This window comes from Impatiens glandulifera, chromosome 1, assembly GCF_907164915.1.
Source record: "Impatiens glandulifera chromosome 1, dImpGla2.1, whole genome shotgun sequence".
In the NCBI taxonomy this organism is placed as follows: domain Eukaryota; kingdom Viridiplantae; phylum Streptophyta; class Magnoliopsida; order Ericales; family Balsaminaceae; genus Impatiens; species Impatiens glandulifera.
The window spans coordinates 63,968,937-64,031,223 of record NC_061862.1 but is presented as its reverse complement, the minus strand read 5'-3'; the positions used below and the strand labels follow the sequence as shown (position 1 = coordinate 64,031,223).

The following is a 62,287-nucleotide window of genomic DNA, read 5'->3' as shown; positions in this document are numbered from 1 at the left end:
ATTTACTATCCCTTCCCACATACCAACAACATTGATTCCTCTGAAGATGAAGAACTCTCCCTTCCCATTGTCTAGAGCTTGTTTGATGTAGGCTTTGTTATTCGATCTGGAGATTATTTAAATTTAATCTCAAATAATTTGCTATCATGTTATATCATAGTATAATTTCAAAACAAAATCACACTTGTATTATTTGAAAATGAGACACTAATTTAAGAAGTAACTAAATAATAAGTCAAAAGGTTTTGATTCGTGCTTAGAATGTGGCCCAGAAGTTCCAAGTTGAGGCAATGCCCACGTTTGTATTGCTGAAAACGGGAAGGAAGTAGACAGGCTCATGGGGGCTGACAAGGCAGGGCTCGAGAAAAGATTCAGAAGCACAGGGAGAAACCAAAGTTTGCCGCTTGAATCATGTACCAAATCAAATGCTCAGCTCTCTATGTATCTCTACTAATGGTGACCACCACCCCATTTAGACTGTTTGTAATCCTTATTTTTTATGTATTCATGGATTCTTCTTATTTCAATAATCATGGTTTTATTGTGTTGTCTTGCACTAATAAGTTCTATGCTCTTTTTGTAAATCTATATTTGACCTTTTCTTTTGCATGTCAAGTTTTGTAGTTTGACATTATTTCTTCAAACTATTATCTTAATTAGATTGACCACACTTTTACAAAACAAATATATATTTTACAAAACCGGATAACCCAATAATATTGTGACTTAGTTCTACAATGCATATCTTTGTAGCAACAAAATAAACAACAATCTAAAGCATACAAAATCACATTCGATTTTCCCTTCAGTGCAGTGTTAGGCATAGTAAATCAATAATGTAATCTGTATTTCTGTATATATTTCAATTTTCAAATATTATAAATCGTATTGGACATTAAAACAAACCTTCTAATTTATTATAACAAAATTTGTTATTATCTTTTATTTTTTTAAACACTTCAATGAAGAGAGCTTAGAATATGTCAATAGTTAAAATTTATAAGAAAATCTGATTATCCTTTCATTCTAAAGAAATTCTTGCCTTCATACTAAGGAAAGTATAAAATATTTTTGTTGGTGATGTTGGAGGTTTACCTTTTTTTTTATGAAAAGGGGTTTACATTTTGTGAAATGCCACAAATCCTCTTATTTATTTAACTCCAAAAGTTACTTAGCAGAAGATCTATCAGCACATACTAATAAAGGATTTTTTCTATTCATACCACATTCCAAAGTTTAGTGCATGAAAAAAGAACAACATTGCAAGGAACATCGCTTCCAAATCTGATTTATTATTGTTCAACTTCTAACCATAGGCGTTTTCAATTCCCATCATGTAAAGATTGGGGCGTCAGCAGAGACATGCTTCAATAGAGAACAAGCATTCACAAACCTTTGAAAAAATACAGTAGGCAATCAAGAAATGTATATTGTAGTATAACTAATGAGTCACACAAAGACCTTGTCCCAAGAGTTTGATGGCAATTTTTTGGATCAACTACGTAATCTAACACCAATATAATATGAAGATAACAAAAATATGCAAAAATGCTCTATTGTGAAATCTCCTTTAGATGTAAGAAGAGGAAAATAATTATCATTGTTTACAAGTAAAATTCTGGAATATAAGCAAACAGAGGATCATCATTGCTGAGTGTCAGAAGCAATTGAACAATCCACATGCAAGCAGCATACATCCACAGTGATAGTAATAAAAAATATCAGACGGTTTGAGGCATGCAGTAAGAAGAAGAAACTAACAAATTTTAAAAAAACAGTAAGCAAACTGATAAGAAAGTATCATATTACTCAAGCAAGAAGCATTAAGCTACATAAGTGTTATAAATATTATGGTCATATCCATTATCTTATATCACACTTAACATTATGGAGACGTAATCTATGTATAACAAAACAATATGATCTAACCTTGCATTGTTTCTGACACAATCCATAACTTCTTCTCGATAGAAACTACGAGCTTCCTTCCTTCAAGCGCTTTAATTGCTCCCTACAAGCTCGGTCTCTTATTTGTTTATCAGTTTCCTCTAGGAGAGTGATTGCTTGAGTCTGATGGGACACCCAGAATGATGCCTATGATGTAATAAAATAGCTATTCAAGATAAGAACATAAATCCACAAATGTGTATAACTAGATATATTTATTTATGTATGTATGTATAGGCATAACCAGGTACAAATACATTGTGCAGAATTGGGACTTGACACACGTACACATGAGAAACTGATGTACATATACAAATTTAATCACAAATTAAGTACAGCCAGAAAGTTAGAAGTCATCCATAAGATTATATGGTCCTGTTTTTAACAGTAAACAGGAAAGGAATAAACACCCTAGTGATTCAGATAAAAGAAGGATCCATAACATTTTAGACGGGCCTAAAACAATTCATTTTGCATCTCTAGTGCTGCAAAAGGGCAAATTGTTCCAGCAAGAAGTGTATGTTAAAAATAATCTCCAATAGAGACATGCTTCAATAGAGAACAAGCATTCACAAACCTTTGAAAAAATACAGCAGGAAATCAAGAAATGTATATTGTAGTATATATAACTAATGAGTCACACAAAGACCTTGTCCCAAGAGTTTGACGACAATTTCTTGGATCAACTACGTAATCTAACACCAATATAATATGAAGATAACAGCACTTATGCAAAAATGATATATTGTGAAATCTCCTTTAGATTTAAGAAGAGGAAAATAATTACCATTGTTTCCAAGTAAAATTCTGGAATGTAAGCAAGCAGAGGATTATCATTGCTGAGTGTCAGAAGCAATTGAACAATCCACATGCAAGCAGCATACATCCACAGTGATAGTAATAAAAAATATCGACTGTTTGAGGCATGCAGTAAGAGCAAATAATGTATAAACATGACTTTTTCTTAATGGATTGATAAGGGAAATTACCTAAGATGAGAATCGAAAGCATCGAATAATGTATCAGGAACAACCAGAGGTAACTTCTCTATGTACATGAAAAGCCTTCTAAGATTTTCTCGAGTAACCGTAGCCATGTCAATTACTTCTTTGATATCCATGAACACCGAGAGGTCGGCTGAATTCACCCTCTTCAGACTATCGCGACAGAAAGGGCACGATTGAGATCTTGTGCTCCTGCCAATATGAGTAAAATACTATGTTTGTTCAATAAGGAACAACTTCATCTACAAACACATGGCGTGATTACAGTTAGGTAGAACAATCTTACTATTCATCTCCATACAAATTCCACATTCTTCTTCTCTTTCAATATCAACATCTCAATACAGATTCCGATCATCATCAACATCATCATCTCTTTTTCTATATCTTTCCATGCATACAGCTTTCTGTCTTTTATCTTTTGAATCAGTAACTCCTCTTTCGAGTTGTAAAAGGGAAGGGTAAATAATAGCTGAAACCAGAGATTTTCATTCATACATCAGAAATCAGAATTCAGAATTCAGAATTTAGAAAGAACGAAATCAAACAAATCATCCTAAATTTTCATATCCTTTACCATAGAATTCTCTTATACTTGCTTTCCTTTCATGAACAGACATCGTTGTAGTTCCATCAACATAAACCTGGAAGAACTTAAGAGAATTAGTCATGTCAAAACAGAGCTCACTCGTTTGTTTAAGCAAACATCAAAAACCTTATAGATTAGAATTCTGAGTAAACCGGTGCACCAGCAAGATGACAATCTGACCATTGTACAAGGAAAAGAAAAAGCTGTGCAGCAGGACTATATGACCTTCGCATCTGAACACATGCGCCATCATACTCCCTAGGATAATCAGATGCTCTGCATCTCATAATCAAAACATCATCATCAATTCATCATCATCATCATCATCATCATCTAACTAAGAACTAACTAAGAAGACGATTCAAATAGAAACTTCACAGAACCAATCGAAGATAACTATAACTCATTAGTACTGGATCCCAAAATTAAGAAAAAGTCCTGTTTATATAAACTGAAACCCAATGAAAGTTGACTTCTTCATATGAATCAAACAATGCCTAAGAGAGATATAAGATGCACAAGAGCAAATAATAATATTGTGCAAGAGCAAATATTAACAATCATCTAATACAGTCATAAACAATAGCATCGAACATGCCTACCAGCTGCTAAAGAGAAAGTAAAAGAACTCCTATATTGTTAGAATCTTGCATTAACTTGGACTCCATATGCTGCATTTACATAAAAGATATCTACTTTGACTTGAAAATGAAAATAGCTCAAACAAACTAAATGATACATGTTTCCACAGTTAAAAACAATACAAATAATAATTAAAATTTAGCTGAACTAAATCTTACCTTGAACTAGCATAAATTGTATCCCCGTTGACTGAAAACCTAAGCATAATAAATAATGACATATACAATTATCAACATAACAGAAACAACAACAGAAAGACTGCTAGGATGATGATTCTGAACAGCATCTTCCTCCACCACTAGATACTCCATGCTAGGAATGGCCTCCACTCCGTAGTCGTGACCGATATCACTGTCGATGACATTCCTCTCGTCCTGGCCGTGACTAGACTGACCCTCGATATCTGTATCACCATCAATATCTCCCTCGTCTTGGCCGTGACTAGATAGGACCTCCTCGATACCTGAAGCACCATGGATATCATCCTCGGAGTGATTCCGATACTGGTATCTTCTTGACATACCCAAATAAATGATCATATTGATAGCCTCTATGGCTGCTATCAATAGATAAAAGTAGTATATGTGGGAGTCTTCTCCTGATACCCATGTCTCGCAAGCTTCTAGAAGTCCCACCGTGATACATAAGGCCACAGCTTGACTTAGATACACCAAGGAGATCGAGTGGCTACCTACGCTCTCTGGGCATTCTTGATAAAAGAAGTTGATTTGCCCAACTACTCCTAAAGCATTACCAACGCCCATCATGATAAGCTGAGGAGTGAGCCAAAATACAGATATTGGATCCTTTGTTGATCCGCTCGACACAGCCTCTACTAATCCCGCAATCCCCATGGATAAAAATACACATGCAATGCCTGCTCCAATCCTCTGGAGGAGTGTAACACTGCCATGCAAGCATCTCAATCTACTGATCAGAAATCCCGTAATAACCCGGTCATAGACGAAGACTGTCAAAGTAGAAATCACCGTGGGAATGCTAATGAGAATTATCAACAAGAGTGATATAGATATTCCATGACAGTTCATCCAACTCAGTTGAGGGGCGATGTAGATGTACGTCAACAGCGACGGAACAAAGAAGAGGGTGGTCGGGAGAAGAAATGAAGAAATTTGAATTAATCTCTTCACTTGTTCGATCTCTTGAACGCTCCTCAACCTCCACGTATTTGCGCGTGTTCCGTCTAACTTCAAATCATCCCTCCCTACTATCGCCGCTGTATTAAGAAACCTGCAAATAAAATTTGTCACATAAGATTTTTCAGTAACATTTTTTAATATTTGAATTAATGTGAAATATCATAAAATTAAAACAACCAACAATAATGAATGAAGAATATACTTGGTAAGTTAATTAACATCGTCTTACCTCAAATAATCTGTAGGTCGGAGTGACGACGTAGTGCCTTCCCGGGGTGACAAATCGTAGTACATAACTATACTCCCCGGAAGTACCCTCAACCCACGTTTCAGCCATGCTGCCCATAAAACTTGGACTACGCCTCCGAAGACAATATTATCCGCTCTTTGTTTTGTGTGCAGATAGTATTTTTCTCCTACTAAGAAAAATACTATCGACAAAAACATCAAGAGGGTTGGTATAACGAAGCCCCCTACCCAATTACCATTGTTCTGAATATGAACAATGGCATACGAGCCCAGACCTGAGACCAGTGTCCAGGTGGCGAAGTACCAGTTAAAATACTCCCCTATGGTTCTCTTCCCAGCCCCCCTAGTTTTGCATTTAAATTGTTCCAGGCCAAATGGAAGGCAGCAGGCTCTAATCCCTCCAGAACCGATCACCAGCATAGTCAAACCCAACCAAAGAACCCATCGATCTAGCTGGGGAACCGATGCTGTCAAGACCAGGGTTATCATTCCCTGCAATCAAATTTGGAGTTAAGAAGAAAAAATGTGTTATTACTATTATCCATAGCTCTCTTTCTATCTCCCACATATACTTTATGATCAGTCTTTGAAATAAAATTTCCATTTTTTAACTCTCAAACTTGTGCGAATTCTAAGTTAACAAACTCAAATTATGATCACTAAATTGCATCTTGAATAACAAAATCTCTTTATCATGTGATGATCATGTTTTAAAATGACAAGTTAATTAACAAACTAAACCTACAATATTATCACCTTCAAATTAAGGGAGTAAATAAATGTAAAGAATGATGAAAGGCTAGTTAGCTAGCTAGCTAGCTAGCTAGATAATAGAGCTGATATTGTTACAATATAATTTTTGTCCTTAACAATTTGTGATTCTTTGTGAGTCAAGAAGGTGATATATATATAATTAACTTGATCATTTATTTTCAATTTAATTAATTAGGATATTTTGCAAGTCCGGTAAAGGTTGCAAAAGTTTAATTTTCTTTTTATATTTATAAATTATTTGAAAAATTATAATCCATTATTAATTAAATGTCAATATATATACCATTTTCCCTGTGTTACTCTCAAATTAATGTCTAGTTAGTTAGGTAATCATGCATGCATGCATGCATATATTATTAATTAATTTTATTTTATTTTATTTTATTTTAGCAAGAATACTAATGAAAATTTTCTTATTCAAAACATATGTATTAATTAATTTAATAATTTATTATATCACTTACAGTGAGGGTGAAACAGGAGCCTGCGAAAATGGTGCGGAAACGACCTAAAACTGCATCCGAAATGATGGCGCCTAGCAGGGGAGAAAAATAAGTGGATAAGCTAAATATAGTGGCCAGTCTAGTACTCCTCTCTTCATCGATGTGGCATTTATCAATCAGGAAGACTCCCAAGTTAACCCCGACCGAATACGTGGCAATTTTCTCGCATATTTCTGTACCTACAATTCAGTTAAAAAAAAGTCAATAATATTAGTTGAAAATAAACATTTAATTAAATAACTAGCTAGACTGATATAACAAAATATATAAAGAAGATATATATATATATATATATATACCAAGGATGAAGATGATGGCTTTCCATCCTTGAGGCTTCTTCTCTAGCTCATCCTGATCAATGGTTATAGAATTGATTTCATCATGAGTAGTACTGTCGACACTAAAGGGATGCAAATCTGCATCATCATCCTCCTCCTCATGCCATGACCTAATCTCATCGTGATGCTCCATAGTAGTAAGGAGTAGTATAAGTAGCTAGGATCCGATGAGATGGTGATACGTACCTGCACATGCACAATTAATTAAACAATTATTGTATATAATTAATTAATGTAATTAAGCTAACTAACTAGCTAGTGTAAGGGTTAATTTATTAATTAATTATGTCACATTAATACGATTATAAATGAATGAGAGGTTTCTTTTCAAATTAATTAATTAATTAATTAATGTATTCATTCCGACCTAGCTAGTTTCAAGGGAAACAATATAGGACAATATTACATGGAATAGTTGTTTTAAATTCAGATATTAATTACGTACACCACTCTAGCTAGCTAGGTTAATTAAAATGTCCATTAAAACTATATATGTCACTAATCATGCACAACAAACAATAGCAGCTTGCAGCTGATTACATGGAATTTAACCGTAGCTAGAGAGATTACATGCATGCCAAAAGTATAAACAGCTAGCTAGCTAGCTAGCTAGCATGCAGAACAAGAACAAGTGCGGAACTAGGATATATATAAAATCTACCCTGATTAAAAGAAATTCAATTCATACGAAACTAATATAATACAATAATAAAAGTTGAGTATTGAAATCAACGTTGTTGTTGTTGTTGTTTTTCTGATTCAGGCCGGATACTCCGACAATGGTCTTATTTAAATTTAAATTCGTCCAATTTCATAAAGATGATTAATAAGATGTCGCCACATAAAAACATGTAATCCAGGATTTCGTTCGAGGCTAATTTATAAAACACACTTCTTTGAGATTTTAGAGGTAGATTCTTATAAATTCTAATTCGAAATAATTCTATTTGTTTTGAGGGCTCAGATAATGTATGATTATCAATTATTGGCTTAAAGAAATATATACAATATTGTTTTTTTCTAAATCTCCTTTATTTTTACATTAAAAGGTTTAATTTCAAAATTAACATGTATATTATATATATATATATATCATATATTAAAAAAATTATATTGGGAACATCATAAAGAGTATAACGATTAATGTGTAGGATTATAACACTAAAAATATTAATAAAATGACAAATAAAAAACACAAAAACTTAATACAAATTTTGAAGAGGAAAAACTTCCCTTTTAACCTTCAATTAATTATAGTGACAAATTAAGGTTCTTAGTATTAGTATTATTAGGGTCAAAGAGTTAAATGAATATATTATTTTTTTAATGGTGAGTCTAGTATGTTTTAATTATGCAGCAAAGGATACCCCGAAAATCCTTTAATCTCTCTCTAATTACTCTCTTAAATAAAATAAAACAAAATAAAATATAGGACCTAGCTAGCTAAAATAGCGGCAAGGGTTTATTATTAATGTGCTCCGATGCTGCAGAATCTGAACCTAGAAAACAATCTTATCGTACGTACCTAACTAACCACCGAACCTTTGGCTTGGCTTGGCTGGCTGCTACAGTACAGTACTGCAGGTCGGTATGATATGAAATCCAATCAATCGATCGATCGATCAAGGAAATTAATTTAGAGTACTCCTGTTATCAGACTGACGTGATTAGACAATATTATTCATGATGTCTTCCAAACATTAATCGATCAGCAATTATCTAATTAATTAACTAACGATGATGTATGAGAGAAAACCTCATTTCGATCAGTCTATATATACCTTCCATCTGTGTGGTGGTGAACTTCATCTCAAAGCATTGCCGGCCGCGACGACAGACAGAGAATTTGAACCTAGCTAGCTATTTCTGAAAGGGTCACCACTTTTCTTCGATCGATCGATCTCTAATATCTCAGGTGAAAGCTTTCAGAAGAGAGTTAGTTAGCTGGGTACGTAATTAAACTGTCCCGAAGGACTGGCTAGCTAGCTAGTCGGTTGATTGGCACTCCTGTAGGCTCATCTTGAAGTGATTCTCTTCCTCCTCCTTGATCGAAGCTAGCTAGCTAGCTGCTGGAAAGAACGGAGGATCAATCAATTACAAGTGGTGGTTCAGTCGTCCTCCTCCTTGATCGAAGCTAGCTAGCTGCTGGAAAGAACGGAGGATCAATCATAACCTAGCTAGCTAGCTATTTCTGAAAGGGCCACCGCTTATCTTTCGATCTCTAATATCTCAGGTGAAAGCTTTCAGAAGAGAGAGAGAGCTGGGTAAGTAAACTGTCCCGCAGGACTGACTAGCTAGCTAGCTGCCGTGGTGAAATGATCAGTGTAAAGGAAGGAAGGATGAATTACGAACTGGTGCTTATCTCGACTCCGACGTTCTCGACTCTCGAGCAGCAGAGCAGCAGATCGATCTTTCCAACTAGCTAGCTATCTAGAACAACACATAGGATCCCATATGTTGGAAAGGTGTTGTTTGTTTAAGGTTTAAAATAATAATAATAATAATCTAGCCTATGTGTATGTCTCTTTCTTTCTCTCTGACACACATAGAGGAGGAATAGGAATTTAATGAAGACATATATGTCTATGTGTTATGTGTTGGTTGAATGAATGGATTGAACAAAAAAAAAATAATAATAATAATGGTAGATATATATATAAGCATTTTTGTTATTTTTAATATTATTTATCAATTTATGCACAAATATAAATTTTTGTATGCCCTTTAGAAATTTTGTAATATTAATAAAAAAAAGTTAAACATTATTTAATTATATGGACAAAATAAAAATTTATAGTCTTAGTTATATCATGAAGTGGTATTTTTATCTTTAATAATATAGTAATTAATTTAGCCTTACTAATTATTTTATTAAAAAAAAAGAATTTTAATTAATTCAATGCATCCTTTGAAAACAAACTTGTGTGTGGAGTTGAAGTTAAGTTTGGTTTAAGAACAAATCAAGCTCAATGAATGAAGAAAAAGAGAGACTAATAAGTCTTTTAATTTTAGATTGATTTTCTAATTCGAATTATTATAATTTTTTTATTATTAAAAAATTAAATAAAAGAAGAATATTTTAATATTTTGTTAAACAAAATGAATAATTTAATAAGTAAAAATAATAATAAAATTAAAAAACATATCAAACTAGGTCTTAAATATGGTTAAGTGGTTGTAAAATATGGTTAAGTGGTTGTGAGAAATTTGTCATTTCCCAAATTTCCTTGTATTTGAGGAAAAACAATTCAATCATCCTTTTCAAATATTACATTCTTCATTTGGAAAAAAAGGTTAAATTTCAACTTTATTTTTCAGTGGTCCCTTACCTAGCTACACATGAATATGGCTACGGATTCTCTACAAAATAAACTTTTTTTTTTTTTATTTATTATTTTCTTAACCAATATTTGCTACCATTAATTAATTACAATTACAATCAACTAACATATAATCTAGTCTAAAATGTTAATCGTTTCAATTTGATTATTTTATTCACTAAATTTTAATGAATTTGATTAATTGTTTGGTTCAATTTAATTTTATAATTAATAAATTAAACATAATCAATAACGTAAAATATCAATATTAATATTATTAAGCATAAAACAATGTCGAGATGAATGAAGTCAAGTTGGTCATGATTCTATACATTATTCCATGACAAGTTTATCTTTAATTATTTGTAAATATTCTTAGCTATGTAATAATATGATAATACAAAAATAAAAATAAAAAAATATAGCATATTGTTATAATTGTTATAATAGTATTTTAAATTGTATATAGTATATTAACCATTAAATTAGTTAAATATTAAAAAATTAATATAATAATAAATGTCGCTATTTTAACCCATGATATATAAATAAAATTTAGATCTAAGCCTACATATATGTATTGATGCTTAAGGTAATGTATGGATTTTATTGAGAATAAATGTATAACAAATCTCAATCTATTCTTGTTATAATTTTATCACATTATAGTTATAAAGTTTGAGCAAACATTCAAAATAAAAAAATTAATTGAAATTAGATAAAAAAAAAAAATTAATTTTTTATTAATTTTATTATTCTTATAATTGAGTCGTGTCTTCGTTCAAAACGACCTTACAGTAATTATACATTAATAAAAAATAAGTACCAAAATTTTAAACATGTGGGATACAATTATCATAATTTATTTCATTTTTCTTCTAATTTGACTATTAAAACCTAATTTTAAATTTTTTTTTTTTGTTTGCATATTTGTAAATGTAGTGTAAAATGTAAAATGAATCTAAGGTGGTTGAATGCTCAAAGTCATTAATGTAATAAAATATTATAAACAAAAAATAAATCTCACATTTTTTTTAGGTTTTTAGGTTTTTTTTTTTTTTTTTTAAGTTTTATACTATTTATATATATATCAAAATATAACAATTTTACTTTTGTCAAAGATGTCGGATTTTGTTTTATAATAATTTTGACTTAATTTGTGATCGAAGACAAATATTTATATCAAAAACAAATCATATATGATCCATTTAGAAATATATATTACATATGAATGATAAGTAGTTTATTAAAACCTAATTTTTATTATTTTCATTATTTTGTTTGTTTGCATATTTGTAAATGTAGTGTAAAATGTATAATGAATTTAAGGTGGTTGAATGCTTAAAGTCATTAGTGTAATAAAATATTATAAACAAAAAAGAAATTTCACATTTTTTTAAGATTTGTTTTTTTAGTTGTTATACTATTTTTATATATATCAAACTAGCAAATTTACTTTTGACAAAGATGTCGGATTTTGTTTTCAAATAATTTTTACTTAATTTTGTGATCGAAGATAAATATTTATATCAAACACAAATATATGATCCGTTTAGAAATATATATTACATATGAATGATAAGTGGTTAAAACTATTTAAAAATGCTCTTTTAAAATATTTATTCTATAAATATACAGCAAATTTAGTGTTCTTTTCATTAATTAGAGGCGTCCAAATCAACTTTGACCAATCAATGGTTAAAGATGCGTTTGGTAAAACTATGAATTCTAAAAAAAGTTAAGACTTTGTTTGGTTAGATTATTTATATATACAAAATAAAAATCATGATCTTAGTTATTGCATGAAGGGTTACTTTTTTATCTTTATTTTTAATACTTCTTATCTCTTTAATAATATAATAATTAGTTGAAGTTAGGTTTGAGTATTAATTACTGAAAATCTAAAAATTAAGATATTGACTGAGTTTAGTTAAACGCTATGTCTCAAATGCCCGTCGAAATAGGAAGTCTCTTTTACGAAACAAATTTGACCTTTTGATTGTAATTATGACGAGTTACACATATTTTATTTTATTTAAATCAATAACCTAATCTGGTTTCTATATCTATGTCCAGCCTAAGATCTAAAGGAGACATGTTATTTCTGATCCTAACATGCATGCATCTAGACTAAGACATTTAGTAAATAAGTAAAATGTTCATTTAGGTTTAGCAAAAATACCAGTAGCGTAAGTGGCAGATATGGACCGAAAACCTATAAACGATCCCGGGGTAAGAAATGATTTAAACCTGTAATTATGTGTCCGAAAATTTAAGTCAGTACATAAAAAATTCGGAAATAACTAAAGAATCATCCTAAAAATTTCCTTCTTGTATTAGAATTTTTTGTATTCCATTAAAAAATTAATTCCAATCATTATGTATATATATCCAAAAATTATTTAGGAGATGTTAGATAGAAAATTACCTCAAAATAATGTTGATAGAAAACAATCAAGCCTTAATCTTTCAATTCTCTCTCATCCCGTTACCATCATCCTCTTAACTAGCTAGCCCTTCTCTTAACTAACTAGCCCTTCTAGCCTTTCACCTAAACAGGCTCAAAATAAAATTTTGAGTTATCAGCTTGAAATAGAAAGAAACAGCAAGCAAGGAGAACAACTCATTTCCAAATTTTAAATCTAGTTTTTATATACAATAAAAAAAAAAAAATTTGTTAGCATACACACATGATTATTTGCATTCAAATGAGAAAAATAAAACTCAATGGAACAAACAAGATTAAGTTAACCTAAACTAACCTAACCTAACCTAGCTAGTTAATTAAACTAATTACCAAACATACATGATACAGTCTGTCGGGCAGAGAAATTTGAAAGTAATACTATAACAAATTCTTTGAAAAATAACTAGCTAATTAAACAATTAGATACAAAATGCAGTTTTGTATCTATATATTATAACAAATTGGGATTAATTTGGAATTGGGTGTACCAGGATCTACGTACGTACGTACGTACGGTGGGGGAATCGGTTGTAGACGGTCTTTAATTTGTGTCTGTCGAGAGGAAGAGTGCCGGCCGCCGAGGGAGATTTGAGTCGAGACAGTCGACTGAGGGAGGTTGATGACCGTCGGACGGTGGTGGAAGACTGTCTGTCTGTAGATCACTGTCTTTTTTGTTTGTCGGAGGAAGAGTGCCGCCGCCGAGGGAGAATTGAGGACAGACAGACAGACTAAGGTTGACGGACGGTGATCGTCGACGGCTTACTTCTTCAACCCGCAACAAGCAAGATCCCAATTGCAATAGACAAGTTTACACTTTATCTCTCTCTATTCTCCTTTTACCAAACAAAACCCACCTGTATGTTTCTAATTTTCTTTCCTTTTTTTATACATAAACTTTTATTTTATAAATTAAACTCTTAAAATATAACTTTATTAAATAATATTTATTTTAGTAAATATATATTCTCTTATAATATTTTGTGTAATTATTATTATTTAGTTCACACATTTATTTTAAAAAATATATTATATAACTTTACTATTTTTACTAACTAATTAATGTCAATTCTCAATTAAATAAAAATTTTAAATTGATTATATTAAAATCTATAAATCTCAGGAAAAAGATAAAGACAAAAATATTAAAATCAACAAAATCAAACATAAAATCATAAATTAAAAATTTTTATATTTCGAATATAAATGTAAATGACATGATTGATATGTGATACTTGTTTAAGATGCAATCAAAACATAATAACTATTAAAATAAAATAAAAATAAAAAAAAAGTTAAGCAAATTAATACAATACATGAAATATATGCATATAATTAAAGATAACTAGATATCACCCTATTAGATCTTTTTTAAAGTACATTAAAGGAAAAGAGAGAACCATCTTGACGAAGGATTGATTTTAATGTGTTAAAATAATTATCACAATTACAACAACCTTTTTTATATTTATTTCTTTTATACCTTCTTCTTAATGCTTGTTTGATGTTGTTTATTTGGGTAATTTTTCTATTGGATTTTTGTAAAAATCAAATATCATAAAAAAAGAAAGAAAGTAGATTATTTATGTTTTTATTTAGTTGAATTATTATAATATTTTTGTATTTAAAATTTAAATTTTATAAAAATAAAATAAAAATATTTTAGTTGATAAATCAAGTGGTTATTTGACAAGTTAAAAAAAATATAATGAGATGGTTGTATTTTGAATAAATTTTTTTAAAAAGACACAAATCAAATTACTCTTAGAATTATTATATAAAAATTTAAATTAAAATCTTGTTTAAATGAAAAAAAATTGTTTATTTTTTTATATTATTTGAATCAAATTAATAATATATTTATATTAAATAACCAATTAATATCAAACAAGTTCTTGTGAAATGATAAAAGTAATAAAGTGTCATAATTTCCTATCTCACCCAATCCCATATATCCCCTTATTCAAAGTTATTTTTGAAAAGAATAAGTCACATTTTTTGAAAAAATTTTAAAAAAAAAGGGTTATGATGAACTTACTTACAATATATCCGTTTGAGAGAATTTTTTTGGCATATATGATATAACCTAGTAAATTCAGATTTTTTAATCTGTTTAATTTTATTTTATCAAATTAATAATTTAATATTTACTTTTACATTTTAAAATATTATTTTTACCTTATAAAAATAATTTATTTTAAGCAATTTCATACACAAATTAAGATGAAGCTAATATATATAGGCATAACAAATATTCGGATTTCGGGTGCCGACCCAAATCCGGATCCGATTCTGCCCTGAAAAAGCGGGTATATGAGTGACCCGAATTTGACAAGTTCCGACCCGTTAAGTACCCGACACCCATTTTTTTAATAATCCCCCAAATTATTTTTCAACATAAGACATATTGTCAAGTACCTTTCATGAACATTTTGAATTCTCAAGTTGAGTTTTTGTTTATTTTAGGTCTAAAAGATCAAAATAACTTAATATATCAACTTAGAAATGGAGAATAAATTTGTCACCGTATAAATAATTAAGATTGAAAATTTGGGATAATAAATGACTATTAATTAATTTCAAATTAAGTAAAATAGACTATGAAAGAGAGGAGACCAGAAATATCAATGACTAAAAGCAAAGACCAATTTATTTGTACTATATACATGTACTAAAGTACTAGGGTTAATTGAATCTATTGGAAAATTTTAATTTTGGTTAATTTAACGATTTTAATGACTTTTTATTTAAAATTTTGTTTGATTAAAAAAATTAATTATTTGATTTTTTTAATTAGTAGAATTATTATGAATATTTTTATATTTAAAATTTAAATATTATAAATGTAAAATAGTTTATTTTACTTGATAAATTAAATAATTTAATAGTTGAAAATAAATATAATAGAAATGTGGATCTTAGGTAAAAAAAGAAAAAAACAATTAACAAACGAACTCTCAACTAAGAATTATTATGAAAATATCAATACTCTCATATATTATTAACTTTAAGATTTAAAAATTAACTTAGTTTAAAATTTCATTTCAATTGTAATAAATGTGAATGAGTTATTTAGAGGATGTACATTTCAACTAAGAATTAATTTTGAATTATTAAATAGTAAGATATGATTTAATCTTCACAAAATATTTACACAAATTTTTATTTTGTTTTGAAAACTATTAAAACCATTTTTGTTTGTTGAAAAAACATACATTTTCCGTTATTAACAGAGTCGGCTAAAAAAACCGATAAAAAGAGGAACAAACTTATCAATAACAAGAAAATTGAAAACATCTTTAAAATGTTGAGCAAAATAGAAGTTCCCTTAAGAAAAAAAATAATAACCTGATCAAACATGAAATTGATCCCAATTTCAGTATTAACACCAAAAAAATTTATTAAAACTCAAACAACAATGTAACAAGGAAATTTTAATATTTAACTGCATAAAATTTTCACCAAAATCCAAATGTCAGACTAACTTGTCTTTTAACTAAATAAATTTGAAGCTTTATAATAAATTTAAAAAAAAAAAAACTGGTTTTTGACTTATTTACAAAAATTGTTAAATATAATAACTAAGTGTATAACCCTATTATACCTTTCAATTAGATGCTAGCTATTTAATTCATCTAGATTAATTTTAATGATATTACATAAATTACAATATATTTTTTTTTTATAAATATGTTTAATCTAGATCACATCATGGTATATATGTTTTATAAGCTCGCTATGGCAGTTCTTTTCATTACACAATATATGTATTTTATGACTTAACATTAATCTATTATTGCATCAAGTGCTCAGATATCACTAATTTCTTTTATTTCTTGAACAAAGTATTTTCATTAATCAACTTCTTGAATGGCCATCGGTATACTAGTTCTTCTATATTCTATACTAATACATGTTCCAATAACATTAAAGTTTTGCAATAAAACTACACTAAGCTCACAACGAATTTTCTAATGCAGTTTTGTGATTATTCGTTTAAGAAAGAAAGAGAAAAACAAGTAATACCCCAGCCAAAGCTGCAAGTTTGGCATCATCAATCTTGAAACTGAATAGGCTCGGTACAAGTTCTACAATAGAATGATCAAGTTGGATAGCTAGATCATACCCCTGCAGCAGGACAACTAGATGCATTTCAAAATTTGAACTGATTTTCCAAAAAAGTTGAACAACTAAAGAAAAAAAGGAAACCTGCTTGGAACTCCCACTGGCTATTAATACATAATCAGCCTCAATATATTTCACAAGATCAGCAGTTCGCTTCTCAATCTTCACAAGGAATTTCCCACCAGAAGCGGTTGAGACTGATGTAACAGATCTACCAGTCTGCAATGAAACTGGTTCGAGTCTATATCAGGCCTTAATTATACACAAAGGGTATAGGGCAAATTCAAATATAGTTTCAACAACCAAAACTATTGAGGTAATTTGATAAACTAGAATTTACCTTTTTTATTCTCTGCTTCAGTAAGAAGGCAACCCACTACTGATCAATATGAACTGTTACTGACTGGAAATACCCTTCATCATCTTCAGTCTAATAAGGCAAAACAGTATTTTGATAATTATCTCCAGAAATATGAACAAACAACTGGATTACCATTACTCGAGCCCTAGAAAGTATTGAAGATAACTATAACTCATTAGTACTGGATCCACTGAGTTTGTGAGGATGCATGTTATAGATAGCTTAGGCAAACAATTAGATCACCACAATCCAAAATGTTAGTACTGGCCCATTTGGAAATACTTTTTGGAGCTGAATTTGGACAAGAAACATCAAACAATGTCCTTATAATCACTTATTTTTGTCAATTGACAATTATCTAATTCAAATGTTGATTTAGTTGAGATAAAGATAATATTCTGCGACAAAACTTAATTACACATGTATTCATAAATGTAGTAACGATTTCTCGGCCAAATTCAAATTTAAACTCAGACCCAGATTCAGTTTCAAAAAGTGTTTCCACCACATGAGAGAATAGATTGATTGAAGTTGAACAAAGACAAAAGATAATTAAGTTAAAATCAAAACCTTGAGCTCCACTCCATGGTCAGAGAACCAGGACATGGTATCTTTTGGACCATGCAATTTGAAGAAAAGCCCTCTGAATTATTTTGTTACCCCTAGGATAATGTTGTGCCAAAGCCTACAAAATTTCTCAGATCTTTCAAACTGGAATGAAATGACTAATAAATACCCTTAAACTCCAAAAAATCACGACTTATCTCACTTACCCAGTTATCAAAACAATGCCCATTTGTTACATTGCATCGACCCCCACCTGAAATTTTAACCTAGTACGAGAATTCCCACGCCAGTTAAAAAAAATTATTTATAATACGGCTGTCATCTTAGCTAAATACTTATAAAAATGATACCTTGGACAAGGGTTTTCCTTTCTCAATAACAGTCACGTTCAGATTAGGGGCTAATGATTTAGCCTTAATTGCTCCAAATATTCCGGCGGCTCCGCCACCAACGACCACCAAAAGCTCTCCATTTCCCTAGCACAAAACGGTTAAGAGAGAGACAACGGGGGGAAGGAAGATTATAGTGACGAAGCTTACTTACTTGCTCGGGTGATGAGAAATTAAGATACTTGTTCTTGGGAAGAAGGAAGGAAACTATGGATTCTGGAGATAGGTAAGGCTATGGCTTGCTTATACTTGTTCATCAGCCGCATTTGGCACAGCAAAACTAAAGATACAAGAAGATTCAAGTAACTTTGTATAGCTATGCTCAATTTTAAAACACTTTTATTTATTTATTTATTTATTTATTTATTTATTATTATCTAAGTTGTCTAGCTATGCTCAATTTCAAAATATTATTTATTTATTTATTTATTATTATCTAAGTTTATTTTTGTCTTCTCAAGTTGTTTTGTCTTTATTGGTGAAAGCAAAACCGCCTTAATCGCTAAATCGAACTCAATCATTCTAAACTTAATCGACTAAACTGAATAATTGACCGTTTATAAAGGGGTCAAAACCGAACTATTCGGTTTAACCAACCTATGAAGGCTATGATAGTTAAAATTTAGAAAATATATATAATTTGTTACAAATATAAATTGATACATAAATATTTCTTTTTAATAATATAGTTTTTAATATTCAACTAAAATATATATAGTTTTATACTTGTTATTTGTTTTTCAAAACTAATATAGATAGTTGATATAAATTTGTATAATTATATTATTTAGTAATAAAAAAAAATTGTGAACTAAGAATTGAGACTAAATCAATCAAATAAATCTTTTAAATGACCAAACTGAATAGACTAAGATTAATAACCATAAATATGACGGTTTTAAATTCTTTTAAACTTACTTCAACGATTTAATTATACCTTTCGATGTAAAACCGACTGAAATGAACCACTTACCTTACTCGTGTCTATGTTCGACTCACTCTTTTTTGTGTTCGTGTCTAAATTATTTTGAAACCTAGTGTTGTTGTGACGTCGTGAATCCTTATTTTTAAAAAATTAAAAACATATTGCGATAAAACAAAACTATGATAATTTTAATTATTGGAATTCTTTTTTTTTTTTATCAAAACTAATAATTACATTACTGGTCTAAATTTTAATAATTAAAGTAAACTAAAGATATAATAAAAAAATTTGGTTAGGATGGTTTGGGATTTGATGCTGCCCACCAAGGCTTGTTAGGCTACCTTGAAATGGGTTTTGGGATAAAATCCAATTTTTATCTCAAAACTCAAACATTTTATCATCATTAAATTAAATAATTTTATATTTAAATATCAAATTACCCTATAACTTATCCTCTCTCTAAACTATCATAAATAAAAAAAAATATATTGTAATTTATGTAATATCATTAAAATTAATCTAGATGAATTAAATAGCTAGCATCTAATTGAAAGGTATAATAGGGTTATACACTTAGTTATTATATTTAACAATTTTTGTAAATAAGTCAAAAACCAGTTTTTTTTTTTAAAATTTATTATAAAGCTTCAAATTTATTTAGTTAAAAGACAAGTTAGTCTGACATTTGGATTTTGGTGAAAATTTTATGCAGTTAAATATTAAAATTTCCTTGTTACATTGTTGTTTGAGTTTTAATAAATTTTTTTGGTGTTAATACTGAAATTGGGATCAATTTCATGTTTGATCAGGTTATTATTTTTTTTCTTAAGGGAACTTCTATTTTGCTCAACATTTTAAAGATGTTTTCAATTTTCTTGTTATTGATAAGTTTGTTCCTCTTTTTATCGGTTTTTTTAGCCGACTCTGTTAATAACGGAAAATGTATGTTTTTTCAACAAACAAAAATGGTTTTAATAGTTTTCAAAACAAAATAAAAATTTGTGTAAATATTTTGTGAAGATTAAATCATATCTTACTATTTAATAATTCAAAATTAATTCTTAGTTGAAATGTACATCCTCTAAATAACTCATTCACATTTATTACAATTGAAATGAAATTTTAAACTAAGTTAATTTTTAAATCTTAAAGTTAATAATATATGAGAGTATTGATATTTTCATAATAATTCTTAGTTGAGAGTTCGTTTGTTAATTGTTTTTTTCTTTTTTTACCTAAGATCCACATTTCTATTATATTTATTTTCAACTATTAAATTATTTAATTTATCAAGTAAAATAAACTATTTTACATTTATAATATTTAAATTTTAAATATAAAAATATTCATAATAATTCTACTAATTAAAAAAATCAAATAATTAATTTTTTTAATCAAACAAAATTTTAAATAAAAAGTCATTAAAATCGTTAAATTAACCAAAATTAAAAATTTCCAATAGATTCAATTAACCCTAGTACTTTAGTACATGTATATAGTACAAATAAATTGGTCTTTGCTTTTAGTCATTGATATTTCTGGTCTCCTCTCTTTCATAGTCTATTTTACTTAATTTGAAATTAATTAATAGTCATTTATTATCCCAAATTTTCAATCTTAATTATTTATACGGTGACAAATTTATTCTCCATTTCTAAGTTGATATATTAAGTTATTTTGATCTTTTAGACCTAAAATAAACAAAAACTCAACTTGAGAATTCAAAATGTTCATGAAAGGTACTTGACAATATGTCTTATGTTGAAAAATAATTTGGGGGATTATTAAAAAAATGGGTGTCGGGTACTTAACGGGTCGGAACTTGTCAAATTCGGGTCACTCATATACCCGCTTTTTCAGGGCAGAATCGGATCCGGATTTGGGTCGGCACCCGAAATCCGAATATTTGTTATGCCTATATATATTAGCTTCATCTTAATTTGTGTATGAAATTGCTTAAAATAAATTATTTTTATAAGGTAAAAATAATATTTTAAAATGTAAAAGTAAATATTAAATTATTAATTTGATAAAATAAAATTAAACAGATTAAAAAATCTGAATTTACTAGGTTATATCATATATGCCAAAAAAATTCTCTCAAACGGATATATTGTAAGTAAGTTCATCATAACCCTTTTTTTTTAAAATTTTTTCAAAAAATGTGACTTATTCTTTTCAAAAATAACTTTGAATAAGGGGATATATGGGATTGGGTGAGATAGGAAATTATGACACTTTATTACTTTTATCATTTCACAAGAACTTGTTTGATATTAATTGGTTATTTAATATAAATATATTATTAATTTGATTCAAATAATATAAAAAAATAAACAATTTTTTTTCATTTAAACAAGATTTTAATTTAAATTTTTATATAATAATTCTAAGAGTAATTTGATTTGTGTCTTTTTAAAAAAATTTATTCAAAATACAACCATCTCATTATATTTTTTTTAACTTGTCAAATAACCACTTGATTTATCAACTAAAATATTTTTATTTTATTTTTATAAAATTTAAATTTTAAATACAAAAATATTATAATAATTCAACTAAATAAAAACATAAATAATCTACTTTCTTTCTTTTTTTATGATATTTGATTTTTACAAAAATCCAATAGAAAAATTACCCAAATAAACAACATCAAACAAGCATTAAGAAGAAGGTATAAAAGAAATAAATATAAAAAAGGTTGTTGTAATTGTGATAATTATTTTAACACATTAAAATCAATCCTTCGTCAAGATGGTTCTCTCTTTTCCTTTAATGTACTTTAAAAAAGATCTAATAGGGTGATATCTAGTTATCTTTAATTATATGCATATATTTCATGTATTGTATTAATTTGCTTAACTTTTTTTTTATTTTTATTTTATTTTAATAGTTATTATGTTTTGATTGCATCTTAAACAAGTATCACATATCAATCATGTCATTTACATTTATATTCGAAATATAAAAATTTTTAATTTATGATTTTATGTTTGATTTTGTTGATTTTAATATTTTTGTCTTTATCTTTTTCCTGAGATTTATAGATTTTAATATAATCAATTTAAAATTTTTATTTAATTGAGAATTGACATTAATTAGTTAGTAAAAATAGTAAAGTTATATAATATATTTTTTAAAATAAATGTGTGAACTAAATAATAATAATTACACAAAATATTATAAGAGAATATATATTTACTAAAATAAATATTATTTAATAAAGTTATATTTTAAGAGTTTAATTTATAAAATAAAAGTTTATGTATAAAAAAAGGAAAGAAAATTAGAAACATACAGGTGGGTTTTGTTTGGTAAAAGGAGAATAGAGAGAGATAAAGTGTAAACTTGTCTATTGCAATTGGGATCTTGCTTGTTGCGGGTTGAAGAAGTAAGCCGTCGACGATCACCGTCCGTCAACCTTAGTCTGTCTGTCTGTCCTCAATTCTCCCTCGGCGGCGGCACTCTTCCTCCGACAAACAAAAAAGACAGTGATCTACAGACAGACAGTCTTCCACCACCGTCCGACGGTCATCAACCTCCCTCAGTCGACTGTCTCGACTCAAATCTCCCTCGGCGGCCGGCACTCTTCCTCTCGACAGACACAAATTAAAGACCGTCTACAACCGATTCCCCCACCGTACGTACGTACGTACGTAGATCCTGGTACACCCAATTCCAAATTAATCCCAATTTGTTATAATATATAGATACAAAACTGCATTTTGTATCTAATTGTTTAATTAGCTAGTTATTTTTCAAAGAATTTGTTATAGTATTACTTTCAAATTTCTCTGCCCGACAGACTGTATCATGTATGTTTGGTAATTAGTTTAATTAACTAGCTAGGTTAGGTTAGGTTAGTTTAGGTTAACTTAATCTTGTTTGTTCCATTGAGTTTTATTTTTCTCATTTGAATGCAAATAATCATGTGTGTATGCTAACAAATTTTTTTTTTTTTATTGTATATAAAAACTAGATTTAAAATTTGGAAATGAGTTGTTCTCCTTGCTTGCTGTTTCTTTCTATTTCAAGCTGATAACTCAAAATTTTATTTTGAGCCTGTTTAGGTGAAAGGCTAGAAGGGCTAGTTAGTTAAGAGAAGGGCTAGCTAGTTAAGAGGATGATGGTAACGGGATGAGAGAGAATTGAAAGATTAAGGCTTGATTGTTTTCTATCAACATTATTTTGAGGTAATTTTCTATCTAACATCTCCTAAATAATTTTTGGATATATATACATAATGATTGGAATTAATTTTTTAATGGAATACAAAAAATTCTAATACAAGAAGGAAATTTTTAGGATGATTCTTTAGTTATTTCCGAATTTTTTATGTACTGACTTAAATTTTCGGACACATAATTACAGGTTTAAATCATTTCTTACCCCGGGATCGTTTATAGGTTTTCGGTCCATATCTGCCACTTACGCTACTGGTATTTTTGCTAAACCTAAATGAACATTTTACTTATTTACTAAATGTCTTAGTCTAGATGCATGCATGTTAGGATCAGAAATAACATGTCTCCTTTAGATCTTAGGCTGGACATAGATATAGAAACCAGATTAGGTTATTGATTTAAATAAAATAAAATATGTGTAACTCGTCATAATTACAATCAAAAGGTCAAATTTGTTTCGTAAAAGAGACTTCCTATTTCGACGGGCATTTGAGACATAGCGTTTAACTAAACTCAGTCAATATCTTAATTTTTAGATTTTCAGTAATTAATACTCAAACCTAACTTCAACTAATTATTATATTATTAAAGAGATAAGAAGTATTAAAAATAAAGATAAAAAAGTAACCCTTCATGCAATAACTAAGATCATGATTTTTATTTTGTATATATAAATAATCTAACCAAACAAAGTCTTAACTTTTTTTAGAATTCATAGTTTTACCAAACGCATCTTTAACCATTGATTGGTCAAAGTTGATTTGGACGCCTCTAATTAATGAAAAGAACACTAAATTTGCTGTATATTTATAGAATAAATATTTTAAAAGAGCATTTTTAAATAGTTTTAACCACTTATCATTCATATGTAATATATATTTCTAAACGGATCATATATTTGTGTTTGATATAAATATTTATCTTCGATCACAAAATTAAGTAAAAATTATTTGAAAACAAAATCCGACATCTTTGTCAAAAGTAAATTTGCTAGTTTGATATATATAAAAATAGTATAACAACTAAAAAAACAAATCTTAAAAAAATGTGAAATTTCTTTTTTGTTTATAATATTTTATTACACTAATGACTTTAAGCATTCAACCACCTTAAATTCATTATACATTTTACACTACATTTACAAATATGCAAACAAACAAAATAATGAAAATAATAAAAATTAGGTTTTAATAAACTACTTATCATTCATATGTAATATATATTTCTAAATGGATCATATATGATTTGTTTTTGATATAAATATTTGTCTTCGATCACAAATTAAGTCAAAATTATTATAAAACAAAATCCGACATCTTTGACAAAAGTAAAATTGTTATATTTTGATATATATATAAATAGTATAAAACTTAACAAAAAAAAAAAAAAACCTAAAAACCTAAAAAAATGTGAGATTTATTTTTTGTTTATAATATTTTATTACATTAATGACTTTGAGCATTCAACCACCTTAGATTCATTTTACATTTTACACTACATTTACAAATATGCAAACAAAAAAAAAAAATTTAAAATTAGGTTTTAATAGTCAAATTAGAAGAAAAATGAAATAAATTATGATAATTGTATCCCACATGTTTAAAATTTTGGTACTTATTTTTTATTAATGTATAATTACTGTAAGGTCGTTTTGAACGAAGACACGACTCAATTATAAGAATAATAAAATTAATAAAAAATTAATTTTTTTTTTTTATCTAATTTCAATTAATTTTTTTATTTTGAATGTTTGCTCAAACTTTATAACTATAATGTGATAAAATTATAACAAGAATAGATTGAGATTTGTTATACATTTATTCTCAATAAAATCCATACATTACCTTAAGCATCAATACATATATGTAGGCTTAGATCTAAATTTTATTTATATATCATGGGTTAAAATAGCGACATTTATTATTATATTAATTTTTTAATATTTAACTAATTTAATGGTTAATATACTATATACAATTTAAAATACTATTATAACAATTATAACAATATGCTATATTTTTTTTATTTTTTATTTTTGTATTATCATATTATTACATAGCTAAGAATATTTACAAATAATTAAAGATAAACTTGTCATGGAATAATGTATAGAATCATGACCAACTTGACTTCATTCATCTCGACATTGTTTTATGCTTAATAATATTAATATTGATATTTTACGTTATTGATTATGTTTAATTTATTAATTATAAAATTAAATTGAACCAAACAATTAATCAAATTCATTAAAATTTAGTGAATAAAATAATCAAATTGAAACGATTAACATTTTAGACTAGATTATATGTTAGTTGATTGTAATTGTAATTAATTAATGGTAGCAAATATTGGTTAAGAAAATAATAAATAAAAAAAAAAAAAGTTTATTTTGTAGAGAATCCGTAGCCATATTCATGTGTAGCTAGGTAAGGGACCACTGAAAAATAAAGTTGAAATTTAACCTTTTTTTCCAAATGAAGAATGTAATATTTGAAAAGGATGATTGAATTGTTTTTCCTCAAATACAAGGAAATTTGGGAAATGACAAATTTCTCACAACCACTTAACCATATTTTACAACCACTTAACCATATTTAAGACCTAGTTTGATATGTTTTTTAATTTTATTATTATTTTTACTTATTAAATTATTCATTTTGTTTAACAAAATATTAAAATATTCTTCTTTTATTTAATTTTTTAATAATAAAAAAATTATAATAATTCGAATTAGAAAATCAATCTAAAATTAAAAGACTTATTAGTCTCTCTTTTTCTTCATTCATTGAGCTTGATTTGTTCTTAAACCAAAACTTAACTTCAACTCCACACACAAGTTTGTTTTCAAAGGATGCATTGAATTAATTAAAATTCTTTTTTTTTAATAAAATAATTAGTAAGGCTAAATTAATTACTATATTATTAAAGATAAAAATACCACTTCATGATATAACTAAGACTATAAATTTTTATTTTGTCCATATAATTAAATAATGTTTAACTTTTTTTTATTAATATTACAAAATTTCTAAAGGGCATACAAAAATTTATATTTGTGCATAAATTGATAAATAATATTAAAAATAACAAAAATGCTTATATATATATCTACCATTATTATTATTATTTTTTTTTTGTTCAATCCATTCATTCAACCAACACATAACACATAGACATATATGTCTTCATTAAATTCCTATTCCTCCTCTATGTGTGTCAGAGAGAAAGAAAGAGACATACACATAGGCTAGATTATTATTATTATTATTTTAAACCTTAAACAAACAACACCTTTCCAACATATGGGATCCTATGTGTTGTTCTAGATAGCTAGCTAGTTGGAAAGATCGATCTGCTGCTCTGCTGCTCGAGAGTCGAGAACGTCGGAGTCGAGATAAGCACCAGTTCGTAATTCATCCTTCCTTCCTTTACACTGATCATTTCACCACGGCAGCTAGCTAGCTAGTCAGTCCTGCGGGACAGTTTACTTACCCAGCTCTCTCTCTCTTCTGAAAGCTTTCACCTGAGATATTAGAGATCGAAAGATAAGCGGTGGCCCTTTCAGAAATAGCTAGCTAGCTAGGTTATGATTGATCCTCCGTTCTTTCCAGCAGCTAGCTAGCTTCGATCAAGGAGGAGGACGACTGAACCACCACTTGTAATTGATTGATCCTCCGTTCTTTCCAGCAGCTAGCTAGCTAGCTTCGATCAAGGAGGAGGAAGAGAATCACTTCAAGATGAGCCTACAGGAGTGCCAATCAACCGACTAGCTAGCTAGCCAGTCCTTCGGGACAGTTTAATTACGTACCCAGCTAACTAACTCTCTTCTGAAAGCTTTCACCTGAGATATTAGAGATCGATCGATCGAAGAAAAGTGGTGACCCTTTCAGAAATAGCTAGCTAGGTTCAAATTCTCTGTCTGTCGTCGCGGCCGGCAATGCTTTGAGATGAAGTTCACCACCACACAGATGGAAGGTATATATAGACTGATCGAAATGAGGTTTTCTCTCATACATCATCGTTAGTTAATTAATTAGATAATTGCTGATCGATTAATGTTTGGAAGACATCATGAATAATATTGTCTAATCACGTCAGTCTGATAACAGGAGTACTCTAAATTAATTTCCTTGATCGATCGATCGATTGATTGGATTTCATATCATACCGACCTGCAGTACTGTACTGTAGCAGCCAGCCAAGCCAAGCCAAAGGTTCGGTGGTTAGTTAGGTACGTACGATAAGATTGTTTTCTAGGTTCAGATTCTGCAGCATCGGAGCACATTAATAATAAACCCTTGCCGCTATTTTAGCTAGCTAGGTCCTATATTTTATTTTGTTTTATTTTATTTAAGAGAGTAATTAGAGAGAGATTAAAGGATTTTCGGGGTATCCTTTGCTGCATAATTAAAACATACTAGACTCACCATTAAAAAAATAATATATTCATTTAACTCTTTGACCCTAATAATACTAATACTAAGAACCTTAATTTGTCACTATAATTAATTGAAGGTTAAAAGGGAAGTTTTTCCTCTTCAAAATTTGTATTAAGTTTTTGTGTTTTTTATTTGTCATTTTATTAATATTTTTAGTGTTATAATCCTACACATTAATCGTTATACTCTTTATGATGTTCCCAATATAATTTTTTTAATATATGATATATATATATATATATAATATACATGTTAATTTTGAAATTAAACCTTTTAATGTAAAAATAAAGGAGATTTAGAAAAAAACAATATTGTATATATTTCTTTAAGCCAATAATTGATAATCATACATTATCTGAGCCCTCAAAACAAATAGAATTATTTCGAATTAGAATTTATAAGAATCTACCTCTAAAATCTCAAAGAAGTGTGTTTTATAAATTAGCCTCGAACGAAATCCTGGATTACATGTTTTTATGTGGCGACATCTTATTAATCATCTTTATGAAATTGGACGAATTTAAATTTAAATAAGACCATTGTCGGAGTATCCGGCCTGAATCAGAAAAACAACAACAACAACAACGTTGATTTCAATACTCAACTTTTATTATTGTATTATATTAGTTTCGTATGAATTGAATTTCTTTTAATCAGGGTAGATTTTATATATATCCTAGTTCCGCACTTGTTCTTGTTCTGCATGCTAGCTAGCTAGCTAGCTAGCTGTTTATACTTTTGGCATGCATGTAATCTCTCTAGCTACGGTTAAATTCCATGTAATCAGCTGCAAGCTGCTATTGTTTGTTGTGCATGATTAGTGACATATATAGTTTTAATGGACATTTTAATTAACCTAGCTAGCTAGAGTGGTGTACGTAATTAATATCTGAATTTAAAACAACTATTCCATGTAATATTGTCCTATATTGTTTCCCTTGAAACTAGCTAGGTCGGAATGAATACATTAATTAATTAATTAATTAATTTGAAAAGAAACCTCTCATTCATTTATAATCGTATTAATGTGACATAATTAATTAATAAATTAACCCTTACACTAGCTAGTTAGTTAGCTTAATTACATTAATTAATTATATACAATAATTGTTTAATTAATTGTGCATGTGCAGGTACGTATCACCATCTCATCGGATCCTAGCTACTTATACTACTCCTTACTACTATGGAGCATCACGATGAGATTAGGTCATGGCATGAGGAGGAGGATGATGATGCAGATTTGCATCCCTTTAGTGTCGACAGTACTACTCATGATGAAATCAATTCTATAACCATTGATCAGGATGAGCTAGAGAAGAAGCCTCAAGGATGGAAAGCCATCATCTTCATCCTTGGTATATATATATATATATATATCTTCTTTATATATTTTGTTATATCAGTCTAGCTAGTTATTTAATTAAATGTTTATTTTCAACTAATATTATTGACTTTTTTTTAACTGAATTGTAGGTACAGAAATATGCGAGAAAATTGCCACGTATTCGGTCGGGGTTAACTTGGGAGTCTTCCTGATTGATAAATGCCACATCGATGAAGAGAGGAGTACTAGACTGGCCACTATATTTAGCTTATCCACTTATTTTTCTCCCCTGCTAGGCGCCATCATTTCGGATGCAGTTTTAGGTCGTTTCCGCACCATTTTCGCAGGCTCCTGTTTCACCCTCACTGTAAGTGATATAATAAATTATTAAATTAATTAATACATATGTTTTGAATAAGAAAATTTTCATTAGTATTCTTGCTAAAATAAAATAAAATAAAATAAAATTAATTAATAATATATGCATGCATGCATGCATGATTACCTAACTAACTAGACATTAATTTGAGAGTAACACAGGGAAAATGGTATATATATTGACATTTAATTAATAATGGATTATAATTTTTCAAATAATTTATAAATATAAAAAGAAAATTAAACTTTTGCAACCTTTACCGGACTTGCAAAATATCCTAATTAATTAAATTGAAAATAAATGATCAAGTTAATTATATATATATCACCTTCTTGACTCACAAAGAATCACAAATTGTTAAGGACAAAAATTATATTGTAACAATATCAGCTCTATTATCTAGCTAGCTAGCTAGCTAGCTAACTAGCCTTTCATCATTCTTTACATTTATTTACTCCCTTAATTTGAAGGTGATAATATTGTAGGTTTAGTTTGTTAATTAACTTGTCATTTTAAAACATGATCATCACATGATAAAGAGATTTTGTTATTCAAGATGCAATTTAGTGATCATAATTTGAGTTTGTTAACTTAGAATTCGCACAAGTTTGAGAGTTAAAAAATGGAAATTTTATTTCAAAGACTGATCATAAAGTATATGTGGGAGATAGAAAGAGAGCTATGGATAATAGTAATAACACATTTTTTCTTCTTAACTCCAAATTTGATTGCAGGGAATGATAACCCTGGTCTTGACAGCATCGGTTCCCCAGCTAGATCGATGGGTTCTTTGGTTGGGTTTGACTATGCTGGTGATCGGTTCTGGAGGGATTAGAGCCTGCTGCCTTCCATTTGGCCTGGAACAATTTAAATGCAAAACTAGGGGGGCTGGGAAGAGAACCATAGGGGAGTATTTTAACTGGTACTTCGCCACCTGGACACTGGTCTCAGGTCTGGGCTCGTATGCCATTGTTCATATTCAGAACAATGGTAATTGGGTAGGGGGCTTCGTTATACCAACCCTCTTGATGTTTTTGTCGATAGTATTTTTCTTAGTAGGAGAAAAATACTATCTGCACACAAAACAAAGAGCGGATAATATTGTCTTCGGAGGCGTAGTCCAAGTTTTATGGGCAGCATGGCTGAAACGTGGGTTGAGGGTACTTCCGGGGAGTATAGTTATGTACTACGATTTGTCACCCCGGGAAGGCACTACGTCGTCACTCCGACCTACAGATTATTTGAGGTAAGACGATGTTAATTAACTTACCAAGTATATTCTTCATTCATTATTGTTGGTTGTTTTAATTTTATGATATTTCACATTAATTCAAATATTAAAAAATGTTACTGAAAAATCTTATGTGACAAATTTTATTTGCAGGTTTCTTAATACAGCGGCGATAGTAGGGAGGGATGATTTGAAGTTAGACGGAACACGCGCAAATACGTGGAGGTTGAGGAGCGTTCAAGAGATCGAACAAGTGAAGAGATTAATTCAAATTTCTTCATTTCTTCTCCCGACCACCCTCTTCTTTGTTCCGTCGCTGTTGACGTACATCTACATCGCCCCTCAACTGAGTTGGATGAACTGTCATGGAATATCTATATCACTCTTGTTGATAATTCTCATTAGCATTCCCACGGTGATTTCTACTTTGACAGTCTTCGTCTATGACCGGGTTATTACGGGATTTCTGATCAGTAGATTGAGATGCTTGCATGGCAGTGTTACACTCCTCCAGAGGATTGGAGCAGGCATTGCATGTGTATTTTTATCCATGGGGATTGCGGGATTAGTAGAGGCTGTGTCGAGCGGATCAACAAAGGATCCAATATCTGTATTTTGGCTCACTCCTCAGCTTATCATGATGGGCGTTGGTAATGCTTTAGGAGTAGTTGGGCAAATCAACTTCTTTTATCAAGAATGCCCAGAGAGCGTAGGTAGCCACTCGATCTCCTTGGTGTATCTAAGTCAAGCTGTGGCCTTATGTATCACGGTGGGACTTCTAGAAGCTTGCGAGACATGGGTATCAGGAGAAGACTCCCACATATACTACTTTTATCTATTGATAGCAGCCATAGAGGCTATCAATATGATCATTTATTTGGGTATGTCAAGAAGATACCAGTATCGGAATCACTCCGAGGATGATATCCATGGTGCTTCAGGTATCGAGGAGGTCCTATCTAGTCACGGCCAAGACGAGGGAGATATTGATGGTGATACAGATATCGAGGGTCAGTCTAGTCACGGCCAGGACGAGAGGAATGTCATCGACAGTGATATCGGTCACGACTACGGAGTGGAGGCCATTCCTAGCATGGAGTATCTAGTGGTGGAGGAAGATGCTGTTCAGAATCATCATCCTAGCAGTCTTTCTGTTGTTGTTTCTGTTATGTTGATAATTGTATATGTCATTATTTATTATGCTTAGGTTTTCAGTCAACGGGGATACAATTTATGCTAGTTCAAGGTAAGATTTAGTTCAGCTAAATTTTAATTATTATTTGTATTGTTTTTAACTGTGGAAACATGTATCATTTAGTTTGTTTGAGCTATTTTCATTTTCAAGTCAAAGTAGATATCTTTTATGTAAATGCAGCATATGGAGTCCAAGTTAATGCAAGATTCTAACAATATAGGAGTTCTTTTACTTTCTCTTTAGCAGCTGGTAGGCATGTTCGATGCTATTGTTTATGACTGTATTAGATGATTGTTAATATTTGCTCTTGCACAATATTATTATTTGCTCTTGTGCATCTTATATCTCTCTTAGGCATTGTTTGATTCATATGAAGAAGTCAACTTTCATTGGGTTTCAGTTTATATAAACAGGACTTTTTCTTAATTTTGGGATCCAGTACTAATGAGTTATAGTTATCTTCGATTGGTTCTGTGAAGTTTCTATTTGAATCGTCTTCTTAGTTAGTTCTTAGTTAGATGATGATGATGATGATGATGATGAATTGATGATGATGTTTTGATTATGAGATGCAGAGCATCTGATTATCCTAGGGAGTATGATGGCGCATGTGTTCAGATGCGAAGGTCATATAGTCCTGCTGCACAGCTTTTTCTTTTCCTTGTACAATGGTCAGATTGTCATCTTGCTGGTGCACCGGTTTACTCAGAATTCTAATCTATAAGGTTTTTGATGTTTGCTTAAACAAACGAGTGAGCTCTGTTTTGACATGACTAATTCTCTTAAGTTCTTCCAGGTTTATGTTGATGGAACTACAACGATGTCTGTTCATGAAAGGAAAGCAAGTATAAGAGAATTCTATGGTAAAGGATATGAAAATTTAGGATGATTTGTTTGATTTCGTTCTTTCTAAATTCTGAATTCTGAATTCTGATTTCTGATGTATGAATGAAAATCTCTGGTTTCAGCTATTATTTACCCTTCCCTTTTACAACTCGAAAGAGGAGTTACTGATTCAAAAGATAAAAGACAGAAAGCTGTATGCATGGAAAGATATAGAAAAAGAGATGATGATGTTGATGATGATCGGAATCTGTATTGAGATGTTGATATTGAAAGAGAAGAAGAATGTGGAATTTGTATGGAGATGAATAGTAAGATTGTTCTACCTAACTGTAATCACGCCATGTGTTTGTAGATGAAGTTGTTCCTTATTGAACAAACATAGTATTTTACTCATATTGGCAGGAGCACAAGATCTCAATCGTGCCCTTTCTGTCGCGATAGTCTGAAGAGGGTGAATTCAGCCGACCTCTCGGTGTTCATGGATATCAAAGAAGTAATTGACATGGCTACGGTTACTCGAGAAAATCTTAGAAGGCTTTTCATGTACATAGAGAAGTTACCTCTGGTTGTTCCTGATACATTATTCGATGCTTTCGATTCTCATCTTAGGTAATTTCCCTTATCAATCCATTAAGAAAAAGTCATGTTTATACATTATTTGCTCTTACTGCATGCCTCAAACAGTCGATATTTTTTATTACTATCACTGTGGATGTATGCTGCTTGCATGTGGATTGTTCAATTGCTTCTGACACTCAGCAATGATAATCCTCTGCTTGCTTACATTCCAGAATTTTACTTGGAAACAATGGTAATTATTTTCCTCTTCTTAAATCTAAAGGAGATTTCACAATATATCATTTTTGCATAAGTGCTGTTATCTTCATATTATATTGGTGTTAGATTACGTAGTTGATCCAAGAAATTGTCGTCAAACTCTTGGGACAAGGTCTTTGTGTGACTCATTAGTTATATATACTACAATATACATTTCTTGATTTCCTGCTGTATTTTTTCAAAGGTTTGTGAATGCTTGTTCTCTATTGAAGCATGTCTCTATTGGAGATTATTTTTAACATACACTTCTTGCTGGAACAATTTGCCCTTTTGCAGCACTAGAGATGCAAAATGAATTGTTTTAGGCCCGTCTAAAATGTTATGGATCCTTCTTTTATCTGAATCACTAGGGTGTTTATTCCTTTCCTGTTTACTGTTAAAAACAGGACCATATAATCTTATGGATGACTTCTAACTTTCTGGCTGTACTTAATTTGTGATTAAATTTGTATATGTACATCAGTTTCTCATGTGTACGTGTGTCAAGTCCCAATTCTGCACAATGTATTTGTACCTGGTTATGCCTATACATACATACATAAATAAATATATCTAGTTATACACATTTGTGGATTTATGTTCTTATCTTGAATAGCTATTTTATTACATCATAGGCATCATTCTGGGTGTCCCATCAGACTCAAGCAATCACTCTCCTAGAGGAAACTGATAAACAAATAAGAGACCGAGCTTGTAGGGAGCAATTAAAGCGCTTGAAGGAAGGAAGCTCGTAGTTTCTATCGAGAAGAAGTTATGGATTGTGTCAGAAACAATGCAAGGTTAGATCATATTGTTTTGTTATGCATAGATTACGTCTCCATAATGTTAAGTGTGATATAAGATAATGGAAATGACCATAATATTTATAACACTTATGTAGCTTAATGCTTCTTGCTTGAGTAATATGATACTTTCTTATCAGTTTGCTTACTGTTTTTTTTAAAATTTGTTAGTTTCTTCTTCTTACTGCATGCCTTAAACCGTCGATATTTTTTATTACTATCACTGTGGATGTATGCTGCTTGCATGTGGATTGTTCAATTGCTTCTGACACTCAGCAATGATGATCCTCTGTTTGCTTACATTCCAGAATTTTACTTGTAAACAATGGTAATTATTTTCCTCTTCTTACATCTAAAGGAGATTTCACAATAGAGCATTTTTGCATAACTTCTGTTATCTTCATATTATATTGGTGTTAGATTACCTAGTTGATCCAAGAAATTGCCGTCAAACTCTTGGGACAAGGTCTTTGTGTGACTCATTAGTTATACTACAATATACAATATACATTTCTTGATTTTCTGCTGTATTTTTTCAAAGGTTTGTGAATGCTTGTTCTCTTCGACGTGACCAATTGAATGTAAGTGGTACATAATAATCCTAGAATCGAGATAATCAAACCTTTGTTACAGCTCCGATGAACAACAAAAACATACGATCTAGTGTTCTTATCTAGTATGATCTTTGACTTTTTTCTTTTGCATGTCAAGTTTTCTAATTGGCATTATTTTTTCAAACTACTATCTTAGTTAGATTTACCACACTTTTACAAAACAAATATATTTTATAAAACCGAATAACCCAATAATGTGACTTAGTTTTACATTGCATATAAATATTTGTAGCACCAAAATAAACAATAATCTAAAACATACGATTTTTCCTTCAGTGTAGTGTTAAGCATAGTAAAACAATAATGTAATCTCACTTCAAAAATATTCTCATCTCTATTCTTTGCATCAACTTAACGATATTGGTTCAGATAGAGTATTTATTGAGTACGAATTGCCTATGGTTGTTCCAGCAATATACCCTCCTGACCATGCATTCTATAGCCACAAACAAAACATCAAAACGAATTTACTTAGAATAACAATATGGTTTTTCATTGAAATTCTTGATGGCATACAAACCTGAAAATTGATACCGCCAGTTATCCCGTCCACATTCAATACCTACAAAACCATAACAACTCAACATAACTATTAAGATAATAGAAAAAAATTATTTTATTTAATAAGTTACTAAAATGTATTTTTATTTATTTTAGTTAATGAATTAAGTGATTTGAATATTGAAATAATTTCAACGAGATAATGGATTTTTTAACAAATAACCAAAGATCAAACAAGCTCAATCTAGATCATCTGTATACAAAAATTTATTGGTCCAGTTTCTGTACCTCTCCCGCAAAGAATAGGCGCGACTGAATTCGGCTCTCCATTGTGGTAAGAGAAATCTGAAAGAAAAATTAAGCATAAGAAGGTACAAATAAGGAAGCTAATTTTCCAGAATTTATTATTATCCAAAATTTCAAGTTTTAAGAACCTCCGACAATGGAACACCTCCTGCCGTGACAAATTCATCCTTGTATTGGCCCTTCATCAAGAAAAAATGAACAAAAACAATTTACTTCTTTAGGAAGACGATGAATTCATATGATTAATAATATAGAGATTTGCATGCACCTTCCCAATCAATTTAAACGGGCACTGTTTCAGCATCGACGCAATAGAAAGTAGAGCTTTACTTGGAAAACTTGCCCATAAGATTTCTCCATCTAAAGCCTGAACAATAAGGATGAAAGCATTACTCCAAGATTGGATTTTTAAGCAGCAGAAAAATATCAAACCCGAAAAGAAAATGATTGGGAATTAAAAGAACCTCTCGATCAAGAATATATTTCCAGAATCTTTTCACGAGACCCAGCTCTGAAGGATATGAATTCAACACTTTTTGTCTCTGTATTGTCGAAATACAGGAATTTATATGATAAACAAATTAAGCAACAATTCAACCCTGATATTCATCTAAATCATCAAAAAAAATTCAAATTGCCCTTATTTTTTCTGAAAGTATTTTGGTGATCCAAATATTCCACTCTCTTCAAAAATAAAATTTTCAGCTCATATTATTTTCTGTAGATAAATACTTATGGCTTGTTTGACAAGGATTATCCTAACATCAAACAAACCCCAATTTCTCAGCATTTATTCTTCAATTCATTCAAGAAAAAGACAGGGTTCCAAACTTCTTAAATTACAATTCTTTTTTATTTGTAGAAAAATGAGAGCAAAATTTAAGATTACCACATGATGATTCTTATGTTGAACAAGAATTGACTTCACATCTTCAATTAAGATATCAGGAATAAAGTCAATCAACAGCGTTCCTGCAACATTCTTCTCTTCAGTTCAAGGTGATAAAACCTAACAAGCAATTACTTCATGAATAAAGAAAATCCATTACCTTTGTATCCTGCACTGAAAAGAAAAGCTCACGGGCTCCCCAAGCAGATAACTTAAGGATTGCTGGTCCACTCAAACCCCAGTGGGTAATTAACATGGGTCCAACCTAAAATCCATCATACTTTTATTAATGACATGCTTATTAGAAAATAGACTAAACTCAATACACCCTTTTTAAGCTATTTTGAAATCCACCATTAAACATAAACTATTGTCTTTTTTCAATATAATCACTTCAACTATAAAACCATTTCAATACAAGTCTTTCTTAAATGACAATTTTAAACTATATTTTTTCTTTATAACTGTCAATAGAGTTGAATGAAAAAATACCTTTAAATGTTGCAGATTAAAAGGGTTGATATTAAAACAAAGTCTCATAGTAAAAAGGCTTGTATAAAAACTAATAATTTCAAAATTGACGAATACTTTGCAGGCTTCTTATGGGTTTAATCTAGAAAATACTTGCAACAATAGCATGCCTGTGAATGATGTGGTATATTCTTCTCAACATTTTCTAGCTTTGACTTTAGGGAATGTGACCTGGGCAAAACACAGAAGCACAATATATTGCATACAAACTTACAAGTTAACAATACACATCAAATGACAATAGATAGATCAAGAATTGTGATAAGAATGATCAAATAAATAGATAGGGTGTAGATATATAAATAATCCCTATTAACAAATTATATTCCTTAACTTAACATTAAGCTGAAAAATAAGGCTTAATTCGATAAGTTATGGATGATTTAACTCAGTAATATAGTAAGATCATCCAAATTAATCAAATTACATCACTGTCCCGATAATAGTTCAACATTTTATCAAAATCTTAGGTATTTCCATATGGTTTATATTTAGCATTTATTTTTCAAAATTTAACTCATTCGACGCTTAAAATTCAATATTCAACAACTAGGTTTCAGTTTTGTCTCATCTCTCCTTCTATATTCTATACTAATACACGTTGCAGTGACATCAAAGTTTTGCAATAAAACTACACTAAGCTCACAACGAATTTTCTAACGCAGTTTTGTGATTATTCGTTTAAGAAATAAAGGGTAAAACAAGTATAATAGCCCAGCCAAAGCTGCAAGTTTGGCATCATCAATCTTGAAACTGAATAGGCTCGGTACAGGTTCTACAATAGAATGACCAAGCCTGAAACAGAAAAACTAGATGCATTTCAAAATTTGAACTGAGTTTCCAAAAAAGTTGAACAACTAAAGAAAAAAAGGAAACCTGCTTGGAACTCCCACTGGCTGTTAATACATAATCAGCCTCGACATATTCCACAAGATCAGCAGTTCGCTTCTCAATCTTCACAAGGAATTTCCCACCAGAAGCAGTTGAGACTGATGTAACAGATCTACCAGTCTGCAATAAAACTGGTTCGAGTCTATATCAGGCCTTAATTATACACAAAGGGTATAGGGCAAATTCAAATATAGTTTCAACAACCAAACTATTGAGGTAATTTGATAAACTAGAATTTACCTTTTTTATTCTCTGCTTCAGTAAGAAGGCAACCCACTACTGATCAATATGAATTGTTACTGACTGGAAATACCCTTCATCATCTTCAGTCTAATAAGGCAAAACAGTATTTTGATAATTATCTCCAGAAATATGAACAAACAACTGGATTACCATTACTCGAGCCCTAGAAAGTATTGAAGATAACTATAACTCATTAGTACTGGATCCACGGAGTTTGTGAGGATGCATGTTATAGATAGCTTAGGCAAACAATTAGATCACCACAATCCAAAATGTTAGTACTGGCCCATTTGGAAATACTTTTTGGAGCTGAATTTGGACAAGAAACATCAAACAATGTCCTTATAATCACTTATTTTTGTCAATTGACAATTATCTAATTCAAATGTTGATTTAGTTGAGATAAAGATAATATTCTGCGACAAAACTTAATTACACGTGTATTCATAAATGTAGTAATGACTTCTCGTCCAAATTCAAATTTAAACTCAGACCCAGACTCAGTTTCAAAAAGTGTTTCCGCCACATGAGAGAATAGATTGATTGAAGTTAAAATCAAAACCTTGAGCTCCACTCCATGGTCGGAGAACCAGGACATGGTATCCTTTGGACCATGCAATTTGAAGAAAAGCCCTCTGAATTCCTTGTTACCCCTAGGATAATGTTGTGCCAAAGCCTACAAAATTTCTCAGATCTTTCAAACTGGAATGAAATGACTAATAAATACCCTTAAACTCCAAAAAATCACACTTATCTCACTTACCCAGTTATCAAAACAATGCCCATTTGTTACATTGCATCGACCCCCACCTGAAATTTTAACCTAGTACGAGAATTCCCACGCCAGTTGATATACATTATTTATAATACGGCTGTAATCTTAACTAAATACTTATAAAAATGATACCTTGGACGAGGGTTTTCTTTCTCAATAACAGTCACTTTCAGATTAGGGGCTAATGATTTAGCCTTAATTGCTCCAAATATTCCGGCGGCCCCGCCACCAACGACCACCAAAAGCTCTCCATTTCCCTAGCACAAAACGGTTAAGAGAGAGACAACGGGGGGAAGGAAGATTATAGTGACGAAGCTTACTTACTTGCTCGGGTGATGAGAAATTGAGATACTCGTTCTTGGGAAGAAGGAAACTATGGATTCTGGAGATAGGTAAGGCTATGGCTTGCTCTTAGTTGTTCATCAGCCGCATTTGGCGCATCAAAAGTCAAGAGAGAAGAAGATTCAAGTAACCTTGTCTAGCTATGCTCAATTTCAAAACATCTAAATTTATTTTTACGTTTTTAATATTTTAATTTTAAAATATAATATTTTAAATGTTGAATAAATATGAAAGTTTGATATTTAATTTAAAAATAATTTTAATTTAATTTGAAATAACATTGAATTTGTAAGTAAATAGTCAAAATCTTATTTAAGCTCGAGTTTGAGTCGAACTAACAAATAATTAATCAAACTGAACTAACATTTGCAGCCTTATATCTAATCATCAATTAAATCAATAACTTATTAACAAAAAAAAATTACTATCTTCTATTCTTTTCTTTTTAAATATTTTTTACTAAGTATTAATACTATTTTACTAAATAATTTTACACCAAAAAAAATTATTTAAATTAAATAACTTAAATCCAACCAGCCTATCAAATAATATTTTCTTTTTTCATAAATAATTGAATTGCATGTGATAAATAAGAACAAAACAAATATTTATAAATGGGTCATATTAGTAAAATGGACTCTGGGTAAGTCCAACCAGACCTTGGATAAAGCAGTCAAGGTCAATCCATTAGAAGTTTTAACACATAAAAAAGATTTATTTTCAACTAAAATTTAGCATTTTATTATTTATTAAATTATTAAGAAAGAAGTATTATTATTATTATTATACAATTAAATAGATAACTTAGTAATATTCTTCCGAATGAGAAAAGTTCAAAGGACTCTTAAGATAACTTTTGTTTTTAATATGTTAATTGTTATGAAAATAAAATTAATAATAAACATTCTCTATAATAACTCAAATAAATAGAATTCGTTATAATTTTTTTAATTAAAGAAAATATTGCAATAAGAAAAACATTAATAATAAATTTAGGTAGGGGAGTCTAAGTGTTGACTAATTAGCGTATTTGCTTTAAATTTAATTGTTACTGTATTTATTAATTTAGTTTATCTACTTTTTTTTTTAAATGATTTCTTTTAATTTCTAATTCTTTTCAAATATATATTTTAATTAGTTCTTTTATTTATTTATTTTTTCAGAATTTTCTAACTGATTATTTTCTTTCAATTTGTTCTTTTACTTTCATTTTTCCTTTCAAAATATTGAATTTTAGAATAATTTATTATTATATTTTCTTAATAGCTGATTTTTTTTATTAACCTTTTAACTCTAAAAAATCAAATTAAATTATAAAATCAATTAACAATTGATTGTTTTTTATTAATATAATAAGTTTATATAAAAACATAACAAATCTGAAATAAAAATGAAGAAAATAGAAATCTTTAATACTAAGAGGGTTTGATAAAATAAGTGTGAATTCAAAAGTTTATATTAAATTTTTCTGTTGCTAAAAAATATATAAATAAATAAAAGTCCATTCATTAGATTTCTTCAAATCTATCTCTAAAAATATTTTTAATTTATATAAAATAACCATATCTCATTGGGTACATTTTTTTTTTTTTTTTTTATGATTCGTCATAAGTATTAAAAATAAACTAAAGAATAGGACTTGTAAAATCAAAATCTTGATTCATAAAGAATAGGTCTTTACAAATCTTGAATAAAACTTGAATACAATCCATCCATCTTCTTAGAGAGTTATTTTCTCCTCCTTTCATTCCTTCCTTGGTGATCTGAATTATCCCAATTACTAGCATTGTTTGCGCAAAGCAAATTATGTCGACAGTAAAAGAATGCACAAGAAATGCCTGCGCAGTTTGCAAATTTCAGCGGCGCAAATGTGCACCAAATTGTCCGCTTGCCCCGTATTTCCCTTCCGATGAGCAAGAAATTTTCGCATTGGTCCACAGTTTATATGGCGTAAGTAGTTTAACCAGGATACTAAGTATCCTTCCCTTACCGCAACAAAAAGACAGTGCTGCTAGATCTATCGTCTACGAATGCCAAGCTCGAAAAAATAACCCCGAAGAAGGTTGTGTCTATCTTCTCAATCATTTGAGAATAAACAACCATATGTTGGACGAAGAGATTCGTTTAGTAAACAATGCGTTAAATCGCTTCAAAAACCAAAACCAAAACCAAAACCAAGATGTTTTCATGTCGCAGATGCAGTTTCAAACCCCCAACAACAACAACAACAACGGTTTTGGGGTCTATACTAATAGTTCGATAGAAGAAATTGTGAATGAGCAACAACAATTGTGGGAGCCATCGCCACCGCCACTACCACCACCACCGAATTGTAATGGTCAGTTCAACCCTAATAATATTGTCATGCAATCCCAAATAACAGGTTTTCAAGAAGGGCAAGAATTATATCAGATATTGGAAAATCATGGGGGGAATAGTACTCAATCCCATGAAAATGTTGTTGTCCATGATCAAGGATTCTTTGGCCAATATGCTGCGAATACTTTTGAAACAAGGTAAGTAATTAACACGGATCAATTTTATGTTATTCTTTTTATCACGATATATATGTGTTTTCATATGATTCATGATATTTGTTTGTTATTAATTTCTAGATTATGGAATTATTAAGTTACATGCATACAATCTTTATCTAATTAATTAATGAATATATTTTTTTAGCTTAATTCAATTATATATAACATGAAATCTATAGGGAAAATCTCATCAATAATTATGAAGCCAATGAAGTCTACCAATTTCATCCTCCTCCAATGACCAATTACAATGAAGTCAATCATCAAGGGTATCCTCCAATGACCAACAATGAAGCCAATCATCAAGGGTACCAGTTTCATCCTACAACGGTCAATAATATTGAGGTCAATGAAGTGTTCCAACTTCATCCTACAACGGTCAATAATGAAATTAATCAAGTGTTCCAATTTCATCCTATAACGACGACGACGGTCAATAATGAAGTTAATCAAGTGTTCCAGTTTAACCCTAACCCTAACCCTAATCCTAATCCTCACCCTCACCCTCACCCTCACCCTCACCATCACCAAAGACAATGAATGAATGATCCGGACTGGACTGGGAAATGTTTAAGGGCACATAATTAATTAAGGAAGGATTAGGTATCCATTAGCCTAACTGGAGAGGGTAAGCTTCTTGATCATCTTTTGTAAACAAGCCTTTTTATCTTGACTAAGAGCTTTTATTTCAGTTTTTGAATTGTATTTCTTTTTTGTAACTTGTTTGAATATTGAATTTATAACTATTATTAATGTATCAATGGTTAATTTATTTTAGTTCTATTTCATCCATGTAAACTAAGTGGTACATACATATTGGAATTAATTAATGAGAAAAAAAAATACATTTAACATATTACAAGTGAAATGATAATGATACCAAATATCGGTGATTTAGTTTTAATATTAATTATTCCATTTTTATTCTTAGTGTTGTTCCTATTTTATTTATTTTTAAAACAGTAAATATATGATGTTCTGCTTCAACCATATTCTTCAATTTTCAACTTTTGTTTTGCTTATAGGATTTTATTAATTTTTTATTTCTAAAATTGAATTGCTTTTGTAATATATATAAAATTTCTTGAAAAATATAATATTGTAATTTTTAAAATTATATATGCAAATAGTTTAAATTTTTTTTAAAGAAGTTATTGTTAAAACAAGATTACATTCTTTAAAAAAAAATCATCAAATAAAAATAAAAAAACAGAGAGGAGAGACCAGATTTCAATCCGTTATTTTTATAGTAATGTTAAAACATTTAACAAATTATACTATATTAAATACAAAATTATGATATATTTCAAGATAAATAAAAAATAAGAATATGTTTTTCACCTGTCCCAAACTTCGGACCGGACCGGACCCATCGATAACAGAACCTTCAAAATAAAATACAAACCTTATATCAGTAAAGAGGAAGAAAAGGAGTCTAAGATGCTCCCAACTACCCTAATAAATAAATAATGTATGATAAATGTCTCATATTATAAAACTGTCTTATAAACTTAAGTCCTTTTGTTTATTTTTTTTATTATTTTAAGATGCACCCATTTTAATACGAAAAAGAACCAACAATCTTTCTATCATTTCAACTTAAGTTATTTTTAATGAAAATTAAACATAATTTTTTTTGATAATCCAAACTTTGGATAGCTAGAAACAAACACAAATATGAGGTATCATTTTATTTGAGATTGGTAAGCCTTGAAAATGGGGAAATATGAAGTTGGCAATTTATTTTGGATGAGAAGTTGTGATCTAAAGGAAAGCGATATTTAATAAATAATTTATGTCTTCGTAATCACAAATTTGAATATTCACATCCCTATATTTACAAGTCACTGGTACAAACTTCTTAAACATGTTCTCTTTACAAGTTAAACTTTTTAAAGTCATGTTTAGTTGAAATTTATTATTTTTTTAGAGAATAAATGTAACAGTTTTTTTTTTATTCTCATTTAAAACGTCCTCCATTAAAATAGGAGTCATACCTAAGATTTTTTTGGTTGATTTGTTTAATTGCAAAAGGTAAAAACAAATGTAATTTTTAACTAATTTTATTATAATCAATTAGAACAAATAATAACATGATAAACATTTATTCATACCTTTACATTTTGTGAATTTGATTTGCAAGATTATTTTTCTTCACATTCATTTTACAATTATTGTTGCATCAATTACTAAACTAACAATAAATATGATAATTTTTATTAACATGAAAGGTCACATGTGAGACTATATTTATTTGTTTCTTTTGTTCAAAAGAAAAATATTGATTTTTTTTATAATGAGAATCGAAATTTAACATATTTATAATGCATTTATAATGCCGTGTACATTTTTTCATGGAAGAGAAAAACATATAAATAAGAAATGCGTTCATTTAAAATGGATTTATTTATTTAAATTTATGAATGTAAAATGCACATTCTATCTTGACTCATATTTTAACTTAAAATATTATGAGTGGTAATCGAATAATATTTGTTCTCTCCTACATAAACTTAAATTAACAAATTTATGCTTATATTGTTTTTATTAGTGAAGATTATAATATTAATTTGTTGGTTAGAAAATTGATGGATAGTGGAGATGATATCAGAGCTATATTGATCTACACTCATTATTATACCTTGGTTTTTAATCTATCCTTATAGGTTAATATATCAAAGACTAGGGTGAATATTCAAACCATCCGAATTTTTTTACCATTATACCGACTTAATATGAACCAAAAAATGTAGGCCTTGATTGAGTATTAACTTCAATTTATACTTTTGATTTTTTAAACAACATTCTTTTCATTTAAGCTATCATAATAGGTTAAGATATCAAAAACTAAGGATGAACATATTCATACTGATTTGAACCGTCCAACCGTTATATCAACCCAATATCAATCGAAAAGTATCTAATCAGTTAGTTATAGGGTATTCATCGGTTCGGTTTTCGAGTTATTCGAGTTTCTCGGTTCGGTTTATTCGAATTTTTATTTTCTTTAGCCAATTCGAAAACCGAACCGAATTTGAATAAATTTTAATTAAACCGAACCGAATTCAAATTTGATATTCGGTTCGAACTTCGAATCCAAATCGAATTCGTTTTTTGGAACTAGCATAACTCAAAATAAATTGACCAGTCAAACCTGAGTCTGTACCGTGGCAGAGTACTATTCTACCACTAGACCACTAGTGCTTTTGTTTCTTTTTTTCTTTTATTATTAAATCTTAAATTCAATATATTTTAATTTGATTATTTTGAACTTTTTCTTAAGCTAAGTTTGGAATAGTAAATAATAAAAAATGAATCCGGTGTTGTTTTTGAGTTGAAACCCAAACTCGAAAATTAATTTGAAAACCGTATTTGAATTTGAATTGGTTTAAAATTTGATTCAAAAACCGAAAATGAAATTCGAATTCGGTCGGATATTCGGTTCAAATCAAATATTGAACACCTCTAATTAGTTATAGGTCAAATGTAGGATCTTGATTGACTATAATTGACTAGTATGACCGAATATTCACACTCATAATATATTAATTAATGATGTGATTAACTAATAAATTTTACATATATGTCAACTAATTAATTTTAAGGTTTAATATGAAATTTTGTTTTAAATTGTTATTAGGGCAAATTACATGAGCGGCCCTCGAATTACTCCGATCGCTCACTTTTAGTCCTTAAATTATTTTTTGAAACAAATCGTCCTTTCAACTTTTAGAAAGGTCATCAATGGCCCTTCCGTCAACTTTTTGGTTAAACATGGTTTAAACTTAATTTTTTTTTTTATATATTATCTTTAATCTTATTTTTTATATTTATATATATATAATTATTAAATCGCTTATATATAATATTATATATATATATCTTTAATTTTTATATTTATATAATTATTAAATCTCTTATATATATTATTTACTTTTTTATATATATATATATATATATATTTATTGGAAGATTATCATTACTTTTAACCTTAAAATTATTTTTTAAAATATATAATTTATAAATTATATAAATTTATATATATATATATATAATTAATGATTAATAATTAAAGATAATACATACAAATTATTTTTAAACTTTGTTTTATAGATATAAATATATATATATATATATATATATATATATAAGAGATTTAATAATTATATAAATATAAAAATTAATAATAATAATAATAATAAAAATAAAAGATATATATATAATATAATATATAAGCGATTTAATAATTATATATATATAAAAATATAAAAAATAAGATTAAAGATAATATATAAAAAAAAAAATATTTTAAGCTTAAACCGTTATGTTTAGAAAGGGCCATTGGTGACCTTTCTAAAAGTTGAGGGGGCGATTTGTTTTAAAAAATAATTTGAGGGCTAAAAGTGAGCGATCGGAATAATTCGAGGGCCGCCCAGATAATTTGCCCTTATTATTATATTAATGTTTTTTTACTTGATTTTGTTTAGTTGGTTGTTTTTACTTATTATATTGGAGGTTGCTGATTGAGTATATATAACCAATATAACATGACTAAATTAAATTTATCCAAAAACAACTCATAACCTGTATAGTATGATCAAATTAAATTTATCCAAAAAAAAAACTCATAACCAATATATTATGATCAAATTAAATTTATCAAAAATGTGCTTTCTTTATGAATTCTGCAGTTGTACTCTTTTTGTGTCCCATCATTTGTATATTTATTTTATAACCAAAAGTAAAGACCATATATAAAAAAAAATGTAATAGTTTTAAGTTATTTTTATAGTCAACTTCAATTTGACTAGGTACAAAATAAATATTTGGTTCAATTTATTGTGTTGTCATCATCCCTTAGCCAGGTCCAAGTCCACCTTTCCAAGTCCAAGTCAAACCAAGAAAATTCAACGATTCTTGATACGTGTGTACGCAAAAGAGGAGGTTGACTGGATTAAATTCACATTGCATTTTCACATCTATATATAAAGAAATTAAGATATGTATCAACTAACCATATATTTCAAAATTATTATATGATCATTGCCTTTTATTATAATTACACCCTCTTTCGAAATTCCAAATAGTTTTCTAGATCATATATAGATATCGATGACATTATCTAATATGCTTTTAAGATCACAAATTCTGAAATATTAATTGTTTAATTTGATATTAAACTTTAATTTTTAAAGAATATAATTATTTCATTGGTCCATATTTTTGGGATTTATTGTAGACAAGATTCTTAATATATAGATTCAGAACTCTTCAAAATAAAATGGTGTTGATTATGATGGGTTATTTGAATTTTTTTTATTGATTTTTTAAAAGAAATTATATAATAAAAAATAACTTATTTAATTTGTTGAATGTTCTTTTATATTTAAATTATAAAAATAATTTAATATATTTTAATATTTTAATTAATAATGGAGTGATTTGTGGATTAAAAAAATGTGAAGAATGTTTTTAATAAAAATATAAAAAAAAAACTATTCTCAAAGACTTCCTGACAAAAAAAAATAGTGTTGTTCCAATAATCAAATATATATATATATAATTATGCTTAATTTTTAAAGTGTTCGGATTGTCAGGTCGAAAATTGTGGTTAATTTGGATATATATGTGAGAGTAAATGGATAATTGAGTCGGATTGTGGGTTAACCCGCCCATAAACTTAAAACGGTTATAAATAAAAATTAAAAATACTATAGGTATAGTTCGAACTTGCAACCTAACAAAACAAGTACAAAAATTTAACAAACTAGGCTAATAACACTTTATAGTTAGTTTACATTCAACACCAAATTTGATGAACGCGGGTAGGGGTGTTCGTCGGTTCGGTTTTCGGGTTATTCGAGTTCCTCGGTTCGGTTTATTCGAATTTTTTTTAGTCAATTCAAAAACCGAACCGAATTCGAATAAATTTTAACTAAACCGAACCGAATTCGAATTTGATATTCGGTTCGAATTTCGAATTCAAACCGAATTCGTTTTTTTTTAATTTTTGGAACTAGCATAACTCAAAATAAATTGAACCAGCCAGGAATCAAACTCGGGTTTATACCGTGGCAGAGTATTATTCTACCACTAGACCACTGATGCTTTTATTTTCTTTTTCTTTTATCATAATTTGATTATTTTGAACTTTTTCTTAATCTAAGTTTGGAAAAATAAATAATATAAAATATAAAAATAATTAATAAAAAATGAATTTGGTTTTCGGTTTGGTTTTCGAGTTGAAACCCAAACTCGAAAACCAATTCGAAAACCGTATTTGAATTCAAATTGGTTCGAAATTCGATTCGAAAACCGAAAATGAAATTCGAATTCGGTGAATTCGAATTCGGTTGGATATTCGGTTCAGACCAAATATTGAACACTCCTAAACGCGGGACATTTTAACAATATAAGTTTAACTTTTTAACTAACTAATCTATATATATATATATATAATTATATATAATGATGCTTAATTTTTAAAGTGTCCGGATTGCCGGGTCGAAAGTTGTGATTAATTTAGATATATATGTGAGAGTAAATGAATACTTGGGTCGGATTGTGGGTTGACCCGCCCATAAATACTTTTATCGTAATATTTTTTTTACGATTTTTTATATTATTATTCGTGCAAATACACGAGATACATGTTAGTTTATTATATTCTCCTAATTCTTGGTTTAACTAATTAATTTCATTAATATACACTTTAACAAATTTTAAAATCACCAAAGAAAATATATTAACAAAACAAATCCACATAAATGACAAAAGTCGATTACAAATTTACAATCAAAATGAGAAACTCGTCAAAAAAAAAAAAAATACTAAACATTAATCACACTGTCATTCAAAAGAAACGGAATGTATATTCAAATCAAATACCACATTACATTACCCGGAGCTTTGGGGCTTGTAATAGTTAGTTTATTTGAGTATTTTTTAGGATTTTGTAAAAAAAAATAAAAAATTATTGATGAAAACGTTTTTTATTTGTTAAATTACTATAATGTTCTTTTATATTTTAAAATAGAATTTTTTTAAGGATAAAATAAGAGTATTTTAGTTGATGTAATAAGTGATTTAGTTGTTAGAAATTTAGAATGATAATGATATGATTGAGAGAATTTATAAATAAAATTTAAAAAAAAAAACAGATCAAACGAGCTCTTGGTGTCCACCTCAACAAGTTTTGATATATTCAAATCATGTGATTGGATTTTTTTTTTCTTATTTTTATGTTTTGTGGTTTTTGATTAATAGAATGGTGTCTTCTTATCATTTTATATTATGCAAGTTTATAAGGACACTAGGCAACTTGATGACAATCCTGACTACAAAATCTTTGTCATATGTTTGACTAAAATCATTCTCATTACGCATGCATATATAATTGGGGGCCATCCTAGGTTAATTAAAAGTTGAAGAATACAAAAATAGTATTTTATTAATCTATTATTGTTGTGAAATTGAAGCAAATGATGAAAACAAATTAAAACGGTTCTATAATATATCATAAATTATCAAGATACAATTAATGAGATATTAAAAGTCACTCACATATATTATTTGTAAAATGACTTAACTACTTTCAAACACAAACATCTATAACAAACAAAAATGCTAAAACACCGAGGATCAATGAATCCTGCTTCAGCTCCTCTGTAAGTTCGTCACTCATTATGCTCGATGTTGCTACAATGGTTGTATGGTTTCCTTTCCGCATACGCTTTTCAAGCCTTCTTTATATTATTCATTACCTTTTCAATATACCATATTAAATATATAAAATAAATAAATAAATTATAATATAATATTTGAATTCCTTTATTTAATATGTATATATACTCATTGAACATATATATTAAATTATTCATAAATTAAATAAACGTACATTACCTATGAGAGGCTATGCGCATCTTACTATAATGCAATGAACTAATAAGATAAATGCATCTGAACCTTTCATTGTCTTCCTTGAATAATACATGGTCTACCACCAATAATTAATTACTAATATATATATAAACATTAAGCTATCCCCAAGGTAAATAAAAGAGTTTAATGATCTGGGTTAGTTAGAATATTTGATGAGAAAGTGAATTATTTGAAAAAACTTGTCAAATTAAAAAATAAAATGTAATGTGATAAGGAATTATTTGAAAACAATTCAAATAAGCCAAAATTAAACAAGTTCTATTGGTACTAAGAACATATGAATTGAAGTAAGTGGTAATTATTAATCAAATTAAAAGAATGAAAGTAAACATTAACATACTTTAAGAAACCCATTTTTGGGTTCTCGGTTGAAAGGAAAACAAAAGGATTCCAGTCGAAGAAGAGATGATGATGATGATATTGCTGGGGCTGTTATATATATTATAACCTTCTTCATCAGCATCTCTCCTGCGACAGAAAACCTTTTTCATTTTCCTGTCTCTTGTTCTTTCTGATGATAGATGTTCGGTCGATTCTATATATAGGAGATATAGTCAAATATGGTGTAATCATATTTAGATCTGGTTTGGTATTGGCATTTTTTCAGTGATGTTAGTAATTGGTGGTGATTTGAATTGTTTGATTTTTTTTATTAAAAAAATTAAAGGGTATTAATTAATATATAATGATAAAAAGAAATTTGTATTTTGGTTAATTAATTGAGTAATGTGATTGTTGAAAGATTTTTAAGTGAAATAATATTTAATTATATATATATATATATATATATATATATATATATATATATATATATATAATATATATATATATATATATATATATATATATATATATATATATATATATATATATATATATATATATATAAATCCAACCAAACAAGGCCTTTAAAGCTGCCTGTTTCATATGTATATGTTCTTGGTCAATGCCAATTAGGTTCATCTCATCTTGTGTCCAAATCATGAACCTATCACTTGCCCAAATGTTGTTGTTAAGACTCTTTCTTCTTCTTTTTCTTGAGCATTGACTTGATCAAACTTATTCATTTATTTTTCAATAATTTGCTCATATAATTAATATTATTTTTACTTTTACTTTTCTGTGTAGACGTTTGGAGTTTAACCTAACATTTTGATATTGTTGGTTAATTGGAGGACTTTATACTATTTTTTATTTTTTGATTAGTTAAATTTTATTGAGTTGAATTATTCATATATAATATTTTTGGGCTTACGCCCACCCCAGTTTTGTTTTTGTGTAAAAAGATAATATTACTCCTTAATTTAATTCACTATCCAGTAAATATTTACATTATTTTTCTCATATTTTTCTTCTAACTCATCAAAAAAAATTCACTATAACACTAATTTATAAATCCGTCATGAATAGAGAATGAACTTAACATCGTCGTTTTGTTCTACTTCATAAATTTTATTTTACTTTTTTTTTGTTAAACAAAAAGAATTAGCACCATACCCCACAGTCATGGTCTCCGCCTCTATTCAACATTTTTTCAGTTAGAATCAAACTCGTGACATTTTGGTCTCTTAAACTGACTCTTACCATTGAGCTATCTTGGTGGGGATTATTTTACTATCATTCTCTTTTTGTTCAGTTTCGAAAAATCCTCACGATAAACCGTTTATATCATATTAAAAACAAAAATGATAAAGTCATGTTTTTTATATTGTAAATTATAAAAAATATGTTATTATAAAAATATAAACTTAAAACTAACTTATAAAAACTGAAGAATAAATAAATATACTGGTGTGATGTTATATATATTTATTTGTGTTGGGGTGGAGTCGGATGGAGACACAAGCGGAATAAGTTAGATTAAAAACAGAGGCCAACTTGGTTTTAAGTCTTCTTCTAACAAAAATGTTTATTAATATGAGAATTAAATTTATTTATTTTAATAAATTAATTCAAGATTTTATTAATTGAACTAACTTCATATCTTTAACTTGAAAATAATAAAAATAAAGGCTTGTTTATGCACATGCTACCCAATAAAAGAGTGTCCTACATAAATTAACTAGGAACTATACCACCAATCCATAAAAAAAATGTAATTGAGTTCATGGATCTACCCTACACAAAAAATAAAAATAGAAATCATAAAGGTATCATAATGTAAGCAAAAGAAAATTCCTAATTAAAGGTATCATAATAGGATGAGAAAAGAGTATTTTTTTTTTTTTTTATCATAACCCACTATATGGCTTACACCCATTTATGTTAAAATATTTTCTTGGTAACTCAAATTTCCCATAAAAGAAGGGACATTCTTTCAACTCATTTGGACTAAAATCAACCAACTAGAAGACAAACCCTAAATAAAATAATTTAATTTAATGCATTCACATTCACATTCACATCTTTCTATATCTAGTTCAAACCATTACACAAATTGGGGGCAAACTAGCCATTACATACATATTTCTCCAAATTGGGACAAACCACAAGATTTTTTTGTCAAATATTTTCAAAGATTATTTGCACAACATACATTTAGAGCTTGTTTGATGAAAGAGTTATTTGGATTTTATCTATGTTTTTTCCAAATAACATTGTTTGACCAAATAATGAAAAAACTCACATTTTAAAATTTATTTCCATATATACCCTTCTCACACACACACTCTCCCTATAGTTTAAATGTAATAAAATAAATATTATATATATATATATTAATATTAAATTTTATTAAGAAACACAATCATGTTTATAAAAAAAAAAAAAAAAGTCAAATAAATTTATTTATAAATATTTAGTTTAGATGAGATATATTTATAAATTAATAAAAGTATATTAATTTTATTTTCTAGTATACTTATTTATTAATTTGAATTACTTAAAATGTAAATATGTTATATTAAATAAAATGGTATCTTATATAGTTGAATTTATATCGTGTTAATTTAGCAGAATAACTAAATCACTAATAATTTAGTACGTAGTACTATAGTCAGGTAAATGTGCAGCAAGTGGAGCTCATTTTGAGGATATCTCCTGTTAATAAAGTTCATTTTTGGTTAAAATGAGGTTTTACACACTATTGAGCTCAGTTTTTTTTATTTATTTATTATTTTATGCTGAATTGGTAGAAAAAGATTATAGTTGACCGCGCAAACTTAACTTGCTAATTAGTTTCTTGGTGGGATATGGCAAGTCAACTAACTACGAACGAACGCATTCCCTTTACAAAATTCTTCAAGCTTAAGAGGACACTAGTTTTGATGATGACGAGGACTTTACTATTTGTCTCGGTTTAATCCTTTCTTAACCGAAGATTAATAATTTAATTAGAAGGGAATTAATTTGAAGGCACCTATATATTAGTACAATTAATTAAGAGAAATTATTGGCCTATATATGGAAATATGTAATTAATAATTGAGCTTTTCTAGAATAATTAATTATCCATAACCCAACTCTTATTAATTTGCACCTAAAATCATATAGTTTCGTTGTAAAAATTGTAAAATTATCCTTATTCAAACCTAGAATCACAGTTCAAATAAAGTTGAAAGAAACTATTTATAAAAGGTAAGGATCAATATACTTTTTATTAAATGTAAAGGTGAGTTCAATTTCCATTTTAAAGGGGTGAGTTAAGGAGAAATATGACAGAAATTGAGAAAATGTCCAAAGACCCTATATTAGTTCCTAATCAATATTGTTTTAAAACTAAAAACTCATCTCATTGATTCGTTTATTGTTAAGGTCGGAATTGAACAATGAAAGTCATAGTTCTTAAAAATGTTTGATTTTTATTTGTTATGAATTTTTTTTCTAAAGCTCAAGTTATATATTAACAAAAATACTTTTAATTAATCATTATTTTATTTTATAATTATATATTAATACATTTTAAATCTTTTACCAAATTTTTTTCAAAATCACAACTTTTAAATAACTCAAAAATTATTTAAATAACTCCAAAATTATTTAAATAACTCATTACCATTATCGAACGAGACCTCTAATAAAATCATTTGTCTTTGATAGTAAACAAAATCTATAATATCCCAAATTCACAACCAACAAAACTAAACTTTTTTTTAGTGGTGCAAATTAGTCTAACTAATGACTTTGAGTACATGAATTTATGAGTATTCGCAAGAGAAGTAAAAATTAGGTAATAATTAAATCAATTATGCTCACATTAGATGACCACTATTCTACATGGACACAAAAATAAAAATTTAAAACCTTAAAACTTAGCATCATCAAACACTAGTATAACCAAAAATACAAGTTTATAAACTATAAGAATCACATCTTTTTACAATGAAAAAATACAGTTTAATTTTACTCACAATACCTTATAACGTTGTGAGTTTTTAGACCTCAATTTTGTTTTTGTTAATAAGAAATGAAATTATGAATATTTATAGAAAATAAAGATATGTAACCGACCACTATTTAGTTGATCCCACTAAGTATCACTAACTAAAACACAACACTCATGATATAATTTATAACTCTAGTTTGCATATTTCCACACTACCCTCAAACTAGTAATTCTAGATTAAATTAGAAGACATAAGTTTTGATACAACTAAAAAATAATGGCTTTGAGGATCATTGCCGAACAAGAGGTCGATGTCAAGATTCTCGCAAAGTGGCGTCGTGAAAAATCTGTTGAGTGACTCATGACTTGTTTAACATAGTGGGTGTAATATTGTAGATGGACAACGCTTGAGTTTTACGGTTGTAATGACAAAATAATGGCTTTGATCATCGCCGTAACAAGAGGTAGATGTCGATATTCTCGTAAAGTGGCATCGTGAAAAATTTATTGAGTGACATCCCACTTGTTTAACATAGTGGGTGAAATATTGCAGATGGACGACGCTTGAGTTTTTGTGGTTGTAATGCCAAAATAATGGCTTTGATCATCGCCGTAACAAGAGGTCGATAATGTCAGATGGACGACACTTGAAATTTTTACAATAGTAGTGCCATAATTGGTTTTTTGTTTGATACATCTAGATCGATGATATTGACCTTTTAACTAAGCAAAGTGAAAGAGGGACAAGCGAAGAATTGAGAGAATTGGTTAAATATATTTACATTTTGGGTGTATGGTGGATTAAATAGAGATAAAAGGGTACTTAAAAAATATGAGATGATAAAATTATTTGAGTTCTTCTCAATCGTTATTTTACCATGGGAGAAAACAATGTGTGTGAGTTTTTAGAAAGAGGATTTGGTAAGAGATTAAAGACCTCAATTTTATTGTTGTTCATGAGGAATGAAATAAATATTTATAGAAAATAAAGATAGGTAACTAACTACTTTAGGTGATCCCACTAAGTACTATTAACTAAAACACAATACCTATGATATAATTTATAATTATGACTTTGTTCTCTTGGGTTATTTTAAAAACCCAAACAAAATTAATTTTCTAATCAATCATTTTTCAACAATCACATCACTCATTTCATTAACTAAAATACTAAAATACACTATATTTTAAATTATTATTTTTATTTTATTTATATATATCAATACTTTTTAAGTCTTTTTACAAAAAATAATCTCATCTTCTCAAAATCATCAACAATCATTCATTTTTTTTCTCTGTCCGGGATTTTTAAAAACTCCAATCCGAACGAGGTCTACTAGTTTATAACAACTAATTTTAATATTTCTATTATTATTATTATTATTATTACACTTTATAAGATTAATTCATTAAAAAAATGATCAATTCGTACTTCCGAGTAGTGTAATCTATAAGTTTGGTCTGCCTGGATTAGATTTTATTTTTATTTTAAAATATTCAAAAGAGTGACTAAAATGAGAGGGAGAGAATGAGGTGGGATGATGTTTTATATTTTTAATTATTTTAATTTATTTTAAAATATTATGTGGGGGTTCATCTCCTAATTTTATGTTTGGATTATTTAAAGAATGGAAAGGGTGGGGCTCATGCTAGGATACAACAAATCCTCTCCCCAAACAAAATAGTAAAAGAGAAATTTTATTTTAAAGTTTGAGATGTCTATGGGTGGGTCTTCCCTAGCCCATAGGCTCGCTCAACTTGGCTCGGCTCTCCCCTGTGTCGGCACACAACCCATGTTCTTAATGATCTACAAGCTTGATAATAAATTGATCAGAATGTTTGTAATTTTGTTCTTAGTTTTATATTTTTGTGTATTTTTTATTTTTTCGCTTGTCATGTTTTGCGTTGTTATGCTTAAATGACTCTCATAATTGTTTTATTATACATAAATCATTTTTTTATAACTTTTAAAAAATACAAAAACAAAATGACAGGTTTGTGAACTAGTGGGAAAAACCCTACACTAGTGAAAAATGGGTCAAAACCGAGAGTAAAATCTCTCAGTATAGACCTAATACCGACGGTTTGAGTAACTCTCGTCATTCATCGGTATTGCCGTTTTCGGTAAAAATAATTGGGTATTTATCGAGAGATATCGTAGATTTTTCAAGTTAGATACAAGAGAAAATCCAAGAGTTAATAGGAAAACTTTCGGTTTTTCTTGAAAGTGAAAAACTGAGAGTTATATGAAAAACGAAAGCTTTCTAATTAACTCTCGATTTTTCCTTTTCAAAAAAACACGAGAGGTATATGGAAAACCTTTGGTTTTTCCCTTTCAAGAAAAACTGAAAGATTTTCATATAACTCTCGGTTTTTCCTTTTTAAATAAACCTGAGAGGTATATGGAAAACTCTCAGTTTTTCCTTTTCAAGAAAAACCAAAAGTTTTCCAAATAACTCTCGGTTTTTCTTTAAAGTAAAAAACCGAGAGTTTTCATTGAACTTTCGGTATTACCCCTATAAAATGTACAAAATAGGCTGATTGTTTTGTGCGCAATCAAAACATGTTCAACCAAACCAATATATATACAAATAACATTCATAAACCAAATGATTATATCATTCCAAAATTCTAAACCAAACCAATCATCCAAACAACCTGTTATAATTCGAATTAAAACGTACTCAATCATTCATAAACATGTTATTAGTTGAAACAAACAATCAAAATGTACTAGAATTAGCTGGTGGGGGAGGGGGAGGTGGTTGAAATTGCATCATAAACTGTTCATATTTCTCCATTCTTGTCCTCATTTCTATCTTTTCCGCTTGCATTTCATTAATCGTTAGGGCTCTTTCTACATCCCTCTTTTCCAATTCCTCCACTTTCATCGCAATTGATTATTGTTCTTCCTTTAATCTTTCATTCTCCTCAAACAACCGATTAGTGAATCGTTGTGAATTGTTGTCATTTCGACGATCCTCTCGAAAGTGTGTGAGACGGACGTCTGATCCCATACCGATCAATATCTTATGCTTTTGGCGTCTGAACACTCTCTCCATCAAGTCGAAGTCAGATATATTCGGTGCATTGCTTCTTACCTCCTCCATCTCCGCCCGCACATTTGAAATAAATTTTCATTTATATAATAATAAGCTAGCTTTATATAATTTATTTAAATTCAATTAACTTACAATTTTCTCGTGCGCTCTTTCGTCTGGGACGGGGGTTGAGTTTTCTTTCATAGGTTTTGGGGTACGGGTCCTTTTGAATACTTCAATGACAGAGGGGGTCTGTCCTATTTCAAGCGTATGTTGAAAGAAATGATTGATAAAATTAATAACATTCTTTATATTAAGTTATTAAAAATAATTAATAATGTACATACTAAGTCTTCCTCCACTTGAGAAAACGGTTTATTTCCAGTATGATGTGAGAGTTTTAGCTTAATCCTGTTAACAACATTGGTACGACTGTACCTCTGTATTTGAAATAAAAAAATTGAAGTTATGATAATTAATATCAGATTTGATTTAAATTATGAAACTGTACCTTAAATTTATCGGTAAAATAATGGTTTCAGCACACGAATTCTCAATCATCTCGATCGTAGTCTTGTGAGGGATTGTTGAGTACCGTCGCCTAGTCTCCTTCATGAATTCAGATATAATCCCTGTTCAAATTCGAGCGCCACCTATCCCATATTTGTTTGACGTGTGTCAATCTGGTCGCTCAATACTGATAAATAGAACCATTAGTACACTCAAACAGATCCTGAAAAATAAATCATTCAAATGTTATAAAAAAATATTGAATGATTAATGTATAATTAAGTAATTATTACCGTCATAGCAAGCCAAAGTGAATCCAATTGGTCATCATTTAATGCCTTCCACTTAAGGAGATGGTGTGTGACGGTTGAGGAGTCCCGCTCAACCGACCCCAAATGTCTAGACCACATTTTTCTTTCATCGCCGGCACCGGGCCTCCCATCTACCTCTCTAAAAGTCAGAGCAATCTTTGTCCCCGTTGGCCTCCTAGATAGCGCAATATTATTGTTTTTTCCCCATCTTACGGGCGGAAGATTCTTCAAAATTATCAAATTCATAATTAGATGTAAATCAATACAAACAATAACTAAGTAAAAACATGTTACTTGTCGATGATGGGTCGGGAGTGGAATTGTGCTAATGATCCTCCTCGTCATCCTCCTCGTGGTCCTCCTTGTCATCCCTCATTGAGGCAAACGTACTCTTAATAAACTCTTCAACCTCAACATCTTCGTCATGTGTATCATGTGCTAGGGCGGTAGTAGCTAACGGGTCCACGGCTAATGGTGCATCTCTAAAAGACTCTTCTCGGATCCTTAGGAGATCTGCCTGTTCAAGTAGGTTTTGGTATGGCCTATATAGTTTGTTGGGTGTTTTCCTTATACTCTTCTAAGTTTCTTTACGACCTTCATACATCATTAATGCATACCTTTAATAAATGAGAGCATTATTGAAATAAAGTAGTAATAAGAATGAATATAAAATAAAAACATAAATCTACATAATTAATCTGAACTATATATTCGTAAACCGTGGATTTATTTTAGTCACAATCTTCCAACCGGGTCGTGCTGACATATCAGGAGCGTAGAATACTTGTTTTTCTTGACTCGCCAATATATACGGGTCCTAACTTTGAGTTTTCAAAATTCGGTTTATATTTATACTTACAAAGCCATATTTATCCACTTTCACTCTTAGTTCCTCTAAGTGCGTATCAAACCACTTACACTTGAATAAGACAACTCGTTTGTGAGAAAATTATTGTACTTGGATTATATCCGTTAAAACTCAGTAGTATGACATAGTATATAACCCGTTGTACCCTTCAACAATCACTACACTATTTTGAGTGGTCAAACTTTTGTCGTGTTTTTCTGTACAGAATTTGTATTCATTTACTTTACACTAAACATATATACATGAGTACATAATTGAACATTTGCCTAAGATCTTGAGGTCTCTTGATATGTCGTTATTTTCTGCTAATTGAGCGACCTAGATATATACATTCCCGAAATTTAGTCGTTAAAATAAATTTAAAGTTATTATATATGGTTTTGAATCTACTCACTCTATGCTTAAAATAGGTGGCATACGTTTCTCCACGGGACTCATTGTTATTGCAATACTGCATATAATAATTGTACTCTTTAATGCTAATTAATAATATGTACTATAACAACAAAATATTGAATCTTACATGTAAAAAGGTTCTACTTCTGGATAATTTTTCAAAATGTATGAATGAGCTGTCACTCGATCTCTATAATCTAAGTTGTATATTTTTTCCGTTGGATAGGTCTTCCAACAATGAAAATATTGAAATGCCCGAGATTTCAGTTTGTGTATGTTCTTGGTCTTCTTCTTCCATATACCTGGCACATAAACTAATACTCTCATTTACAAGATAGCTCTAGCTTATTGAGGCTTCGGTGTGATTTTTATTCCGCAATTATCTTTTCATTGTACTCATGTAATGTTCAAATGGATACATTCATCGATACATAACAGGTCCCCCAAAAAAAGTCTCAAAATACAAGTGAACCAGGAGATGCATCATGATGTCAAAGATTGACAGTGGAAAAATCATTTTAAATTTTCAAAGTGTCAATATAATATTCATGTATAATTGTTCGAGGTCCGCTGCAATCAACTCTTTAAAGCACAACAACCGAAAGAACTGAGACAAATTTACTATAGCATCATACACATTATTTGAAAGTAATCCACGGGTTCCTAAAGGAATAAGATATTCCAATAAAATGTGACAATCATGACTCTTTAATCCCATAATCTTTTTCTCTTCCAAATTTACATAACCTCCGATATTTGAGCAAAAACCATCAAGCAACTTAAGATTTTTCAAGAATTTATAAAGATGTTTTTTTATGATCAGATGTCAAAGTGAAAGGCGCTTCTAGATAATGAACCACTCCTTCATCATTTATATGATGTAACCATTGTTTTATGCCTAAGAATTGTAAGTCTTTACGGGCTTTAAGACCATCCTTAGTCTTCTCTTTCACATTCATTATTGTTCCCAACACACTATTACAAATATTTTTCTCAATATGCATCACATCCAAATTATGTCTTAATAATAGTGATTTCCAATAAGGCAAATTGAAAAAAAATGCTAAGTTTGTTCCAATTGTCTCCCCGTGTTTCATGATATATCTTGGTTTTCTTGCTCTGATCCGTAGTAAGAATTGTGTATTCTAGGTCTCGTACTTGCTCACAACTTTCTTTCCCCGTTAACAATTTAGATGGATTTCTATAATCTGATCGACCATCAAACGACTCTTTATCTCTTCTGTATTTGTGCTTTGGTGGAAGGAAGCGTTTGTGACCCGTGTAACATTTTTTGGAACCATTAACTAATCGAAGAGATACTGTGTCGTTGTTACAACAAGGACAAGCAAATTTCCCTTTAGTACTCCATCTTGACAAATTCGCGTACGTGGGAAAGTTGTTAATGGTCCATAGTAATGTCGCTAGCATGTTAAAGTATTGCGAGGTGGGTGCATCAAACGTTCTCACCATAGTTTGCCACAGTTCAGTTAACTCGTCGATCAATGGTTGAAGAAATATGTCAATTGCATCTCCCAAACTCTTTGGACCTAGATTTAACATAAATAGAATGAAATTTCTAGAATCCATGTAAGTAGTGGGTGACACATTATAAGGAACGAGAATAACCGGTCATACACTATATGACTTTTTCCCATTAGCAAATGATTGAAACCCATCGCTTGATAAACTCAGTCTCACGTTTCGGGAGTCCGACGCGAAATCTTTATATTTTTTATCAAACACTTTCCAAGTTAATGAATCAGGCAAATGTCTCAACGTATCACTATCAACTCTTCCTTCCTTATGTCATCTCATCATTGAAGCATTTTTTGAAGACATGTATAATCTTTGTAGTCTCGATATTAGAGGGAAATATCATAACACATTAGTTGGCATGAATTTCCCATTTTTCTTCTTTCAAACTGCTCCACTTGCTTGGTCGACTTTCCATCTATAAAGGCCGCAAACTCTGCAAGACTCTACATTTTTTTCATCTTTCCAAAATAAAATACGATTGTTCTTACATGCGTTTATCTTCTCATACTTAAGCCCGATATTTGTAATGAATTTTTTACATTCATAATATGAGTTTGGAAATTGAGCGTCCATCAATAATATGTCGTCTTTAAGTAGACGCAACAACATATCGGACGAAGAATTTGTCCATTGACCAACATTCTTTATATGAAATAGTTTTAGTAGTATTGATAATTTCGTTATTCAAGCACCTTCATACCGTGGCCGTTTAGAATCATCAATCAATATATAAAATCTTTGCGCATCCTCGTCTGATTCATGGTTGTTCGGGTCATCATTAACGTTGGAGAACATATTATTTATAAAATCATGAATATAATGTTCTTCATTGACCTCTTCATTGACTATATTATTCATCTATGTTCTAGGTGTTGGAATTAAGCTAATTCCATTAATGAATGTAAATAAGATTGTAAATAAATAAAATCAAATAAAATTCACACAAATTCAAACGTGAATTAACGGTGAATTTAATCCAAATTATAATTAAATATTAATTGTTTAATTAATATTTAATGCCTAATTAAAAAATTAAAGCATAATGTTAGGATAAACATTTAGTTTTAATTGGCCTATTGGCTAACGTATGGACTTTTCAATTAGCTAGCATTAGCATTGAATGTCTAACATTGCATTTCTGCAAATCAACG

General features: G+C 29.2%; 5 protein-coding genes and 2 pseudogenes across 5 annotated transcripts; 3 read left to right on the top strand and 4 right to left on the bottom strand.

The window, feature by feature from the left end:
• Positions 1 to 3,208: 3,208 nt before the first annotated feature.
• LOC124922120 (E3 ubiquitin-protein ligase AIRP2-like) lies at positions 3,209 to 3,652 on the bottom strand. The gene is made up of 2 exons (XM_047462845.1): positions 3,529 to 3,652; positions 3,209 to 3,423 (listed from the first exon to the last, which is right to left on the bottom strand). The coding sequence occupies exons 1-2, from the start codon at positions 3,620 to 3,622 to the stop codon at positions 3,290 to 3,292; spliced, it is 228 nt and encodes a 75-aa protein (XP_047318801.1). The 5' UTR covers positions 3,623 to 3,652; the 3' UTR covers positions 3,209 to 3,289.
• A 22-nt stretch (positions 3,653 to 3,674) lies between these two features.
• On the bottom strand, positions 3,675 to 7,339 carry LOC124930109 (protein NRT1/ PTR FAMILY 2.13-like). The gene is made up of 5 exons (XM_047470472.1): positions 7,168 to 7,339; positions 6,830 to 7,047; positions 5,572 to 6,083; positions 4,417 to 5,433; positions 3,675 to 3,816 (listed from the first exon to the last, which is right to left on the bottom strand). The coding sequence occupies exons 1-5, from the start codon at positions 7,337 to 7,339 to the stop codon at positions 3,675 to 3,677; spliced, it is 2,061 nt and encodes a 686-aa protein (XP_047326428.1).
• A 10,341-nt stretch (positions 7,340 to 17,680) lies between these two features.
• LOC124930100 lies at positions 17,681 to 20,605 on the bottom strand (annotated as a pseudogene).
• An 8,564-nt stretch (positions 20,606 to 29,169) lies between these two features.
• LOC124930094 (protein NRT1/ PTR FAMILY 2.13-like) lies at positions 29,170 to 32,832 on the top strand. Its single transcript, XM_047470458.1, has 5 exons — positions 29,170 to 29,341; positions 29,460 to 29,677; positions 30,424 to 30,935; positions 31,074 to 32,090; positions 32,691 to 32,832. Exons 1-5 carry the CDS (start codon positions 29,170 to 29,172, stop codon positions 32,830 to 32,832), a joined length of 2,061 nt encoding a protein of 686 aa, XP_047326414.1.
• A 22-nt stretch (positions 32,833 to 32,854) lies between these two features.
• LOC124922175 (E3 ubiquitin-protein ligase AIRP2-like) lies at positions 32,855 to 33,298 on the top strand. Its single transcript, XM_047462911.1, has 2 exons — positions 32,855 to 32,978; positions 33,084 to 33,298. The coding sequence occupies exons 1-2, from the start codon at positions 32,885 to 32,887 to the stop codon at positions 33,215 to 33,217; spliced, it is 228 nt and encodes a 75-aa protein (XP_047318867.1). The 5' UTR covers positions 32,855 to 32,884; the 3' UTR covers positions 33,218 to 33,298.
• A 2,063-nt stretch (positions 33,299 to 35,361) lies between these two features.
• On the bottom strand, positions 35,362 to 41,388 carry LOC124930085 (annotated as a pseudogene).
• A 90-nt stretch (positions 41,389 to 41,478) lies between these two features.
• LOC124930074 (LOB domain-containing protein 27-like) lies at positions 41,479 to 42,749 on the top strand. The gene is made up of 2 exons (XM_047470443.1): positions 41,479 to 42,188; positions 42,389 to 42,749. The coding sequence occupies exons 1-2, from the start codon at positions 41,479 to 41,481 to the stop codon at positions 42,747 to 42,749; spliced, it is 1,071 nt and encodes a 356-aa protein (XP_047326399.1).
• The last annotated feature ends 19,538 nt before the right edge of the window (positions 42,750 to 62,287 follow it).

Bases quoted from the DNA above. Each gene is read 5' to 3' on its own strand.
- LOC124930109 (XM_047470472.1), bottom strand. From the start codon at position 7,339: ATGGAGCATCACGATGAGATTAGGTCATGGCATGAGGAGGAGGATGAT. The intron at 7,048-7,167 runs GTATATATATAT...ACTGAATTGTAG, and splicing joins AGCCATCATCTTCATCCTTG to GTACAGAAATATGCGAGAAA. The intron at 3,817-4,416 runs GTTGATAATTGT...TATGAGATGCAG, and splicing joins TCTGTTGTTGTTTCTGTTAT to AGCATCTGATTATCCTAGGG.
- LOC124930094 (XM_047470458.1), top strand. From the start codon at position 29,170: ATGGAGCATCACGATGAGATTAGGTCATGGCATGAGGAGGAGGATGAT. The intron at 29,678-30,423 runs GTAAGTGATATA...ATTTGATTGCAG, and splicing joins GCTCCTGTTTCACCCTCACT to GGAATGATAACCCTGGTCTT. The intron at 30,936-31,073 runs GTAAGACGATGT...TTTTATTTGCAG, and splicing joins CGACCTACAGATTATTTGAG to GTTTCTTAATACAGCGGCGA.
- LOC124922120 (XM_047462845.1), bottom strand. From the start codon at position 3,622: ATGACTAATTCTCTTAAGTTCTTCCAGGTTTATGTTGATGGAACTACA. The intron at 3,424-3,528 runs GTAAAGGATATG...CTCTGGTTTCAG, and splicing joins AAGTATAAGAGAATTCTATG to CTATTATTTACCCTTCCCTT.
- LOC124922175 (XM_047462911.1), top strand. From the start codon at position 32,885: ATGACTAATTCTCTTAAGTTCTTCCAGGTTTATGTTGATGGAACTACA. The intron at 32,979-33,083 runs GTAAAGGATATG...CTCTGGTTTCAG, and splicing joins AAGTATAAGAGAATTCTATG to CTATTATTTACCCTTCCCTT.
- LOC124930074 (XM_047470443.1), top strand. From the start codon at position 41,479: ATGTCGACAGTAAAAGAATGCACAAGAAATGCCTGCGCAGTTTGCAAA. The intron at 42,189-42,388 runs GTAAGTAATTAA...TGAAATCTATAG, and splicing joins GCGAATACTTTTGAAACAAG to GGAAAATCTCATCAATAATT.